The 60,948-nt window shown below is 35.3% G+C and overlaps 4 protein-coding genes across 8 annotated transcripts; 3 read left to right on the plus strand and 1 right to left on the minus strand.

Annotated features, from left to right (window-relative positions):
- Positions 1 to 4,468: 4,468 nt before the first annotated feature.
- LOC128214203 (uncharacterized) lies at positions 4,469 to 8,563 on the plus strand. The gene is made up of 2 exons (XM_052920545.1): positions 4,469 to 4,580; positions 4,801 to 8,563. The coding sequence occupies exon 2, from the start codon at positions 4,811 to 4,813 to the stop codon at positions 7,193 to 7,195; it is 2,385 nt and encodes a 794-aa protein (XP_052776505.1). The 5' UTR covers positions 4,469 to 4,580; positions 4,801 to 4,810; the 3' UTR covers positions 7,196 to 8,563.
- A 5,652-nt stretch (positions 8,564 to 14,215) lies between these two features.
- Positions 14,216 to 21,782, plus strand: LOC128214207 (calcyphosin-like protein). Of its 3 annotated transcripts, none has more exons than XM_052920550.1 (6): positions 14,216 to 14,313; positions 14,444 to 14,595; positions 15,633 to 15,810; positions 16,406 to 16,612; positions 18,875 to 19,021; positions 20,705 to 21,782. In XM_052920550.1, exons 2-5 carry the CDS (start codon positions 14,459 to 14,461, stop codon positions 18,974 to 18,976), a joined length of 624 nt encoding a protein of 207 aa, XP_052776510.1. In that variant the 5' UTR covers positions 14,216 to 14,313; positions 14,444 to 14,458; the 3' UTR covers positions 18,977 to 19,021; positions 20,705 to 21,782. The 3 variants fall into 3 exon arrangements, with proteins under 3 accessions (XP_052776510.1, XP_052776512.1, XP_052776511.1); XM_052920552.1 differs by having other exon boundaries at positions 18,875 to 18,972; XM_052920551.1 differs by lacking the exon at positions 18,875 to 19,021.
- A 1,408-nt stretch (positions 21,783 to 23,190) lies between these two features.
- LOC128212981 (telomere-associated protein RIF1-like) lies at positions 23,191 to 39,740 on the minus strand. Of its 2 annotated transcripts, none has more exons than XM_052918426.1 (18): positions 39,694 to 39,736; positions 36,596 to 36,654; positions 36,033 to 36,121; positions 35,524 to 35,687; positions 35,199 to 35,263; positions 34,678 to 34,763; positions 32,086 to 34,552; positions 31,383 to 31,439; positions 29,641 to 30,764; positions 29,261 to 29,338; positions 28,743 to 28,970; positions 27,862 to 27,978; positions 27,375 to 27,485; positions 26,850 to 26,942; positions 26,417 to 26,557; positions 25,571 to 25,746; positions 24,869 to 24,959; positions 23,191 to 24,506 (listed from the first exon to the last, which is right to left on the minus strand). In XM_052918426.1, exons 1-18 carry the CDS (start codon positions 39,721 to 39,723, stop codon positions 24,394 to 24,396), a joined length of 5,289 nt encoding a protein of 1,762 aa, XP_052774386.1. In that variant the 5' UTR covers positions 39,724 to 39,736; the 3' UTR covers positions 23,191 to 24,393. The 2 variants fall into 2 exon arrangements, with proteins under 2 accessions (XP_052774386.1, XP_052774387.1); XM_052918427.1 differs by having other exon boundaries at positions 23,192 to 24,506; positions 39,625 to 39,740.
- On the plus strand, positions 37,782 to 60,741 carry LOC128212984 (HAUS augmin-like complex subunit 3). Of its 2 annotated transcripts, none has more exons than XM_052918432.1 (15): positions 37,782 to 37,949; positions 41,611 to 41,812; positions 47,592 to 47,705; positions 48,629 to 48,712; positions 48,983 to 49,094; positions 49,731 to 49,910; positions 50,648 to 50,758; positions 51,349 to 51,491; positions 51,682 to 51,816; positions 52,310 to 52,493; positions 52,826 to 52,978; positions 53,448 to 53,544; positions 58,746 to 58,893; positions 59,942 to 60,119; positions 60,283 to 60,741. In XM_052918432.1, exons 2-15 carry the CDS (start codon positions 41,637 to 41,639, stop codon positions 60,418 to 60,420), a joined length of 1,953 nt encoding a protein of 650 aa, XP_052774392.1. In that variant the 5' UTR covers positions 37,782 to 37,949; positions 41,611 to 41,636; the 3' UTR covers positions 60,421 to 60,741. The 2 variants fall into 2 exon arrangements, with proteins under 2 accessions (XP_052774392.1, XP_052774391.1); XM_052918431.1 differs by lacking the exon at positions 37,782 to 37,949 and adding an exon at positions 39,826 to 39,993.
- Positions 60,742 to 60,948: the final 207 nt, after the last annotated feature.

Genomic DNA, 60,948 nt, shown 5'->3' on the forward strand with positions numbered 1-60,948 from the left:
ACGTTTTCGCTCACATAATAATTTTGTAAGCTTGAAAAATCATAGTAAAGCTTATAAAAAGGTTTTAAATTCTAAATTTAAAGATGACCATGATTGTATAGCTTAGAAATTGAAGAATCTTAGGTATAGTAAACCTAAGGAATATTGGTGTCTTCTTAATAAATTTTCAGGGGAACGTAAAGAAGTCCTTAATAAGGTTTCAATGGAAGCTTTCTATACTCATTTTCAAAAGCTCAATGATGTTGATATTGATGATATGTTTGATATTAATTCAGTTTCTGATCATAATGATGCTTTAAACCAGCCATTTTCAGTTGCTGAAATTAATAAAGTTATTCAATTGCTGAAAAACAATAAGGCATGTTCACCTAAGGATAATCTTTTAAATGAATACATCAAGTACTCTAAAGATGCATTGTTACCAATATATTGTAAATTGTTTAATCTTATTCTTGAATCAGGGAAAGTGCCTGATCTCTGGTGTACTGGCGTGATTTTACTTATAGAGGTATTACAATTTTAAGTTGTTTGGGAAAGCTTTTTACTTGAGTTTTAAATAACAGAATTAATTTCTTTCTAAAAGACAGTGGTTTATTAGCAGAGGAACAGGCAAGTTTTCGTAAAAGTTATGGTACTATTGATCATATTTTTTCCATGAAAATGTTGATTGATTTTTATTTGTCTAAACGTAAGAGACTGTACTGTGCTTTTGTTGATTATAGAAAAGCTTTTGATAGCATCGAAAGAACTGCACTTTGGAGAAAATTGTTAAGCCATAATATTGATGGTAATGTTCTAAGAGTAATATATAATATTTATGCAAAAGCTAAGTCATGTGTCAAAGTTAATAATGTTTTATCTGATACATTTTGTAGTTTCATAGGTGTCCGGCAAGGGGAAAATCTATCCCCTATATTGTTTTCTATATTTCTGAATGATTTAGTCTCGTATATGTCTAGTCAGTGTGAAGGTCTTGACTTTCTTTCAAGTCAAATTCATGAACAATTGAGTGATAATGATGTTGATGTATTCTTGAAGTTATATTTACTTTTGTATGCAGATGATACTGTTGTTTTTGCTGAAAGTCAAACTGCTCTTCAACAGGCGCTTAATTGTATGCAAGATTATTGTGTTTTATGGCATTTGCATGTTAATACTGATAAGACTAAAGTTGTAATTTTTTCACGAGGTAAATTGAGTAATAAGCCTGTTTTCTACTTAAACAATGCTCTATTAGAGGCAGTAGATGATTTTAGTTATCTTGGTGTAATGTTCAATTATAGTGGTAAGTTTGGCAAAACTAATAAACATTTGAATGATCAAGCACGTAAAGCTATGTTTAGTGTTATGACTAAAGTTAAGAAACTTTGTTTACCTGTTGATATTCAACTACAGTTATTTAATAGTCTGTTGAGTCCGTTTTATTATATGGGTCTGAGGTTTGGGGATATGAGAATATTGCTATTATATCTCAATTTCAACTCAAATTTTACAAATATATGTTACAATTAAAAATGTCCACTCCCACTTTTATGGTGTTGGGTGAGTTGGGAGCTTGTCCTATTGAAAACAAAGTTTATTCCAGTATGTTGAATTTTTGGGGCAGATTAGTTTGTGGTAATAAAGATAGAATTAGTTCAATTTTGTATCGAACTATGTATAATTTACATGAAAAGGGTATTCTACATTGTGAATGGATTGTCAAAATTAAAAATATTCTAGATAACATTGGATGTTCAGAGTATTGGATTATGCAGAGTATACCTAATTTAAATTATTTTAAGAATAAAGTGAAATCTGCATTGTATGATCAATATCTACAAAACTGGCATAGCAGTGTTTATGATTCTCCTAAATGTTTGAACTATAGGATTTATAAAATTGAAATGAAACTGGAGAATTATCTGCAATGTTTGCCAAAAAACTTGGCAATTGATCTTTGTAGATCTAGATGCCTAAATTTTAATTTACCTATTGAAAAGGGTCGTTTCTATGGCATTGAAAGAGGAAAAAGACTTTGTTCACTGTGTGATAGACAAGAACTAGGAGACGAATTTCATTATGTTTTTAATTGTAATCATTTTATCTATGAAAGACGTAAATATGTTAATCATAACTTCTATAGATATCCAAATATTTTGAACTATAAAAATTTAATGTGTAGTTCTGATAAAAATACATTGATAAAGCTAGCACTCTTTGCAAAAATAATAATGCGGAATTTTATTTGAATCATCTTCCTTAATTTTATTCTAAAATACTTTTCATTATATGCTGATATGTTTGTTTTTGTTTTTTTGCTGTTCATCTTCATATTTATATTTTTCTTGCTGTTGTATGTTTTGATACATGTTTTTGTTACCTCTCATGCCCATGTGGGCCAAGAGTATGAATAAAACTTGAAACTTGTCAGACGGCCATATTGGGAAAAGGTTTGTTGAAGTGTTTTAAGAAACTAAACTTTCAATCAAACTCTGATAAAAGACCGAATGCAGGGCTATGTAAGCGGCGTAGACTGCTTCATGTTTAATTTAAAATGGTGAAGAAAAAGTGAAGTTTTCTTTGTTTAAAGCCTCTTTTTTTCAAATCAAGATATTGCCTTCCGACGTAGAACTTATGACGCATTGATCACGTGGTATACACACACTTGGAACACGGGAGTTTACGTGTACAGCCTTAAATAAACGCGCTTCGTGAGATTTCCGCTTGTTCATACACATGAACGCACGGAAAGTACGAATCAAATTCGTAATTAATCATAAGCACCAAAAGATGTCTCATGGTCTTGGGACTGTTCTATGCTTCTTAGGGTTTGCCAAATATATCTACCACACTCCTGCTTATCGCCACTTAGATCTACTAAGAACTACTAAGAGATGCTTAAAACACTTGTGAACTGTAATAGTGTAAAATTTAAAAAAGGAAGTTTATTCTTAAGTTGTTCCATGTTCTTGCGTATCAATAGAAAACCTATTAACGAGAATCTTCGATGACGTGTTAGATTTTCGTTACTTACGACAGGATGCCTCATCTTCTTGGAAAATGCACTTATTCATAAAATGTTGTTTGTTTTGTTTTTATAAGGGACCCCTCTCCCGCAGCCATCTATGGTTTGCGAAATGCACTCGATATTTTCAACACTGTTCAAATATGTATACCCCAGTCCTTTTTGCATTGGTGCCAAAACTTGCTGCAGTATAGCCCTTACGAAACAAAAACTTATTACATTGATGTCATTCGATTCTTTAAAATTCATAAACAATGTAAGGCATGCGTTCATCATCTTTTACAATCAATTCTTATAAATACAAGAAAATGTAAAAAAAACAAACATTTGATACCGAAAAAACATATTTTTTGTTACACATAACATGATGTTATAAACTTCTGATACTCTTTAAGAGGAAAGTATTTAGATTTTATGAGATATGTTATGAATATGAATACCTTCATTACAATCGCTACATGGTAATATTGAACATACGTATTTGTTATAATCGTGTTTATTTCATTCTTACATTTCTTAACGCTTTCATATACAGTGTGTGTATACCACGTGATAAATTCCATCAAACATGCTACGTCGGAAGGCAACATTATCCTTTAAATTTAGACTTAAAACAAAGATTACTTTTCTTTTATTTCCTTCACCATTTTAAATGAAACACCCTATGCCGCTTACAGAGCCCCGCCTTCGTTTTATTCCCACCGTTTGATTAGATGATTAGTTTTTTTAAACACTTATGTATGAACTGTTTAGCAAGCTCATGTGGATATGAATGCTGGGGTGGCATTTGAGGTATGAAGGGTTCAGTACAAGGTGGTAGTTAATAAAATAGGAAAATGGTATCTGCTCAACAATTTTGTTAAGAATAGATATAAAATCATTAAACAAACGTTATTAAAGTTATACTTTTGGGGCTCTAAATGTAGCTGCTCCAAAAAAATAGAACAGCGGTTTCAGCTCAATAACTGTATTTAGAATTGACGTATATAGATCAAACTTTGCATACAGTAAGCTCATGTAAAGCTGTACGTTGAGATTTTATTTGTTGCTGTAAAGGTCATGATCAAGGTGGCAATCACTGAACATAGAGAAATTGTTTTCCAACAAGAACTTGAGTTGATGATGAGAAGTGATGAAACTTGGTATGTGGACAAATAGCTTGTGATTGTTTTTGGGTGCGTAGGATCAAGGTCCTTGTTTCTTAACAAATGTTTTCAGCGTCAGCATCTTAATAAATTCAGTTGAGAATAATATATAAGGATGAAGTAAAGTTAAGAAACCAGCTTATGCAGATATCCACTTTGCGGTTACATTTTGGACTGGTAAGAACAAATTAATATTCAAAGTAGCTGGGTCTAATAGCAACGTAAACCCAATACGTTAATTTTCCATATGTTTATTGCCCAAATGGAGCACCTTCTTTTTGCAAATTCTTTAATCTGCTTTGTATTACAGATCCATAGCTTGGCTTGGAAGGACTGGAAGCCTTCATGTGATTGTATATCTGACGCACTGGTAGCAAGCATCGTGCAATTGAGGTTGACGCACTGGTAGCAAGCATCGTGCAATTGACGTAAGATTTTTACGATTACACTGAAAGTATTATATTTTTATAAAACTCCATCTTATGTGTTTTACAAAACCAGATCAAATGTGTTTTAAATTGTTATTAATTAAACTCTATATAAACTCTAAATTAATGATTTGAGCAAGAATTTAATAACTTTAAAGTTATCTTTTTATACATAATTTATCAGAATCATGATGAAACCTTTTTTTTTTCGCTGTAACAGAAGCGTCGCCATGCCTGGTGAAAACTTGATTTGTGTGTGGCAAACTTTGTTTGCAAAGGGTCTTCATAACAAGAGCGGAGACATACCAAAGCAATCCATCAAAGAAATAGTTTCAGAACTTGCAGATCTGGAGTCTGTTCATTATTCTGAAAGAGCATTCCAAGAGGTTTTTGAAAGTGTCGATGTCATCACTTTCTCATCTTTCAAGCGCTACGTTGATAGCCATCTAAGGGAAAAGGGATATCCGCTCCATGTTGTTTCCGGTGAAATAGAAAGTAAATGTTGGGAGCTTTGCCAGCGATACTACAAAACTACTCTCAACAAAGAAGACACTCGAAAACTTTGGCTGATATCAAACCGTCTGATAGACGAAAATTCATATCCACCAGTCATCCGTCAGAGGGAGGTGAACTGGTTCATGGAAAAAATGTTCACAACCATTGGAAAGATGTGGCAATGCGGTGAAGTCTTCAAAACAGAAGGAGCTACATTTCAAAATCTCGTTAGCATAATCGAAGACACAGTTTTACATGAGACATCCCAGGACAAAATGCAGAAGAGCATGATTACTCTGTACACTAGTATTGTCACAGAAGTAATGAAGTCCGGGTGGGTCTACAAACGTACCAGGAAGCAGGCCAACTGGACCACCTGGGTTCACAGATGGTGCATCCTTACACCAAATAAAATTGCTTACTTCAAGGAGGAAAATGCTTCATCAAAGTCAGCTGAAACAAAAGGAGAACTCTTGATAACAAGGCACACAAAATTACTCGCTCTGAATGACTACAATGGTCTGATTCACAAACTGAAGGGTCGATTCATGGTATCAAATGAACCTGTCATTGATATGGAAATAGCTGTTGGTAGTGCTGAAGAAAAGGTGTCGTGGCTGTCGGCCCTTGATGAATCCATTAAGTGCTGTAGAGAAAAAACGACACCTATTCAAAAGCTATTAAACGAGCGACGGAGTCTTGGGGTGAAACAAGAGCACGACCAGATCCAGAAAGGGGATAAAGCCCCATCTTCAACGCCAAAAATTATAATTTCAGGCGAAAGTGGAAAACATGTTCAAACCGATGACGGCGAAGACAAAAAGGAGATGTCAGAAAACCTTATTTATGCAAACGCGGAAAAATTGAAAGCCGTTTTCATGAAAATGGACAAAGACGGGAATGGACTGATCGACATCGAGGAGTTTGCAGCGTTTCTTCAAAGTATTGGCCTTCAATTGTCAAAACAAGAAACAAATATGATTTATAAAAGTGTCGACAAAGACGGCAATGGACGTATATCGTTCGACGAGTTCCAGTTATATTTTTCCAAACACGTCATGGATGAAACCTGCTCTGCAGAGTGCGTAAACGCCATGAGAACGGCTTTCATGGAAGCAGATAGAGATGGCTCGGGAACTCTTAGTTTCCGAGAATTCACAGAGTACATATGGGACAAAAAAAGATCAATCAGAATGTCGAAAGTTATGAAGGTGTTTTCCGAAGCAACCAAATCCGGTTCAGAAGAAGTGTCATTCACGGATTTTCAGCAAGTCGTACAAAAAGAAGCAGCTAACCTCATGATGCCAATAATACAAGAAGCAATAAACGAAGGTGAAACATCAGATGTTTTTCGAGATCAGCTGAAACACGCTTACGACGATACGGAAGCAAAGGAATTAGCTTCTTACATTCGAGGTAGATGGAACAAATTTGCAACGTTTCGACGTGCAGGGGTTACTGGTTCTGTAGTCATGAAAGGTGGACATGGAATGGTGGCAGATTTTCTTCCAGGAGAATACAGTCTGGTAGATCTAGCATGTTTCAGCGACCTCCCGCCACTGGTTCCAAAACACACCGTTATTAAAGGAGTGAAATGGGTTTCTAGCTCAGTTCCTGGAAAGTCTGGAAAAGCGATTTTTCCAGAGGATTTTGATGGAAAGATTGAGACGGATCTTGCGACAAATGAACTTCTCCGGTACTACGGCTGTAGTTTCGCTGATACACAACAAGAAAAGGTTTCCCTATTATATCGACATGGTATCCAGGATTTTACATACGAAAACGGATATCTGGAGAAGTACGTTACAACTGCAAATGGTGGCGCAGGAATTGAAAAACACGAGTTTTCACATCTGGATTGTCCTTTGATTGCAAATTCAGGAACATTCGTACTTGGGAAGTTCACAGATGACGATGAGATGCATATCACTGGATTCAAAATCCCAGTGAGGCACACTCTGTATATACCAGGTGGAACCCTCCACTCCAACGACTATTTGTCAGGGACGTGGAGGACGATGTTGTCCGACGAAACGGATATTGATCATGTGCATCTTACAAGAGCCCTTAGCACCGAAAATGACGGGAAATACGATCAGTTCCAGTTTCAGTTCGTTTAAAAATAAACTGAGTTTTCTATTCATCATTACATTTTGTATAGGTGGATTAGACTGCACGGAAAATTAGGACCCACTTTGTATTAAAACATAGTAATTAATCCCTTTTTCTTCTTGTGAACATGCTATGATTTTTCGTGTGACATGTAGTTTACAAAAATTTAAGAGGACTTTATAAAACATTATTTTGTGTTGTTTTGTACGATCATTAATGTGTGTTTCGGAAGTTAGTTTAAGAACTCTTTAGATCATCCCGTATTGTCGATGTAGTAAATATCTTAGTAGTGGCATGTGCTTATATTGTTATGTTTATCCCATATATACACATACATGTACGTTTATATTGTACTTACATTTCGTTGTTTTTCATTTATACATGATATATACATCTAATTCTTGTGATGATATCTCATTATGAGTTTTAAAACCCGAATCAAATACCATACAGCCATTCGTGTTTAAAGAATATTAATCAACCAATTCACTGATATGTACGAGTCCCATCGCGATTACTACCCTCGCGAAAATGTCCAAGATAAAAACGCGATATCTTTATTTGCTGAAATGTCGGATCTTTTTTATTAATTTGATTATATATTAAATGTTAAAACTTCTAGGTAGTCAGTGAAAAAAGATGCGCCGATGCAATAATAAATATCGCGCTTGTTTTCACCAGACAGACATATGAAAGATGCAAATCTTGCATCTTGTGCAGTACTTTACATAGTAAAATCTCTAGGTAGTCAATACGTAGTCAGTAAAACAGATGCGCGGATGGCGGATGCAACAATAAATAGCGCTTTTCGATCCCTTTTATCTAACAGACAATCTTATTAAAAACGATGATCCGAAGTTAATGTCAATTCTCGCATCTTTTTTTATCGAATTTTGAAGTTTTGAATTTGAAAGAAAAAAGATGTGTGTGTGTGTGCGTGTGTGCGTGCGTGTGTGTGTGTTCATTGATTAATTATGCTTTATGCTTTATATATATATGATGATGTATTCTTATAATAATTGTGCTTTAATGTTTTACCGTTTGAAAGTAAATATCCTATTTGTATTAGTAACTTAGTAGTAGTAGCAGTAGCTCTAGCAGTAGCGGTAGTAGTAGCAGTAGCAGTAGTAGTTCATGTAGCAGTAACTTCCATTAATGTCAATATTGTTATCCCATTGTGATTTTCTTGTAGACATACATATGTAGACATACTTTTGTGTCTATGTTGGTTTGTGGATACCAAGCCGGACAGGGTACTCCGCCCCTCCACAACACAAGACCAGACTCTCGCGTAACATCATGTCAACGAGAGTAATTTATATAATGTAGTAATAACTTGTTTCACAATCGTTGTAAAATAAATCAGTTTAAAACAACTTGTGTCTATATTTTCTTGTTTACTTAAAGAGTATTATTCTTTCTTTTCTGTTTTCGTTAAAACTTTTAACCAAAAAAAGGGAAAAAAGTAATACTCTTTAAACTTAACTTTTTCAACTTTAAAGTGTATAACCATTGCCAACTTCGGAGAAATCCGGTGTAGCAAACGTGCCTATAGAGTTATAAACGGAAAATAATGGTGAAACAGTTCTCACGGCTTAGTCTGTCAACAGATCAACTTACTTCCTACGTACTGTTATATATACGTATATGTTAGGATAATTCTTGCCCTTTAAGATGATGGTTTTGGTTAATTTATGTTTATTTAAAGCAATACAAATAACTAATTTATTATAATAAAAAAATAAGATAGGAATAGAAAAAGCAATAAAAAAAGTATGTTCATTGAAAATATATATCAAAAAGGGAAAAGCAATCAACCTTGTGATGTCTGTGTCGCTGAAAAGTTTTCAATGAATAGCTGTATACGTTCTTTTTTTCTCAACAGAAACCCACTTTTTCGTAATCGATTTGGCATGCATTAATGCCATGAATTAGTTATCTATGATCAACCGCTAATGGAAGACAATTCTTTTTGATAATTTTGGAGAAAGTACGTTACTCCTTCGTCCCTTAATTGCATTTAAAATTAACGACATGCTCAAACCGCGATGAACGTCTTTTGGTCAAGTCAGCGATGCACAAGGAATACGATCGTCCTTGAACGAAAACAAAACGATAATGAATATTTATATCATATATACAATGTATTTTAAAAGAACATATTTTGAAGGACAAAAATACATTTGAACATTGGGTGGAGTAGTGACAACGACTCGACCTGTACAAATGACCACAGGAAGAGTAACAACGACGGAACGTATAACATCGGTGACGGAAAAATTATTGACGCCGTCGGAATGGCAACAGCGATGATGGAAGCAGCATCACCGACAGGAGGAGTAAAAATAATCGCCAGGTTGTGGGAACAATAAGGATGGGGTTGGTAACAATGGTGACAAGGGGAAGAGCAACAGCGACGGGAGGCGCGGCAATGACGACGGGATGGGCAGCAAATGACGACGGGAAGAGCAACAATGACGACGTGAGTGGCAAAAATAAAGATGGAAGGGGCCGGATAAATGACGGCAGGGACAACATTAACAACGAGACGGGCAGCAATATGAAATCAGGGGTAACAATGGTGACGTCGATAGTGGCAAGAATAACGGCGAGTGAGGCAACACTCACGAGTAGAGGGGTAACAATCACGCCGCGAGGGGCAACACTCACGATGAGAGGAGCAACAATCACGACGAGAGGGGGCAACACTCAAGACGGGAGAGTCAACAATCACGACGAGAGGGGGCAACACTCAAGACGGGAGAGGCAACAATAAAGACGAGAGGCAAAAATCACGACAAAAGGGGCAGTACTCACGAAGAGAGGCGAAACAATCACGATGAGAGGGGCGACAATGACTAGAGGAGTGGCAACACACAAGACGGGGGGAGGGGGGGCAACACTCACAGCGAGAAGGGCAACAATCACGACATGAGGGGGCAACAACACGACGGGAGAGGCAACTCCCAAGACGGGAGAGGCAACAATCACTAAGGAAGTGGCAACACACACGACGGGGGCGGGGGCAACAATCACGACAAGTAGGGCAACAATCACGACAGGAGAGGCAACAATAACGACGGTAGAGGCAACAATAACGACGGGAGGGGCTACTATAACGACGGGCGAGGAAACAATCACGACGAGAGGGGCAACAAACACGACGAGAGGGGCAACACTCACGGCCGGGGGGGGGGGCAATAATCACGACGAGAGGAGCAACAATAACGACGAGAGAGACAACAATCACGACGAGAGGGGCAACACTCATGGCCAGGGATGCGGGGGGGGGGGCAACAATCACGACGGGAGGGGCAACAATCTGGACGGTAGGGGCAACAACATTAACGGGAGAGACACAATCACGACGGGAGGAGCAAAAATCATTACGGGATGATGAGCAATACCGACGAGAAAAGCAACAGTCACGACGGGAGCGGTAACAAAAGTGACGATTCAGGCAACAATGACGGCGGGAGGTGGAACAATCACGAAGTGAGAGACAACAATGATGGCGGGAGGGGCAACAATTTCGACGGGAGGGACAACACATCAGAACGGGAGTGGCAACAATCACGATTATAGGGACAACACTCACGATGGAAAAGGCAACAAAAACGACGTTTGGGCAACAATGACAACGGGAGGGAAAGCAATCACAGCGACGTTTGGGCAAAAATCGGGACGGGAGAGGCAACAATCACGACAGTAGGGACAACAATTACGGTGGCAGGGACAGCATTTACGTCGAAAGGATCAACAATCACGACGGGAGGGGCAACAAAAACGACGGGAGAGGCAACAAGAGCGTGGGGACGGGCAACCCTCACGACAGGGGGGCAACAAACACGACGAGATGGCCGACACACACGACGAGAGGGGCAACAATAACGACAGGAGGGACAACACATCATAACGGGAGTGGCAACAGTCACGACGGTAGAGACAACAGTCACGACGGGAGGGATACCACTCACGACGGGAGGGGCAACCAAAGCGACGTTTGGAGCAACATTGACGATGGTAGGGGCAACAAAAACGACGTTTGGGGCAACAATGACGACGGGAGAGGCAACAATGATGACGAGAGGGGCAACAAACACGACGGGAGGGGCAACACTCACGGCCGGGGGGGGGGGGGCAACAATCACGACGAGAGGGGCAACACTCACGACTGAAGAGGCAACAACCACGACGGGAGAGGCAACAACAGCGAGGGGAGAGAAACAATAACAACGAGAGGGGCTTTATTTACGTCGGGAGGTGGTAACAATCACGACTAGATGGGCAACACACACGACGAAAGAGGCAACACGCAAGACGAGAAGGAGCAACACGCACGACGGGAGAGGCAACGATAACGACGGGAGGGGCAACGATCACGACGGTAGGGGCCAACGATCACGACGGGAGGGGTGACAATCACGACGAGATAGGCAACGCACACGGCGAGACGGGCAACACGCACGACGGTAGAGGCAACGATGATGACGGGAGCTGCAACAATCACGACGGGAGGGTCAACAATCACGACGGGAGGGGCAACACTCACGACTGTAGAGGCAACAACCACGACGGGAGGGGCATCAGCAGCGACGGGAAAGGCAACAATCACGGTGAGACAGGCAACAGTCATGACGAGAGGGGCAACAATCACGACGGGAGGGGCATCAACAACGACGGGAGATGCAGCACTCACGACGGGAAAGGTAACACTCACGACGGGAGGGGCATCAACAGCGACGGGAGGGTCAACAACCACGACGAGAGGGGCAACACTAACGACGAGATAGGCAACAATCTCGACGAGGGGCAACAATCACGACGAGCGGATCATGACGACGGAGTGGTCAATGATAACGTCGGTAGGGACAACTATAACAACAAGAGGGGCAACACTATGACGGGAGTGGTTAAAATGGTGACCAGAGTGTAACAACGGCGACCGGAGTGCCAACAATGACGACAAGAGGAGCAGAAAATGACGACGAAAGGGGCCATAATAACGACGGAAGTGATAACATTGGTGACCGCGGGATGGGCAGCAATGACGTCGGGAAGGGCAATACCAACGACGAGAGATACACAATGGTAACTAGACGTGTAACAGCGGCGACGTGAATGGCAGCACAATTGGCGAATAACGACCGGAGAGGCAACAATATCGATGGGATTGGGAAACAATGATGACGAAAGGAGTAACAACGGTGATAGGAGGGGCGACAATGATAATGGGATTGGTATTTACGGCGTCGGATTAGGTCATCAGGGCGTTGGTTATTGCAATAATGCCGATGAAAGCGGTTACTACATAGTCGTTAGGAGTGGCGATGAGAGCTAGGTGTAATAATTTAGTGGTAGTGGTCATTCCGGTTATGGGAGGAGATGGTCATTCCGGTTACGGGAGGAGAAGCATTGTCGGAGACGAGTATACAGTATTCAAGATTGAAATAACTAAATGTCCCTCTAGTTTTATTACACTTAATATCATTTCCCATTTTTGCATTCGTTTTGTTTTAGTAAAAAGTAATGCATTCCTTTGCCCGAGTGTTATTGGCCTGTGAACATGTGGCTTGTGATTGGTATCACTTTTGTAATTGTACGCAAAGTGGATGTAAAAATAACGTATTTTGAGTGCAGTCGTGTTGATAACCAATCGGAACATCTCTACAAGTATTCGCTTTCCAGTAACCATTGTTAGACACCCATATTACAGAAAAATGATGTTCATTTCCAGCAAACTGGTGGACCTTAAATACAGTCTGGGAAAGTAGCACTAGTTGTTCCAGGGTTGGGGTGCCCCCGGCGTAAAATTGAATTATTGAGGATGTCCTTTGCTCGCTTAGGGCGTTTTTGTTGATTCCAAACTAGTTTCAGTGCTGGTTTCAATGGTTTCGGCGGTTTGGACACCTGTTTGGATTTTTTACTTGAAGTAACAAATGCGTGGTTTTGTGTACAGCTTCAACAACATGATGGAGCTTCTGCATGTAGCCATTATTTCTTTAAAACAATGATACCGCAGATGGTTGGTTGCCTGTTTCAACTAAACGGTGTTTCAAAGCACGCGTTGGATCACTGTCCACCGTGGTGTTGTTTTCAAAGTGCGCTAGTTTTCGAATAGGGGGTTTCGGTTTTTGTAAACAGAAATGATAAAATAATTTTCATTTTATACGAGACTGTCACACTGCGGCAAATACACAGTTCGTGAAACCAATATAAACCAAAACTAGTTGATTACCAACAAAAACAACCTTAGTGAAAGAGGTAGTAGTTGGCGCTCTCTCCGCCGCGCCGATCATGCGGTTGTATTTCATTTGCACACGTTCAAATGACTCGTTCACATAGGTTCTGATGACATATTTTTTTATTTGGTGTGAAATGTGAGCACAATGCTTGTTTCGATGATAAACGCGGCAACATCAACATTTCAAATTAAAATCTCTAAATTGTTAATTAAAGCTGCACTCTCATAGATTGGAAAATAGGGAAACTGCGATCTAATCTTTTTTTCAGCAGTCTTATATCACTGGTTTTCAGACATTTGGTAAATACTTGGCTACATTGTAATTCAATAACAAGAACAAAAAAATGACAGAGTGCAGCTTTAATGCTCAAGATCTGGGACAAAAAAACAACAACCAAACAATCCTACTCCCAGTCACGATATTTCTGTACATTCTTTCATTCACTAATATATCATTTTGTTGGTAGCTCCATTTACAACAAAACTGAACAGAACATAACTAATTCAACTTTAGAATATATAGCTCATCGTTTTCAACACAAAATAATCGTAAATATTGCATTCATGAAAGAAAAATGAAAACATATATTGACTAATAATTATTTCTTTTTTTAAGACTGCATTATTTACTTCCACTCAAATATGCGTGAAAATCGCTCCAGATTAGACCTAACTGTTAATATTAATCAAGCAATTTCTTAGATGTTTGCATCTTTAAGGTAGCGACATGCATATACTAATCTAATTGCTTTAACAAACGATCCCTGTTGCTATTGGCGACCAGGTGAGCGTACCGCGAAATCGAGGCTGCCATAATTGAGTGACAGGTGCCCGTCAACAAGTTAGCTCTTGTAGATCAATAAATAAACGTGTATACATAAGGTAAGATCAGATGTTATGCATGTCATTTCTAATTAACGCGTGTTGGATTAAGTTATTTAAATACTTTTTTACTTAAGCGAGTAGAATTATTTCAATTTTAAAAATTGTAATTGCACACCTGAAATTTTAGTTTCCAGTGTAAACAATGGCGGCCACAGGACGTAAGAATCAAGAACTTATTGCTAAATCTAAGCAGGCGTTGAAAACCTGTAAAGATCCACTGGAAATGCTTCGACTCAAATGTCTGGAACGAGGAGCTAGCGGCATTAAAGGACTTGGAAGGTTAGTTTGCTTTGCAATATTAGGATAAATTGACAATGTTACTTTATATACATGTCTCCTCATGTTTAGGCTTGCTTGTGATATTTTTGAAATAACTAAAATAAATGCTTATTGTTAAATAAAACAGTATTTGGGTTTGTTTTAAATAAGATAAATAACATGATTTATTGGGGCGTGTCCCTGTATAGTTTCCATTGTTTTATCATCAAGTAATCATAATAATATATGGAAGCTGTATACTCATGACTTTTCCCTGTAATTATTGCATTCTGTGTTGTTGGTACTGTACATTTTGTCATATTTAAATTTTGTAAAGTACTTTTATTGTAAAACATTAATTTCTTGCCCATATTCTGATGGTGACCCTGGTGTATGTTGACTTAAAAAAACAAGCTCATATTCTACTCCTGAACCTGACTGATTTTACATGTACATGTATCATGCAACACACTATCATATAGTGTCCTCTAGGCAATAACCATTATAGTAGATTATGATATGATAGTTAACTTCATATGAAATGTCACACATGGGTAGTGCTTCTCTTCATTTTGCCATTGGTTAACTAAGATAGTATTTCACTTTGCACGGCATCCCACAACATTTCATATAAATTTGATATTAATTCATATATATATTTTATTCCAAACGTTACTTATTCATATTTGTTTGTAATCAAAAGTATATATTTTAGTGCAATATACTTCTCAATACTTTTCTGGAACTAGGGTTCAATGTGCCGTATTTGACAGATGGTGGTTACTGGTACTGACTTGTTGCACCCATGATTTAATTAAATCATGCATTCAACAAAGCATGGCCAAAGGTTTAAAGACTAGACTCTGAAAGTTATGGTTCCTCAACAATATATTCTTAATAATTTATTTTTTGATAAGAATTGACATGTGTCAGTCCATGCTGTTTGAAACAAAAAGAGTGAAGACCTCCCTTACGGTGATATGATTTTTAATTCTTCATGTCACTATTGAAGTTTCTCTTCTATTTAATTTATATCTGACATTCTGTCTTCCTTTCAGAACATTCAAAATCATGGACGATGATGAAAGCCATTCTCTAGATTTCAAAGAATTTAAAAAGGGGATCAGAGACTACGGCCTGCTAATGGAAGATGAAGTTATAAAAGAACTTTTTGTACAATTGGACAAAGATGGAAGCGGCCAATTAGATTTTGATGAGTTTTTGAAAGCACTTCGAGTTAGTATTTTAAAAACTCTTAGTTCATATTATTATGCTTAATTTTCTCAGTTTTTTAAACATAATCAAATGTATTTCATTTTTAAATGACAAGTATTGAAGTAACTATAACTATTATAATTTTTCAAAGCTTTTACCCCAAGTTTAATCTAGCATGTGGACCTTCCTTACTTCTGTTTATTTCTTGCTTTTCTTTATCTTTGTCGTACATGTTACATGTATGCTATATTTGTTTTATGAGGAGAGTTCTCTGTCACAACGTCTAGTTACTCAAAAGATTATTACAAACTGTTATAAATTATTCAACAAACATCTTTATAAAAGCAGTCTGGAAACAGATTGTTAAATAATCAATAATAAAATGTACATGTTGTATTTTAACAACATGTCCAAAAGTAAACACTATTTTGTAAATCAGTTTTTAAGAGGGTTCTGGCAAAGTTAGATCATAAAATTTGTAACCATTCTCAATTTGAAAAGCCTGTATAATGAATTTGTGATAAGTTAATGAAGAGGTTTTTTAATCCATATTATGTGTGTAAGGAACTTAAGCATGGTTGGTTTGCGAGTATTAATAACTTGCTTTTCATTTTAGCCACCTATGTCCAATGCCAGAAAAACCCTCATAAACCAGGCCTTCATGAAGCTGGACCGGTCGGGAGATGGTGTTATCACCGTAGAAGACTTGAAAGGTGTTTACAATGTCTCTAAACATCCTAAATATTTGAATGGGGAATGGACGGAAGAACGATGCCTTCGAGTGTTCCTCGACTCATTTGACTCGAATGATAAAGACGGGAAGGTAAATATTCTTTTACTGAAAGCTGCTGCGTTTTGTTTGGTATGTTTTCAAATCAGCAATAGTAGAACTTCAAAACCTTTTTATTGTTATGTTAATCATTGGGTCTTGTCACTGCATTGTCATAGCTGGTTTTAAAGCATACTAAAAGAAATGGTACCTGCATAATACTCAATATGATAAATATTATATAGTAACACTTAAATCTTTGTAGATTGTAAAACTATAAGTTTTCACCTGGCTAGGTAACAATTAATTACCTGTACACATGGTCCATGGATGTAAATTAACCTATAGCTCAAGATTTAATTTTGTGAAGAAAAACTTATAATTTCTATTCAGGATTCAAGGGTAAACAAAATGTTTCTTTTGTATTTTTGATTTTTCACTATTTTGTATAAATAACTCAATTTTCACTTCATTAATTTTTTATATTTGTTTATATATATAAAAGTTTATACATACATAATATTTGATAATATAAGTTTAATGAGAATTTATTAATGGAGGCTCATTTTCATTAATGTTCAAATGAATTAAAACATGCTGGGCTGCATGTTTCACCACACTATTTTAGTCGTCACTTTAATGATCTTAAATCTGTATACACGTTGCTAATGCCAAGACAATGATTCTTTTTAATGTTCTCAACATTGTGTTTTTATACATGCTTATAACACTAAGATCATTTTAATTTAAGTCTAGAATCGACTAAAATCTTTATTGAAACTGTTTTTTTCAAAAGATCATTTTAATTCCATATTGCAGTGAGGTGATGCTTTTTTTGGTCATGCTCATTATTTTGAAAATTCAGACACCCATATTTTCTATCATATTGGCTCTTAACATTTTCTGAAAAACAAGTTAATAGGTAAGGGGAATCTGGCTCATTATTAGTCTTTTGAAGATTATTTTGCGCTTTATCAGAAAATCAATTCAATGCTTGTGGAAAATGATTAGGTTACATTAGGGCACATTAATCAGTATGTCATTGATGAACTGAAATCGTTGCCCTGATTTATAATTAGTAGATTGTTGCTGGAGATTTCACCTGCTACACTTATTTCCATGGCAACTAAACAAAATATAAATCAAGCATGCATCTGTTTATTTGTTTCCATAGCAACAAAAACACAGTGAAAATCGAAAAATCTAAACCTATAGTGATTACAGAGTTCTTAAGTGTGATACATGTACCTTCAACTACCAATAATCTGTTCAAATGAAAGTGTATTTTTAAGGATGCAAAATAGATTGTGAATGAATGATTGGGGAATGTTAATTGTTTGGTGTAGCATGCAACATTTACAACCCACAAATGGCATAGGTTGAGAATTTGCATGCCTGGTGCCCTTGTTGGTGAGGGATCAATAATTGCCTGACATGTAGTTTGTCTGTTTGTTCTTTAAATATATGTTATTCTTAACTGTTATTTATCCAGATGGTAACAGTCAAACACATATCATCTCTAAATTAATATTGTAACTCTGATTGATGACTAGTGGTGACTTTTTGCATGAGGATATATATGTATTGATGTGGGGAAATCAACCTCAAGCATGCATGAATAGATGTGCATTTGTGTCTGGAATGACCAATGTCATGATTCTGAGTGCAAATAATATATTGTATGCCTTCCCCCTTTTATGAAGGTGAGTGATAAGTGCACAGTCATGCATGTAATAGCTTCTAAGTATAGTGTCCCTGCCTGCATGCTTACCCCATTCAGAAAGGCAATGTACTCACACATATAAAACAGCGCCCATCCCCATTATTTAAAGTATGCATTATTATTGTTATAGTCAGTTCATGTTGTTATATCAACATGCACCTAATTATTAATTTAATTTATTGCAGCTTTACTAATCACAATGCATTAAAAGTAGTTCATGTTGTGGCTTGATGTATTTTGCATCTTTAAAATCTAGTCAAAAGGAAACTTTCAGAGCTGGTCCTGATGGCAGACAGGTCACAAAATCAAAATCTTTTAATCATGTTTAAAGGCAAAACCTGTAACTGCACCTGCGTCTTAGGACACCATCCCTGACATGGTCATTGATGAAGCACAGGTTGCTGATTCCAGTGAACTATGTGTTTTGCTTATCATTTTTTTTATCTTGTAAGACCTGATGCAGCATGTTGTGTCACTTTGAAGCTGTTGCCACACAAAAAAGGGGTTCTAACAATGGATTTATCATGGCTATAATTTCATCATCATTGCACCTCATTGTTTCACTGAATGATTATTGTACATTGTTATTTCAGGTTACGAATGACGAATTTCTCAACTATTATTCAGGCGTTAGTGCCTCAATCGATAGTGACGCTTATTTTGACCTGATGATGAGAAATGCTTGGAAAATGTAGGACTACTAAGTCTTAATCAAGGCTTAATACAAAATGAAAAGATGGGTACGCTTGGAGGGAGAAAGCCAACCTCAAAAGGATTTAAAATTTAAAATCACTAATGTATTAAAATTTCTCTAACCATAACATTTTTCACTTGATATATTTTACTTGTTTTGCAATGACCTTTATAACTCTGAAAATCATATAACAAGATTGATATAGATGATGTTTTTTTCTCTTCAAAGTCTACCCAACTTTTTCAGTATGTGTTTCTCTAGAGCTGACCTGATCTCTTACTAATTGACTAAAACAAGACAAGAAAAAGCTCTCTTACTAATAGATGATCAACTCTTCTACTACTATAATTATATAGATGTTGGAATTGCCAGTCAAGAAGTACTTGCCAGATTTTTATGATTTTTTTTTTTTCATTTTTTTTTTGCTTAAAAACTTAATAATACTAATCGCTCCAAACCATCAGCAAATAGAAATGATTTTGACAAATATTACATAACAAGGGTCCTCTAATCAACTGTTCCTCCCACAAATACTAAACAGAAGTTTGACAGTTCATGTTTCTTTTCTAAACATTTCCTTGTTACTAAATTATTAATGGTACCATACAAGTATTGCCATAGACAGGAATGATGCCACCTCCTTCGAATGGTACATCAAGAGCTTGTGTTCTTTTTTTTAATTTAATACTTGTAGCCTTTAACAGCGGTCTTAAAAATCAGCATCTTTATTATTGTTTAAAAAATGGCTTTAAGTTGAAACTATGTAAGATGTAAGCATGAAACTTGGTACACATATTCACTATGACAAAACACATAAAGGAGCGATGGTCAAGGACTTTGTTTAAGTTAACAAAGTTCTGAACAATCAAGTTCATGTGGCAATTCTCAGACATCTGGCTAAGTTTGCTGGTAAGTTACGATCTACTGAGAGAACAGATAAGCACTGAAGTCAGCTTGCATGCGTTTTCAACTTTTTATTCTAGATATTTTCATTACCCAAGTCAGGCTTCGTTGTTGATATCTAGCGTAAACTTTATTCTGTGTTGTATGCTGAAGGAAAGTACAATGTTTTGTGGTTATTATCTCATGTACGCTTTTTCATATACATTTTATAATGCTTCTGTTGCGTGGACTACAAACTGTTCAGAAATATATGATTCTCTCTTAACTATCATTATCCTATGAACTTTTGATAATATGTAATGGAGTGATTATATATTTTATAAATTAATTATTCATTTCTCTGTCTTAATCATGGGCATCCTGTTTTAAATATAAATAAAAGTACTACTACTGATTTTTAATTTTGAAAGTAACACTAATATGAGTTAATATGCCTTTATAAATACAGTAAATATCATTTGGTGTATTTCTATTTGTGCTTCCATATATGTGTCACATATATATATACAAGTATATACAAGGAAAGAATGATTTTCAGCTACTCTTTTACAACAGTTAAAACTATCATCGAAACTGAACAAAGGCTTATGTAGTTTGTTCTGTATATTGTATCCTAGTATTTATTATCTATTTAAATAGTCAATCATTTAGAACGTAGACAGCTAGTTTGATTTTAATATATTAAGTAAAAACCTCATTTATCTAAAACATAACTAGCTTGCACCTCATTTTCCATACACTTAATCATAATAAGTCATCGTATTTGCAAACATTTAAATGCGCTTTTTGCCTTGTTTTAATAAACGTTTATTCCTGCATTTTCCAGATAACGAAGGAGGAGTTCCTCAACTACTACAGCGGTGTTAGTGCCTCCATTGACAGTGACGCATACTTTGATTTAATGATGAGAAACGCCTACAAAGTTTAAAAATATTAGACACTTAGTAACTAATACTCAAGACTGCTTTGTTCAGAATTTGTTTTAAAATTTTAGTATTTTGCTTTATTTTATCAGACAAATTAATTTTAGATTATGACTGTGATCCTTAATTAAGAGAAGTCTTCCTATCAACAATAATAGACATTTAAACTTCTGAATGTAACCAGGGCGATTTTCTGAGTTAATTCTTAACTGAGTTCGTTGTTAATGTTAAGTTGATCTGTTTAGTTATTTGTTTAAAATATGGGCAATAGTTACATACAAATTACAAAAATCTATAGCAGTTAGTTTATATAGCGTAGGTGCCAACATTCATTGGACATTCTTCAAATACATATTCAATACATCTATCTGTTTTGATTGACCACTCATGGAATGTCATATACAAAACATATTGCGGAAAGGACAAAATTTCCATATTTTCACAATAGATTTCTGGAAATTTAATGTTATTTTACATTATGGCTGAAATGTATCAATATCTATTTTGTAAGTTTCTGTTTAAAGAAGTATCCTTTTTTGTATAATTCTTGGTAGTCTCTGTCCTTTTCTATATATTTATTGTTTTGTTAATTGTTCAAAAGAGATCTGTGTATATAATTTGTACATAAATTTGTAAAACATGTGTGCACTTCCCATACAGGAGTTAACTACTACAATACATTTTATCTATATTTTAAGCATCCAGAACTTTAATCATTTTAAAAAGTATATTTTTAACTTATGTGATATTAACTTGTGCATTTTTATTTTTAAGGACCACAATTTACATTAAATGCATGTTTCACTTTTCAATATTTTATGGGACCATTTCAAGATCTGATTCATTGTAACCATAAAGTTAATTGACTTCTTTGTATTAAACTTTTACAAGCCCCTATTTTTGCAGAATGCTCAAAAGGCTTGAATAGAATGTTCTGTGTTATGACCATGTCCTTAGAAATAAATTATAATAGACAATGTATTCAGACTTCAGACTATTTATGCCCCTGTATAAAGGAAAAGATTGGAAGTACAGTAACATTTTAAAATTGTTGCATTTTTTTTATAAAAGTGAAGACAATCATTTCAAACTTTGGACTGTGGTCAAACTATCTACACGACCGTTCTGAGTTTACTGTTCCCTTGAACTTTGTTCATCTGACACCACACCTGAACGAGAGGTCATCTACTGGCAACTTACCACTGTTTCATGGTCCTAAATCGAGCTGTTCCAGAGTTCTTTTGAGTTAATAGTTTTAAAGACTAATTAAAAAGTGACCTTGACCTACAAAACTATTTTGACCATCAGCTTGTCAAGGGCAACATGACACAAATTTAGTCATCCTAGGCAGAATGGTTATTGGGCCATTGTGAAGACAAATTTTTCAGAAGACAGTTGACCGTTACCCTCAAAATCATTAGGGACCATCAGCTGAAAAATGGCAATCTACCCCTGAAGTTTGATGATCCTTAGTCAAATTGTTCTGTTTTGGACAAAGATTTCCTAGCACTGTTGATCACGACTGACTTGTGTCCTTCTAAACCTTAAAAACAATGGAGTTATCTTCTGAACAATGGTAACTTAGATCTGAAGTTTGAACTGTGTGGAAAATGTTTCCCAAGAGTGTTGACTTTGAGCTTCTGGGTCAAACAGTTCTTCAGTTATTGTGCAAACATTTATTGCATGAAGGCCTCTGTGAGTGTGGACACATAAGGCATACATGAGATGGTTCAGACATATAAGACACATTTTGCATTTTAGTAGTCACAGGATATAATTCAATAATTGCTACCTTACTTGATCAACAAGTACATGGACAATATCTTAACATCTTCGAAACTTTTTCACACTATAACAGCTGACCATGAAATTTGACCTGAAAAACAGGGGTCATTAGTGGTACAGAGCAATCCACCACTGAAGTTCAAACTGTAATCAAGTTATTGTGCAAACAAAGTTTTCCTAAGAATGTTAACAATGGAACTCACAAAACAAATAGGGGTCATTACTGGTTGAAGGCAACCAACTACTGAAGTTGCTTAGTTGTGGGTCAAACCATTCCGAATAAGCTTTTCCTAATACTGTTGACTGTGATCTTTGACCTCAACAATAGAGATTGGCAACTGGAAACCTAACACTAAGGTCATGATGCTAGGTCTGACTGTTATGAGTTATTGTGCGGATCAAGTTTTCCTCAAACATAAAGACATAAGTGGCCATCTCCTTGTCAAGAGCAACCTACCACTGCAATTTCATGTTCCTAGGTAAAACTGTTCTCGAGTAACTAGTATTGTGCAGACAAGACCTGGTCAACCAAACATTCGACCAAATTTTACAAACCTTTTACAAGAGAGAACATGAAAATATATGCTTCATCTGTGTTGCACTTAATTAAAGGACTGATTTTGAAAACCAAATTGTTAAGATTTTACAGTCTGAAGTGTATTGTGAATTTGGTAAGAATGGAATTGACCAATTTTAAAAAAAAAAGCAAGATCCATAGCTCTAGAGAGAATAATGTGATCAGACTATAATCAAACTAAGGTTGAGATGCCTGTTTTGCTCAATTAATGAAGAGTTATGACACTTGATTTTTCAAAAATTGACTGTATCTGCGTTGAGAATATGTACATACAGTTGGTCATGTCATGCACCAATGAATTGCCCATGTGTTCAGAACATTGGTTGGTCTTTTTAGGGTCAGTAGAAGTCAGATTAAGGTCACAGTCTCTTTATGCATTTCTTTTTGTAACACATTAATGGAGTCTTTCAAATGTTCCTATTCATGCGGCACTCAGGGAGCACAATATTTTACAAACATATATTATCCAGCCTGGTGCTTTGTGATTTTGGGTTATTTATTTTTACAGGAAACAAATGTAACAGTAACAGTACATGTTTTCCTATGTTTTATTTACATAATTGATCGTCAACTACATGTTTAGCATTAACAAGATAAAAAATGCTGTTGTTTTCCGGTAATTCTTACACCAGTAATTAACTTTTCCACATATCAATGTATTGTCTCAAGCTGCCTTATAGTTAAACAATGGTCAATAGGTGTTGGTTTATAGAATAACTTAGTATAAGCTAATTAACCTTAACTCATTTCCTGTTATCAGCAACAATAGTAAAAAATTACAATGTTATAATAAGTAACAGTTCACTCTACAGTACAAAATAATATATCGCAGAAATATGCTTTAACATGCTCATATACAACAAATACGGTAGTAAATCAATCAAATTTACAAGCGCAAACTTCATATTTGCATATGTTATATAATGCATACATACAACATAATGCTATTTAGAGATAATAGCAGAAATTTTTTATATTTCCCCAATACTAAACTAGTTTAAGTTGTCATCATCAATTCACCAGGCCCCACTTTTTCGAACAATCTTAATTCCCTTACCACAAGGTATTAAAACAAATCACATTTCACCACAATAAATTTTGTTATATATTTATTATAAACAGAAATAATTTCTTAAACACTAAGAAGCCATATTCATGGCCTGAAGTCCTAAAACTCCTGTCAATCAATACAATTCCAGCTGAACCTAAAGTCTACAGCCCTCGTGTTGTTCAGCTGGTGTCGTCTTGTAAGCTGGCGGTCTCTGCTATACTGGAGCTTTTCCCAACCACAAATCCCAGTCTCGCATCATCATCTCGCAGATTCTTGATGCTGTACGTGTTACCTGAAATTCAACAACAACAACATACTTTAATATAAACTTCTTTAATATTTTTTTTTCAGGAAAATATTCTGTGTATAGCAAAAAAAACACTGCCAGCTGGTATATGATATTCATTTTAAACGGGAAAAATGAACTCAAAAGAGCAACCAATACAAGTAATTAAATTGAAAATCACTACAGAACATTTGTTCTGCATAGTTAAAGGCTATAAATGTACATTAATTGGGGTCAAACATGATCCCTATTACAGTTCAACAACCATCCTATGGCATTGAATATTGTGATATTTCATTGAAAAAAAGACTATTGGGTATGCATAAATGATACATGTTATATCTCATAACCGGTTAATGATTACATACCCACTGGGACGAGGAAAGAATCACCTGTCTCCAACACAGTAGCTGTCTGGTGGATCTTCACCAGAACTTTCCCATACTCTATGGAAAAACACTGAAATTGAAAATCCAAAAATTGTTGTTAATAACTTGTGTTAGTCTTTTGTTTCTTACATATCTATACCACTGTCCTCTAATTTTGGTGTGTACTATATATGTCTTCATTCATTCATACTAGTATAAATGACATTTCCTTGAATATTTCAATATAAAGTTACTTCTTGCTATATGTGAATTTTATATTTTATTAATTATAATTTGTTATAATCAATGAACTGTTTTAGAAATTAAGAAGTCATATTTGGAACCCTCAACATGGTACATGCTCTATTCTATAATTATTTTTTTTGGTAGTTCCAATACAAAAAAATCACCATTCTATAAAGGCTATCATTGTGGTGAATCTATTTTGAAAGTATATGTATCAAACATGAACATCTCAAATTCCTTTCAATTCATTCAAAATACATAAACTTAAAACATAAAATGACAGAAATGATTTAGTAATATAAAAATAAGCCGATTTTGATCTTAAAACATGTCCCATTTATTATGATTGTCATTGAAATTAGTTTGCTGAAATTTCCTTAAAATGAATATATTCTTATTTTGACATCAACTTCAATTGTACATGAATGTATACTAAGATACAGGACAAAACCATACCACAAAGTCATGGACATTGAGATGGTCTGGCTTGGTTGCATGAGGCCGAAGTTCTAGCTTCCCCAACGACATACAGTGGTGATTTAACTGGTGGGTGAGCAGATATGGGTCTCGGGACGTGGGGCTCCTCTGGTTGGGACCGGTTGGCTTGAACCTGTCCACCTTGGCAATGCATTCTGTAACAAACAATATGGAAGCATAACAGAATTAGAATACACTCAAAACCTGGCGCCAGAAGGTACCAAAACCTTTTTGATAAAATATTAAAGTATGTTTAAGTTGGCCATACATAAATATGTAACAATGTGTTTTGTCATTACACATATGGCCGCTGCTGGTTCGCCAGCCAAATATTTCGAGTGTCAAGTTCAACAGCCAGGTCAAAAAAAAAATGTTGCAAAGACTTGCTTGGCCAATTGGAAATGTTTCTTAGCTATTATTGCTGTATGTGTAGTTTGTGTTGCAAGAGGCAAGTTATATTAGTGTTAATGGTACATAATGTGTTCTTGTTATCTTTTCCGTCATTAACTAATTTCATGAATGAAATTTAAAATATCAAAGTTAAGTTTGTATTTGATGGCCGTGTTAATGTGCTATAAGTTTCTGCATTTAGGTAACACTGCCTTGCAGAATGACTTGCAAAACGTCTGTCCAATACAATAGAAAAAATATGATTAAAAAATAATATACTCTTTGGAAAATCTTCAGTGAATATGGGAGAAATTGTATCATGGCGTTGAACATTTGTACATTTATTCTACCTTGTGGAAATGGTTTAACACAAAATAAAGAAATAAGAACCAAACAAATATATGCACACCAATCACTTTAACCATGCAAGCTTACCAATATCATCCTCGGCCCCTGTGGCCTGGTTGACGCAAGAAACATAGACATCCGGATCCTCTACAGCATCATCCGGCAGAGATCCATGGATCGACAACTTCCTCTGCTTCAAATCCTTGCTTCTGGTACTTTGCTTGCGGACTGGGGAAAAAGCAAATTTTAAAGTGTCAACTTTGCAATATACTCTTGTCCTCTTTTTAGAACACCAAGTGCATGGGTGGTTATCGAACTTGTCCTCAATATAATGCCCATACACATTCTGACCAAATTTGGTGATGATTGGACAAAGGCTTTTAAAGTCATTGATAGGACAACATGCTGAATTTCTACACTATAGCTTTTTCTTTAAGTTATAAATACAAATACATTGATGTCATCACTAGTTTATATAACCCATTAACTTTATCACAATTTAAGATACACTTAGCCATACTCTGGAACATGAGCTTCCTTTTCTTGCGTTTTTCCTCCATTATCTTCATATGATGGTCTATACTGGCTGGTTTTACACCAACAATTCTTGGACCTGAAACATCTTTAGCATTAAGGACTTGGAAAATACCATGATAATCCAGAATACAGGTACTCGTAAATGGCCATTTTGATTGATCATTGTTTACATATCTGAAACTGATTTATGTTAAAATATAAAATGAGCTAATGAACTATCAAACATTCTCTTAAAAAATCAATACATCATGATTTTCTAGAATACTTGATAATGATTAATTTTCTTTCATTTTACTGGTTGTTTATAAAAATTAATTTGCCTCTGAATTTTTTAATTGTCAAAATTAAGAAGAAATATTTAAACATCAAAACCCGGAATGAAGTTGATTTTTTGTGTACACATATCAGTAACTTGTGTGAAAATTGTGAATGTTGAGATGGCTAAAAAAGACACCTATTATTAAAGCATTTTGAATAAGAAGATAATGTGAAACACATAAAATCCTACCTGACTCGTCAGATAATTCAACGACGACCCTCTCATTCTTGTACCAGGCGATGGGACGCAGGCGTGTTCTCTTTGAGCGCCGGAGTCCGTCAACAGACTCCTCTGGGTGGACTGCAAATACAAAATTAATGCATTAATTCAATTATTTTGTCAGATCTGAGTGCTTGATTTGTACTGTTAAAGAAACTTATAAACAGTGTTGGAAGTGAGTACCTTCGAAAAGAAATTGACGTATGTATACCTCTACCTAGGTTTAATAAATATAAAAAATATGTTTAAGGACATTATCACGAAATAAGGGCTATTCCAGAGATATGTATAACCAACGGTAGGAAGGCAGTTATTTAAATAGTATATAGGTGGGTGTCTTTTTTCTCTAATTTGGACCCAAAAAGATTAATTAACTTCTGTAGGGGTGTGGTATATTTTAAAAGTGCCTTCCCCTGTGGGTTATATGTTTAAATGGAATAGCCCTAAGTCAACATACTAAGGCCAGATATTATGATGCCATTTTCAGTACATTCAGCAGACCCTTTCACTGACTCGCGCCGAGTTGTCTCACATATGTGTTGTGGGGTTGAGTCAGTATCTGGTAACCCAGTCACTGAAATATCAGAACATATATTGATGGACATGTATTCTGCAAGCAATGATGAAATTAAATATGTATAGAGACCATTTTCCAAATTAATTGAGAATCTTATTTGTGTTAATTTCCATGACTAATAAGATCTTATGTTTGAAGTCAACAACACAGTATACTAAAATTCTTTCAATATTTGTAAAAGACCAAACACCACATATATAAGGTTTGCATTACAGTGTGTGTATACCACGTGATATATTACGTCATATATGCTATGTCGCAATGCAACTTTTTGCTTAGAATAAAGTCTTAAATCAAACATAACTTTTCTTATACTGCACCATTTTAAATAAAACAAAGGGCAGTCTATGCCGTTTAAAGAGCCCCATCTTCGTTTTATTACCAAAGTTTCATAAGGTGATTAGTTATATCAAACACTTGGACAAACCTGTTTCTGAAATAATGTTTAGACAGTGCTCCGTCAAACGGCCGTATTGTACTAAGGTTTTTCAAAGTGTTTTAAAGAAACTAAACTTGCAATCAAACTCTAGTAAAAGACCGAATGCGGGGCTCCATAAGCGGCATAGACTGCGCTATGTTTTATTTAAAATGGTGAAAAATAGTGAAGTTATCTTTGTTTAATGTCTTCTTTCGAAGCAAAATATTGCCTTCCAACTTAGCATTAATGACGCAATTTATAACGTGGTATACACACTGCATTAGAAGCTTAGTTAAAACACATCTCTATTCTTACACAGCAGAATGAAAATAGCTCAACATACCAGACAATCCCATGCTGTGTCGGAACTTTTTGGCTACAAATGTCCTCATATCCTGTTCCTGCCAGTCCTCAGATTCTTCTGGTCCATCTCCTTGGATAACATTTTCCTGAGGTTTTTCGGGGCAGATGGTGACCCGGCGGCCACGTGACTTGCGGGCAGCCCCAGGGCGAGAGATACACGGAGTCAGGTCCGACAACGGCTCCACCTCGACCTCTACATTCATTCCACCTGAAAATGGAAATTTTATGGTACAAGGGAAAAAGTATATATTCGGAATGTCACCAAGAACCTTTTCGTTTCAAACATCAAAATACTGCAGTTAATTGGCATGTAAAACATCTGGGCAGTAAGCCAATAACCACAGCTGAACTTTACAACACAGACCATTTTTTTTTACATTAAAAGCAGCATGCTCAACAGCAACTTTACATGACTGAAATATTTCATCATAGTAATACTAGGATTAGTAATATTATTGTTCAACATATATACGAGATAAACTAAAATAGTATACATACTGAGATAACAAGAACCATTATCCTCGGGCAGCATTGATCTATGACGGAACGACACGCCACTTCCGAATTTGGTGGAAACTAAAATGTATAAGCAAACATTGACAATTACAATGTCCAATTACACAGTAAATATACCTGCCTACAGCCTTGCAGGGAATCAGGCTAGATTCCCGCAACAGAATTTTGACTACAGTACACTGGTAGTACACATTTTATCTTAAGTGCAAATGTTCATGGAAAGGTCTAGCTTCATGAATGAGGTCATTAGAATTTATATACTTTTAATTATTTACCTTTCAATAAAATTCAATGTTAACTGAATTTCATAAATCAAAAGCCAGAAAAGCAAGGTAAAATGGCCCAATAACTACCCTTCATACCCTTCTTTTTGTGTCCAGTTGCAGGTGTGCTTAACGCCACTGGACTAAACTGTTGACTGCCACCTGTGGCATCTACTAAAAGACCATCATCATCATCATCTTCGGGTAAACTACTCTTCCCTTTTTTCTGCCCCTTTGGTAAAATGGCAGATTTTTTCTTTTGTTTAGATTTTTTGGCTTCACTTTCAATGTTGTTTTTGTTCTTCTTGGATGACTTTTTTCCCATATTTTGACTTTCACTTGGACTAATTTCAGCATCTTCAGATTCTTGAAGGGAATCAGTCTTTAAATCTTTCTTATTTTTAGTTTTCAAAACTTTCTTTACAGATTTTTTCCTAGAAATGCTCTCATCAGAAGTATGTTTCAATTTTCTGTTGCTTTTAGTTTTTTGTTTCTTAGGACTAGTTTTATAACTATAACTGTCATTATCTTCTTCAGATGATGATTTTCTCTTCCCAGCTGTTACTCCTAAAGGGCTTCCTTGATCGATGTTACTATATTGTGGAACATGTACATTTGAATCAATGTTATCACTTAAGCCTGCAGTTTCACAAGCACTAAAGCTAAGTTTTCTCTTTTTTAAAACCACTTCCGCTATAACTTCATTAGGTTTTGCTGTTGTTTTAGTATTTTGTTTTTCCTTAACGCTTTTTTCATGTTTATTTTCACCAAGTCTAGAAGTATCCTCACCTTCCAAGTCATCAGAAACATTTATGTTATACACATCATTTACACTAACACTGACTTTCGCTGATTTCTTTCTATATACATCTTTTTTACTTACGGCATCGACAGCTTCAGATTGAACAACGTTAGCTGTCTTTCTGCCCTTGGTTGCACGTGGCTTTTTCAACTTTGTTTTTAATTTCACATGATTCACACTGCTCTTTCTCTTTGATTTGTTCTGTGTTTGATTGTTGGGTGATTCTCTAGCAGTTAGTTTATGTTTTACTTCTTCAACAATTATAATGCTGTCAGTGTCGTCGTCCAACTCATCTGCTGCTGCAGTTTGATTGTTATGATGCTTTGTTCGCTCTGCTATGCTCAGAAACTCAGATTCTGTGCTGTATGAACTCCTTGTACTTTTGGCATCTTGTTTTAATTCAGCGTTGGCTTGATTGATTCTGAAAGCATTTTTACAATTTTCGATAGTATCAACTATTGCACTTTGAAGAGTAAAAATAATGATTCTGACATACTGATAAGGACTTCCACATACAGCACATTTTAATGTAGAAAACTGTTTGCACCCTTAAATGTAAAGAAACTATAATAACAATAAAAAAACTCTAAAAGGTTACTTTCATACATTATCCCCACTCGACTGTTACAGACGGAAATGAATGAAAATGTTGTCGTGAATTGAGTCAGCATTAACAGGAACTATTTTTAAAACCAAACATCATTTTGTTATCACTTTCTTCGTGATAGACTGTACAGTTCAGAGTTTTCATGTAAGTCTTACATGTTCACCAATGAATTATTTGTATATACTTGTGAAGTATTTCGCCCATTTCAATACATATTTTGTGTACTTTTTATGTAAAAAGTTTTAAATAACTGCCCATAGTATATATATCTATATATATTGGATTTTTGTCATTGTGACACAATTTATACATTATCATACCTCATTTAACTGAATATTAACAGATACATGTACATTCACTACATTCATTTAATAGCAGAAAGATAAATGTTCTGTTTTAGTAGATCATGGTAAACTCAAAGTCGCAACTAACCTGTCTCTCCTAGATTTAATTGAATCATCACTGGCTTCCATCGCAGAATATGACAACCTGACATTAACAAAAACAAATCAGATATTTGAAATATGATGACACAATTGCAATAAAAAAAGAAAATTGTAAAAACTTTCATAAAATTGACATCATTATGTACAACGCATTGAATCTTACATACTGATGTATTGCACATTTTTCCATTCAAAATTTACTGGGTTGTCTACCATGTAAATCCTGGTAAGGTTAAAAATAGCGTTGGTATATTTATCTATACTCATAAACAGAAATTATTTTAACTGGGAATCCATTTTGCGTTATTTTCAAAAGGAAAAACTCAGATGAGATATAATATATTGTTATAATAAATTCTAGCTCATTTTCTGCATAAATAATGCAAAAAATTTTTGGTTCTAAATGATGTATACAAAAGAAGTCAAATTTTAATTTGACAGTAGAAGTTCTTACTCTTTTTAAACCAAAAAAGATTTAACTGTAAGACTTTAATTAAAATTGAAATCATTTTAATAATTTTACTTTTCTGCACATGCACCTTGCCCTTGAAATTCCCAGTGGAAATAAGATGTGATTTTGTAAACACTGATCAACTTTTGGTATTTAATTTAAAATAGTCCTGACCTGTTGGAAAGAGTTACTGTTGGTACATACAAATGTGGTTCAGTCATTCATATCAATAAAATACCTTTTTTTTGTTCTGTTAAAGCTGACAACTGATGACGGAATATCCACTTTGCTGATTGAGCCACTTCTGTTGCCAGCATGGTCTATATGTGACAGCGCCTGGGAGGGAGCAAGGCTGAGATCATTATCATTGTCATTATTGCTGTCATTTGCAGGCTCATCACCAGACTGAGGTTGACCATCTTCAGTCTGGAGCTCACTGTCTTCATGTCCCTCGGTATCATGTTCTTCAGCTTCCTCAGTATCATGTTCTTCAGTTTCCTCGGTATCATGTTCTTCAGTGTCCAGCGTATCATGTTCTTCAGTTTCCTCCGTATCATGTCCTTCAGTTTCCTCAGTATCATGTTCTTCAGTTTCCACCGTATCATGTTCTTCAGTTTCCTCCGTATCATGTTCTTCAGTCTGGAGCTGACTGTCTTCAGTTTCTTCGGTATCATGTTCTTCAGTTTCCCTGGTATCATGTTTTTCTGTTTCCTCGGTATCATGTTCTTCTGTCTGGAGCCTACTGTCTTCAGTTTCCTCGGTATCATGTTCTTCAGTCTGGACCTCACTGTCTTCAGTTTCCACTGTATCATGTTTCTCCAGCTCAACCTCGTCATCCTGATATGATTCACTGGACACAATTCTGATTTCAGATTTAGATTGTTTTTCATGAATGTTACCGTCTGTTTTATTGACTGTTTCAGATAAATTCTTGCTTTGTCTTCTTGAATCTTGACATTTGCTAGCCTGCTTTGTTTCATTTTCAGTTGTATCTATTTGATTACCATCACTTTCATCTTCTTCCAGGTCATGATCGTTATTGTTACTTTCTACAGTTTTAACTCTTCTCTCAGACATTTCTCCAATGATGTCTGCTCCTAATGAGCTTCTCCTAGGGGATTTTCTAAGTGAAGTATTAGTTTTTACAAATACATGTTTTTTTCTTATTCCAGATCTATTAGTGACATCTGTTTTACCCTCACTTGTCTCTTGATAACCATCAGATTCACTTTCAACAGGGCCACTCTCCATAAACTTATCGCTTTCATTGTTCGACTTTTCTGAAATATTTAGCTGAGCTGCTGAGCTTTTTCTTGGGGATTTTCTAGAGGACCTTCTAGATTGAACAAAGCTCTGACTGTTTCTTCCCAAAGAATTCCTACCATCTTCTTTAGCTTGGGGTGCCTTTTTGTCATCTTCCTTGATTTTGTCAATATTATCACCTTTCTTTGAATGATCTACATTGCCTTCGTAACTTGAGCCTATTTTACTCAGTGATTCTTTGGATGATTTGTTTGTTTGCACATGACTCTGGCTTCTTCTTCCACCTGCATTTTTGCTTATATCTTTTTGACTCTCAATAGTTTCTGTATCATCTTCAGTTTCAGTTTCAATGGTTTTACCTTTTCTAGAGCTTTTTCTAAGGGATGTTCTTGATGACCTGCTTGTTTGTAAAAAGCTCTGACTCTTTCTGCTTCCAGAATTCTTATTCTCTTCACCCTCAATACATTCTTCATGATCTTCAGTTTGATTGTCACTTATTCCACCTTTTGACAAGTTTTTACTTGGGGATTTTCTTGACGACCTTTTTATTTGTCTGTTTGCTCGTACAGAACTCAGACTTTTCCTTCTGCCAAGGTCCTTACTTTCTTCACCAGCAATGGGCCCAGAGTCTTCAATATGTTCTCCACTGTCATTATCATATTCACCTTGATTATCAACATGATCACTCTCAGTACTCTCTACAGATGTTTGAACAGCTTGTTTAAATGTCTGACTCTTTCTTTCTCTAGATTCATGTTTGTTTTCATATTCAGTTGTTTCTTCTTCATTTTCAGTTTCAGAATCAACATTGTCACTCTCACTAGATTTTTCTACAGTACTTTTCAAGGCTGAAATGCTTTTTCGTGGAGATTTTCTTAAAGGTCTGGTGGTTTTTACATCATTTTGACTTGACTGCTTTTCGTGTTTACCACCTGTATCACTATTATTTATTCTTGCTTTTTTTCTTGGTGTGGGAGTTTTACTTAAACTTGTCCTTGCACTCTGATTATTTACAAAATTACTTATGTTTTCAACTACATGCACACTGTCAGTACTTCTGGATTTACTTGTGGTTCCCAATTGAGATTTCCTTACATTTGATTTGGAACTTTCTTCTAAAGATACAGATTCAGATTCACTTCTGATGTCTTTGTCAAGCCTTTCATGCTGACTTAAAGTCTTTGATACACTTTCTTTTGAATGTGATACATTTTCTTCTATTGTCTCTTCATCAGCATCTGATGGACTGTCAGTGTTTTGCCCATCAACCATGTCTGAGTGAGACTGTCCAGCTTGCCTTGAAACATCATTTCTTAATACTTTATGGGCAGAAACATCAGAATCATTTCTTCCTAAACTCTGACGACTACTTTTGTCCATCTCCAATCTACTCGCTTTCAAATCTGAGCTGCCACTACTATATCTAGAATATGTAGACACATCTGAAACATATAAACACAGATAACATGATGATATCCTTTTTCCAAAATATACCTTAAGACTGCATATTGCTAGAGTAATAACTAAAATAGCTTATTTATAGTCTGAGGAAATGAATTTTACCCACCAGACTCAGACAGGTAATCATCAAAGACCTCTAAACCATGCTCATCTTTCCTTATGTCCTTGTGTGCATAATCCTTTCCAGTCCTCCTGCAATCAATAGAAAATAATGATTATTCAGAAACTTGTGTAGAACACACACACAGAAAATTGCAAAAATAAGTATGAAAAGATTCTCTTAATATGACACAGCTTATAATACACCATGTATACAGTATTACAAAAGCATTCAGTGAAAGCCAAGACTTGTACATTTTTCCCCTGCTGGAGAAGAGGTTTAACTGAGCAGCTACATACTTTAATATGATGACCTTTGCTAGTGATGCATGTTGTCAATGATATTATGTGAGTCAGGTGTCAAAAAAAGCCTTGAATGTTTTTGCATTATGTCCAAGAATAAAGATGAGTTTTTTCCATCACAACCATATCAGGGCTATGAGAATAAATTTCTCAAAAGAACAAGCCTGAACCAGCAACAAGAAAATGTAACATGACTTGGGATGTAATATTCTGTATAAACCATACCTGCCAACTTTGGTGTTTTTTGTTCTAAGCCAAGCAAATCGAGATCGATTTTCAATTTTACTGCCCTAAAAAGAAAGATATATGTATTTAAATTAGATGGAGAAGGCAAAATGGATAAACAATTCCAAATAAATTACATTTAAAGTTGTGTTGGTATTAAACTCTGAGCAGATAACCTCATACACAGACAGTACAAAAAATAGCAATAAAACCTTTTACCTCCTATAATGGTTTGTGCCAATATTTTATAATGGGTACATGCAATATTTTATTATATGTAATAATTCTTCATACAATGCCAAATTTCCCCAATCAACTGACCTACCTGACTGAACTGTGACAGCTGGCTGGCTGTATAGTTTCCCTGGGAGAGAGAAGTCATGTAGCCCCGGGAGAAATTCTCCTTTCCATCTCCTTGGGAGCTCTGTGAACCTTCTGACTCTTCATGGATTTCAGACATGCAGTCAACATCTCGTGTGAGGTCAGCATCTGAAATTGCGTTATACATGAAGCTTGTTGTAGTATTCGATGCATAACTGATGTCAAAAAATAGACATGTCTTGAAATAAAATTAATAGTTTGAATATAACATAGAAGTTAGCTAGTTATATTTGCAAATTATTCAAATTGAAACTTAAAAGTTAAAAATAGTGCAAAATATATTATTGTTGAAGAGAATTAAACCTCCACATAAAGGAAACTTCTAAAAGTGATAGTAATGAAGTTCATACAACCAGTTTGAAATTCTTAAAGGAAGCCCTGTTTAATACACATTCAACATACCTTATATACTGAAAATACCACATTCTGACATGTATTCATCAATGCATATACCTGATTCTGACATGTAGTCATCAAAGTTGTCCAAGCCATCCGCATTTCTCCTGATCTTTTTTCCAGCCAGCACATTCTTCCCAGTGCGTCTATCAAATAAACATCAGGTTATATATCTTATCTATAGATCTTAACATTCGTTTAATTATATAGATTAGTCTAGGCTAAGCCAAAATAAAAAAATAACACATTTTAAGATATATTTTGACAAACATGCAACATGATATATATCTGTAGTGTTCATGTTCCAAAAAAAATATTTCAATTAATATACAAATACTATTACCGGTATATATAATTCAACGAGTTAAAATATTTATTTTAATTTTGGCAGATTTTTCAAACATATATACCGTTAAAAAAAAAATTAAATATTTTTTGTGTAAACATTTCTTTAACACCAGTTCTAATATACACAACAATTTATAAATATCAAACATTTACCGGTAAGAGAAATTTGGAAAACCATGAACATGGTCTGCATCAAGTATTTCAATAAAATAAATAGGTTTCAAACAAAGCTGACACTTGATGGTGCCAGTGATAAGGTTAAACTGCCATACCTTCCAATATGTTTTTTCAAAGGGTTGAGTCTGTGTCCTCTTGAGTAGGATGAAGTCATCTGAAAGTGTAAACAGAATACTAAGTTAACAAACAAGGCCAAAATTGTCAAAAGAATGTGAACAATATTACTAACAAGAGCTGTCACAGAGACAGCGAGCTCGACTATTCCGACGCTTTTCAGTGTAAGGATTGAAAGGTTTTGGCGAAACATGGCTCACTGTAAAATTAGATTAGATTTCAATGCAATACATGATGTATTTGACGAGATATTAACATAAATGTTACATGCAAAATTTTAACCAGAATTTCTAAGTCCAATAATAAAGGGCCATTTTTTGCAAAATAAAGTTATCTAACTTGGTTATTCAAGTAGGTTGGGTGGTTGAGTACCATTGTATAAAGTCTCAATGCAATATATGAAGTAGTTGCTGGTATATTAACCTTTGCGTGCATACATGCAAAACAGGTAACGAGAATTTCTAAGTCGCATAATAAAGGGGCAAAAATGATATAATATGCAAGACAGAGTTATCTTTTCTGATTTATTAAGAAGGTTGAATGGTTGGGAGCCTGTGTATAAAGTCTTTATGATTTATTCGAATATGTCGAATAAAAAAGGGCAATAATTTGAATTTAATGCAAACTAGAGAACTTTATCTTATTTGGTTATTTAAGTAGATTGGATTGTTGAGTACCATTGTATAAAGTCTCAATGCAATACATCAAGTAGCTGCTGAGATATTAACCTATCTATGCTTACATGCAAAACCTTCACCAGAATTTCTAAGTTGAATAATAAAGGGCAATTATTTGCATTAAATGCAAACTAGAGTTATCTAACTTGTTTAATTTAGTAGGTTGGATGGTTGAGTACCATTGTATAAAGTATTAATGCAATACATCAAGTAGTTGCTGAGATATTAACCTATCTGTGCTTACATGCAAAACCTTAACCAGAATTTCTAAGTCAAATAATAAAGGGCATTTTTTTTTGCATTAAATGCAAACTAGAGTTATCTAACTTGTTGATTTAGTAGGTTGGATGGTTGAGTACCATTGTATAAAGTCTTAATGCAATACATCAAGTAGTTGCTGAGATATTAACCTATTTGTGCTTACATGCAAAACCTTAACCAGAATTTCTAAGTCAAATAATAAAGGGCAATTATTTGCATTAAATTTTAATAAGTGTTATCTAACTTCATTAATTTAGTAGGTTAGATAGTTGGAAATACATAGATCTAAAGTTCCAACGCAATACATGATGTATTCACTGAGATAATGACTTAAAGGTGCTTACATGCAAAACCTTAAACAAGGTGTGACACCAACGCCGCTGCCGCCGATGCTTGGGTGAGTAGAATAGCTCTCCTTATTCTTCGAATAGTCAAGCTAAAAGCTAAAAAACTCCATTAATTTTCTAATTCAATTCATTTATTTTTTTAAGTAACTGACTTGTTAAGTGGTTCAAGGTGATTTGAGCCAAAAGCAAGAGTTGTCATGGTATGTGAAGAATGCCCTCTACATTAACCTTTGAACAATGTCAGTACTTACATATAAAGGGAAGAAAAACACACTAAATAATGAAAAAAAATTATGCTTTCATTACTGAAACTTTTTATTTTAGGTTGTGTTGCTTAGTTGTTTTAACTTGTTAATAGTTTTCTTAAATGTCTAAGACTGACAGTCGCCACAATAATAAGCTTTCAAGAAAATGTTTAAATCACTTTGACATTTGTTATTTGTTTCTGTAAGGCAGAAGTACATTTGATTTACTCCTGTAGGCTGTAGCCAAAACATAATATTAAACAAACTGTTACATACATGTATTGAAAAGATCTGGGTAACACATATCCAACGTAGCTGAAAATGTTCGAAACTCAATCAAATTTGGCAGTATAACCATTGCTTTCAAAGAAAAATATGAAAAATAAAATGGTTTTTGCCAGTGATGTGGATTTCTTGTACATTTTTTCCTGAATAAATGTTTCGAAATTGGTTTTTCTTTGTGGAACCTGCCACGCAGATACAGTGATCTCCCTTAGCATTACAAACTGTGCTGAGTGTCTGTATTCTATCAACATTCTAAATTAGTCTTATTCTAAGGATTATCATCGGAGATATTTTACTTCATAATGAATTTATAAAAATCAAAAACGTTTAAAAGGAACATCCCAACGCTTATAAGTGTAGAAATGGCATTGAAACAAATGATGATCATACTTTTCCTGAAAGTCTGCAATTTTAGATAGATTTTATCACGTCTTAAACGTGTATGCAAGCTATTTAAGGGAGATTTGACAGACAGATCAGACAACCGTGATACAAATTTCAGTGGTTCATAACATCTGTTTAAAAGAAAAATTGGCATCATCACATAAAATAATATACTCTCTTGAAAAGGTATCATCATTATTTCCATTACATTCTGAAATGAATGATAAGATGTGCTGCGTGAAGGATACAAAAAGATTCTTTGCGCTGAGATCTTTATGAAAAAGCTTGTATGTGGATGTCTTGACCCTATAAAGTACAAAAATCATCAAAAGACAATGACTAGCCTAGGTGTACCTTAAACTGACAGCGATGGGTGTAATGCACTTAAAATTTCAGTTCATTTTTTTCATTTCTTTACATGTTCTTATATAACTTGTAACATTCATTATCAGAAAAGCATGACCATTTTGTTAAAGACTGAGTATAAATCATTTCCCATCATCTCTCAATACAAACGCAGATCACTATACAAAACGTCATGTAATTTCGTGACTACATTACAAATATATGCAGATATTGTGAGAATATTGGTGATCTTAAGAAAAAAGAACCTTATTTATATTTTGAGGTCGACATTTTTCAATATTATTTATATTTAGAAATTGAACTCATCAAAAGTTAATGTAATGACAGATGCAGCCACGAAGTAGCGATCCGACGATCGTGCCCAATGCAAACAGTGATTACTTTGAAGTTTTCTTATAAAAGGTGAATAGAGTTACTTTTTATTTCTATATCAAGTATTTCGTACCGTTCATGCAAGACTAGTCTGATGCTCTGAGAGGTTGCATGCGAAGTTGCAAACGAAACTTTTGTTTACATTCTGGATTCTGACGGACCGCCGCGGCATTTCAAATAAAAACTTCCGGTTTATATAAGATGTGTTTTGATTGGACAAAAATACTCCATCAACCAATCAAGACACCGTTAACAACATTTTACATCGGTGCATAAGCAAATTGATCAGAAGAAATAAGTCTCATAACCTGGACATAGTTATTTTTGTGATTGTTATTTTTTATTGTGTGTTATGACTGTTCCATTGTTATTATGTTATGACTATTGATTTTCTTGAAATGAAAATATTTTGATAACACCTGAGCTTAGATGCATATTGACTGTAAGTGTACAGTATTATTGACAACAAGTATACATGTACAGTATTTATTTGGATTAATCTGCATGTTTCAATTTGTTGTAGGTTCGTGGTTAAATGGCCAATGCTTTCGTGTTGTAATGATTTTTTTTTAAAAGACCACCTTGCGAGTTGCAGGTCAAAACGTCCGTATGTCAAAACGCCCCAACAGACAACACTTAGCTACAGTAATGCCTGTTTAAGGAACTTTCATCATTTGGATTTGACATTTATTCATTGGCGCCTAAACAAAAAATTGTCAAAGGCTCTGAAGCAGCTGTTTTATGGACTAATACTGCTAGGATTAAAGGTGTTGAGGAACTAACCAGCCATTGACATTGATAAATACTAAAAAACTCAAAGACCTAAAAAGGGCTAATAAAATTTGAGGACTATGTTGATCATGGTTGATACAAACATTGTGAGAATTCAGTGAATAACAACACCAAATGCTTTTTGCCATTCATACTTGGTGGAATGGCAGAATGGTTAGCAAAACAGACTCTGAATCAGAGGGCCCTGGGTTCCATCCCAATTAGAGCTTTTTCAATGATAGCACTAGTTATAACCCAGGAATGGTAAATGGTTCTTTATCACATGTACAAAGCACATTTTAAAAACTCATTAAACAGCCTCTTCATATTTAGCAAACAGTGAAACCCATTGGATTTTTAACCAAAAGTTTATCAGTATAAATTTTTGCCTTAAATAAACTTAGATATATATAAACATCAATTTTAGAATTTGAAAGTGTTCATACGCCACAGTATGATGTAAAACTGTCTCAGCCAATACAAATTATATCAGCTTTGCTGTATCCAGCTATAATTGAAAGTAATGAAAATAAAATATTGTTCATGTATCATTATATATTTTCTAGTTTATACCTTAATAAATTACATATATATTATTATTATTCAATAGTTAATCGTAATACTTCTTCTGATTTTTTACTATACATTCCATATTTCTGGAGGCTTTGCCAGGGGAGAGAACAAGGGTTTTTTGACAATAGCCCAGAGGATTTTTAACTTGTCCTATATCAATATCTCGTACATCATGTGTCATATTTTTGTAAGGCTTTCCAGGGATACTGTCATAAATTGCTCTCTCGCTGAATTTTTAATGAAACCACATCTTGAGTAAATATATTATACAAAGTAATCTACATGTAGTCTTCATTTTTCCCAATCAACTTGATTGCGGTTGTAAAATACAGCATGCGAGTCGGTCACTTGCGAGTAAGTTATTGGTTCCAATTTCAAAATCAAATAAGTCTTAACTGTGAGAGCACACTAGTTTAAACAATTCATTGAAAGACATAAGTATTGGGATTCAAATTATCCATATAAAAGGCTTTGTCATTTCAAATATAGTAAACAAAAATCATTTTGACATGAAATTATTTGGACTAGTAGAGAACCATCTTGACATAGTCCAATTAATTGACTAACCTGTTTAACTTGGAAGACACTATGCAGGTGTTATGGTAGACCTTGGTTTGTGCCAACTTGTATATTTGTTCTCTTCCAGAACTACTTTTAGGTGTTGGAATTACAGAATAGAAAGAAGGATTTTTTTTACGTAATTATAACTTTTCAGGATCCCTGTAACAAGTAGCTGATGCCATGAGTGGAGCCCAGCTTGTGAAGCGGTTGCACGTGTTGGGCTATCCAGGGGCAGACTCGCTAGAACCCCAGGCTCTTGACTGGATGTTTGAGAATGATGCACTGTCACCATTATTACACTGGTTCTGTACCAGTATCAATACATCCAATGTTCTCTCTGACAAACAGCTGAATGAGTAAGTCATTATGACCCTGAAAAACTGAAAACCTCTTTCAGATTTACTGGGAAATTATCCCTGTTGTAACAAGGAATTATGATACTGGACAGTTTCATGGATAAGCTGTATTTCTCTCGGCACTAATACAAATATTTTAGGCCCTCATAATTGATAAATCCAGATATCTTTTTATTAATCAGCTTCTTGCTTTTCACTTTCAAATAGATTCATATAAAAAAGAATATTTTATAAGGGTGGGGCGGCAATTATGACCATTGAGCTTGTGCATCTGAAGTGGCCAAAATTAGCACAAACCCGAAACTGGTAAACACTGTTTCTCAATAAGTAAATCCATTAGGAGAATAAAACAATGAATTTTCTTACTTTGAGACAAACAATATATTTTATATTATGTTTATTCTGAAATGTTTCCTAATGCTGAAACGAGAATTTCGAATGCATTGCGTGTAAGGTTTGGTAGATATTTTGGATTTGCCAACACCACTACACTAAAGCAAATGAGCTAACTTTAAATTTCCGTTATATTGACATCTAACATTCAAGTAGTGAATTTAGAATGCAATATAATCACATATGTTATATAGATACCCTTTATTTTGCAAACAGTGTCATGTTCTGTCCGAAGGATTGAAATTGATAATATTTGTGTATAAGTTGGTTGTTGTATATATTTTTTTTAGATGGCTCTATTTCTAAAAAACCTTTGTTTTAATAACACCAGAAATATCTTCAGGCGTTCATTCGTGAAAACTAATTATTATACTATTCCAAAATTAAACAACATTATTTTGCTTATTTGCGAATCTGTTTAGTAATACATACAAGGTTGTTTAATATTCAATTATGATGCATGTCATCACAAATGGTAGTAAAGAAAAAGCAGTGATTCGGTAACGGAAATTTATTAGCAAACATTTCAAAAACATGTACCAAAATTATACTTAATTTCAGGTTATTTCAATTTTATTGTATACATATCAATTGAAAATAATTAAAAACCAATTGTTTATTGTCTGTTTTAGGGAAAAAAAATCAGATTTCAAACTATTTAGCAATAATCAGGATGTTAAATGCAGTTTTAACTGTATCAATGTACATAAATCATGGATATGTTCTATCATTTGTCCAGTTTAATACTTAGTTTTATTTACAAAAGGCTTTTTTTATGTCATATAAAAACTATAAATGTAAACCATACCTTACAATATTTGTGCTTAAATATCCATTAGTAACGGAAATTTATGAAAAAGTAACGGACATTTTGATATGTTTGATTAGTTCATTCTAAGATAAATGAATGAACTAAAGAGTTTATCTTTAACATCCATTTGAATCTACTCTTATTTTGCCACACATAAAAGTGTTACTTTGAGTATAACACACAATATAGTATATTTGCAATCAACGTAACTGTTAACATGTAACACAACTTGTTTTTCTTCAACAATGTCTTGTAAAATTATGTACTGATTTCATTTCTGAAACTGTTGGAGAATCAAATCAACAACCCCATCTCCTAATTTAAACATTCTTCTAGACTTTCCGGTAGCAACTGGTGGCTCAAGTTTACATAAAATGTCAATGTGTTTGAGCCAAATGATATCTTTCTGTCTTGGCCACTGAAACAGCTGTTTCTTCTTTTCCATAAAGTCAATTTCGATTTCATTTTCATCTTTGTCATTAACTTTGCCAACGAACCAGGTTCCATCATATACAGCTGCAACAAATTCACCAATCTCATAGCTTTCTTCTGCAACCTTCTCTGTCTCGCTGGTTATTTCAGCAGTAACTTGAACATGTTCGTTTGAATGATTAACTTCTCCCTCAATGACCACAGTGTCTTGAGTTTTCGCAGCTCTCCAAGTGTCACACATGTTGCCCCTAAGACACTCTTTACAATAACAACTTACATCTCTGGTCAGTATCTTCGAACTACCTTGACCTATCACGGCATGTATTTTCATAGTTCCCTTTACCGGCCTCAGGACCTTCCTAGAGATGATTGTGTCTTTTGTTTTGCAGAGTGTTTTGGAAACAATCGTAGAAACTCTGAGCATCCTGTATTATTGTTTTTCCGCATCGTATTGCTTCGTCTGCCATTCTCTTGCATGTTCCACCTAGCCCGTCACAAGGCCCTTTGCCATGCCCACTTTCAAAATAATTCCATCGGGCACTACATCCATAAACACATTCATGGTTTGATATAAAATCAAATATGTATTTATTGCGATATTGACTCGAAGGGGAATCGCTCCAATAGTGGATGGTGATAAGCTTGTCATCAATCTTTTTCAGTTCAGGTATTATGTCATCAATGAAAGTGACGACTGTTGACGCTTTGTGAGCCATTTCATCCGAAACTGTTATGTAACTTTTAGGAGTCAGTTCGCCGGTTTCCAGTCTCCATTGGATGTAGTGTTACAGCCGTCTGATTGAAATATGCACTTTGCACCTCTTCCAAAGAACGGCACGAATAATTCTCAGCAAAATCGACTTGAACTATCATTTCGTGTGGTGGTAGATTTTGTTTCAAGTGTCTTATCTGCTCATATTGAGTGTTCATTCTTTTCACGTGTTCATCAAAGTCTACCATCTGGGTGTCAAAATGGGAGATGAACTTATCTTTGCTCATAATAGTTTCAACAATTCGGGTAATTGATTTCTTCTTTCCCCTTTCTTCTACCTCAACTCTTGTCCATTGGCTTATGGGAATTGTTTCACATAGTTTCGTTTCCATGCTTTCATGTGTTGGCATGTCTTTGGCAACTCTTTCTGGATTTAATGGTAAATCCATTCCTGCTCTACGCAGCGCTTTCACAGCTAGGGCAGCATTAGTATGCTTTGTGCACAAACAGGACAATCTACTAGTAAATGCTGTCTTGTATATGTATTTTGGGCGACACCTGCAGAATGACGAGAGTGACATTTTTGTGTCAGGGTTTTCCGATCTGAACTTGTTAAACAAATTGTGCAGGTAATCAGTGAGAATATGTACTTGAACTTTTTCTCCCTTTTTGACCCTTTTGGCATCATTCTTGCCTGGTTGTGTCCTACTGTTATCTTCACGCTTGAGGAACTCAACTACATCACTCTTGTATTTCTGTAGTCGACTTGACCTTCTACTGGTTCTAATTTGGTGGTTTTTAGTGATACTCCGGCTTAACTGATGCCTGCACAATCCTGTTTTATCTGACAAATGCTTGATGAATTTATATTTTTTCACTATTTTTCCAGATACTACTCTGTGCAGTGCTTTCAATTTACTCATAGGTGTAGCTTTCTTAGTTTCCTTGATTTCTTTAGCCAGGACATGTCCAAATAATAGGGATTTTTTTAGCTTTTCCCTCTGGAATTTATCAAGTTTTGCATCTTTCATTTCTTTTTCTGTTTCCTTGTTTGGTGTCATCTCTGCATTTGCTTGACCTGTGTTAAGACGCACTTTAAGCCTTTGTAATGAACGTTGGGTGGATCGATATTTTCGGAAAAGCTTGTCCCTTTCTTGTTCAAGCATTCTCACGCGGGAAGTGGCTAATGACTTGTCTCTTTTCCAACGCTTCAACGCACCCTTTCTTTTCCCTCTATCTCTGTTTGAAAAATCCATTCTGACTAACATTCTCCCTCGCTCATTTGTTGTATCATGTTCGTCACTCTCATATCCACTTGTCTCTTGTGTTGAATTTCTGGCACGCTCAGCTCTTTTCTTCTGATAATATCGCCGTAGATTTTGTCTATTTCTGCGATTCCGTTCCTCCCTGTCATTTTCAGATAGTGACGACGAAGGAACATAACTCCTGTTTTTCCTGTCCCTCTCCCTTCTCAGATAGTCAGAATTATTCTTTTCTTTCAACCTTTGGCGATATTCTCTCTGAATTTCAGCCCTACTCTTCACCATCCTTGCAATTAAACAATCTGTAAAATATAAAATTTCCGTTACCAAAACATGAAATTTTCGTTACCAGGAATACGTTCACAAATGCCCTACAGTATATGGTATATGCTACAAAAACAAGATAGTTTACAAACATCTATGATATCATGTGGGCATTTAGATATACAAATATTTCATTTATCACATTTCCGTAGTTACGGTAAGATGCTCTTTAGTGTACCCATATACTTACAAAAATAATAATAATCATTAAGCTCTAGCTATCGTAGTTAAACATGACTATTTTGGGCAAGTGATGTTGCAAACTTGCATACATATTAGCTTTGTTGTTGCATGAATTAATTTCAAATTAATTTATACAGCTGTAAAGACAATATTCTCCAATTGACTAAGAGACCGAAGGGAACATGTGAAACCAAATTTCCGTTACTGTCATGTAACGGAAATTTTATGTATTTCAGACGGCTCTTAGTAAACCCTACACAAATATGAGGTACTTTATTTTGTGTCAAGTGGTCAATTGATATCATTTATTGAGCTTCATGCAAACACAATATTGTAAAATGGTGTTAAATGTTTAACTCAATAGAAATAGAAACATGTACTTACCAACCAAATCTTCAAAATCTGTATATACTCAATACATGTTCCGTGCGTACTCCCAATGACATTGAAACAAAATGGCTGAACAACAAAAGACATGACGCCACTTAAATACGTCATCATTCCAGGTAACCTTAATTTATTGTCAATTAAATGTTTTTGGTATCGGAAATTTTGGTCACGGAAATTTTTTATTATTCTAAATACATGTCTGATACGTTTAAAAACAGTTTAAATAACATTTTAAACAGTAAACATATGTTGTCAATGTGGCAACTACTGAATACAATAATAATTGTATTGTCTCTTAATAGAGTTATTGGTCAAATTTAGGTAACGGATATTTTGTCAATTTACTTTCGAGTTTTCCATTTAAAAGAAGACTAATGAAATATGAAGCAGACGATGCTGGCATCCATTTGGGTTGATGTTGTTTTATATGCTTATAGATTGAATTACTCAATTGTACATTCTCATAGGTATTGTCGTGGTTTATCTGATATTGAACAAGATACTAAATTGCAGTAACGGCAATTTTATTGGATTCAAAAAATTCAGCGACAGAAGTGTCAGTAAGGATTTCAAACTGTATAAACATATACATGATTAAAAAAACATGTTTACAGTAAGCAGATATATATGGTTTGGTTAACAAACTCAAAATTTTGTTTTTTTAGTTACTCTGAACCTTAAAATCGACTCTGCAAACTTACATTATATCAATAGCGACAGTCACGGAAATTTAGATTTTCATAGTTTGTAAACATTTTTTTTGCTGAGTTCGTATTGAGTATAAGTGAATAGTTTGTTTCTATACATTACAGATATAAACAATCAAAATTAACACACAACAAAATTATTTACACGCAATGTTGTCTATTATTATCGCTTGGACAGTTGATGGACTTACTTATTGAGATACAGTGTAAAATGCTATTTGGTCTTGTTCAAATTCTGGATTTTATATAGTAGGGCTTGTTTGTTTTTTTCATGTCAATCACTAGTGTTAACATTCTGGCTTGTTTCAGTCAAAAGTCTTAATATCGATGACTGCATCTAACATTGCAAACTGTGTAAACCATACACTGTTTTAATTAGGTATGGGAAAAAAAATCAATTTAGGGATATTTCCCATTGTAAAATTTACTAAAATAAACTCTATACAAATAGAAAGCAAATGCACTTGTAGCATATTTTATAATATAGCATATACAAAAATAAAGAGTCAGTCTTTTGTTTAGGGTCTGTTTTGAACAGTCGTAGAAATATTCTTTAATTTTTCAGGTACGCAGCCCTGTCAAATTCAGGGGAGGTAGTACTGAAAGGGAGGCAACTTGAGGAAGCTCTCAGTAGTCTGGACTTTAGTAAAGATGAAACTGCCTCTGAAGAGAGTCTCAAGTTTGTATATTCAAAAAATTATTTACACTCAACATTCATTTGATGAATAAATAAAACATTGATATTTAAGCAATTATGCTTTCAGTTACAATGAGTTATTATGTCTTCCCCATGTTTTGGGAGACATATTGTTTTTGCTCGAGTTGTAGGTCCATCTGTCTGTTATCACATATCTCTTGAACTGCTTGAAGGATTTAGAAATAAACTACTCATGGATGTTTACCAGACTTAGACCTCAGAGCACATGTTGCAACAAGTTTGGTTCAGGGTCAAGGTCACACTAACGGGTCAAAGGGCATATGACTACATTTCGTGTCCGCTAAATATCTCTAAGCGCTTGAAGAATTTTTAAATTACTCACCACAAATGTTCACCATATTGAGATGATGTGTAGAGCTCATGTAACAACCAGCTAGGTTTAAGGTCAAGGTCACACTTAGAGGTTACACTTAGAGGTCAATATGGACTATATTTTGTGTAGGCTCCATTTCTCTTGAACTGCTTGAAGGATTTTGAAAGAACTTGCCACAAATGTTCACCATATTGAGATGACGTTACACTTTGAGGTCAAAGGTCATATGACTATATTCAGCATGTTGTGACCAAGATTTCATATGTTAGAACCTCTTTAAAATATCTAAAAAAAAATACTTTAAAAGCTCACTGAGATCATCTTACACTTTTAGGAGTATCACAGTATGTATCATACACAAACTAGTGCAATTTTGTTGTTTTGAAACATTTTTGATTATTCAACACATCAACTTAGATATTGTTATTGATGAAGTCAACAAGGATGAAATGTGTGTACCAAAATTTGAAATAAATGTGATAATAGGTTATTGCAAATATTGTGAATTATTCATCATTTTGTTTGAGAAGTTAGTATGCTGCTAGCTTATTTAATACATGTAACTTTGCAGGGAGGAGGTTGAGCAGTTGGAATCCTCTCTCCGATGTTACCAGCAACAGAAACATAGGCTTGCAAAACGTCGGAACACGCTCAGGTAGCGCACATTTGGGTCATCTTATCAGCACACATCTCGTACATAGTTAACAGCTTTATTGGTCTGGGAGTATTCATCACGACTTTAATGGCTCTAGTTCTACCATTGTAATTGATCAAATACAGAATCTTATGAGGTTTACATAATACATTTAAAATTAGTGAATACTGCTTAATGTACATTTTATTGGTAGAAAAATAATTAAAATTGTTTTAGAATATATGTGTTGTCATTAAATCAATCACATTTCTATTCTTCTTATTAACGCAGCAATCTGCAGATGACTGCCTCCCAGCGTCTGTCTCGACTTGGTCATGTGAAGTCACGGGCAGAACAGGAGTACAAGGCTGCTGTTGGCAAAACACACACTGCTAACACACAAGTATAAGATGTTTATTATTTTTCCTTGGATTTCCACAGAAACCTGTTTTAACATGGATTTATACAAGACATATATAAGTGTGTTTTTAAACTCAATACAGTTCAAATGAATGAAAGTTTTCAGAAAAACTAGGCGTTTGTGGATTAATTTTCACCTTTTTTTTGTGTCACCAGTGAATCATGGCTGATAATTTTGCGTTGTCCAGCTTATACTGCATTACAGTCTCATTTCCAATCAATAACCTTTTAATTTATTGTAGTCATCTTACCTGGTATGCTTGTTGGTCAGGGTCAGTAGATAATCTCTATTGATTTTGGGGTCAGAGGTTAAGATCAGGGTGATCTATTTGATAGAAAAATTGTGGGAGCATTTGTTACTGATTAATAACTTTTGAATGACTTGGTGTATATTATGTCAAAGTTAAAGACTAGACTTAATGTAGATGACCCTTCATTCACTCAATTCAGGTTATTCCAACATTTTGTACAGGAAACAGGATTTGGCATGTTCGGAAGATGTAAAGGAATGAAGCTGTTATTCCCATTATCAGTGAATGTTATAATGTACTGACTGAAATTTCTAACGTTCTAGGTCAATATCCATTTAGCTACATACATTTGTAATTTCTTTCTGCAGATGGATGACAGCCTGGAGCTGGTTGGGCAGGCCGTTGGCGACCTCAGCCTTCTCTACCGGCCGCCAGCCAATAGGTCGGGCGACACCTCCCTCCGGCCCACAGGAAATGCGTCCCTCAATGCTACACAGGCTGGGCTCTCCTTCAACACTTCACACAATGCAACAACAAATACAGCCATGGTGTGTTAATTCTCTAATTTGTGTAAACATAAGAGGTTGGAAAAAATGAAAAATTAAGAAATTAATGCTTTATATTCTTGCCTCATCTCTTTTGTTGTTTGGTTGTTTTAGCTCCATATTACTGACATTTTCTGTTCTATTTCATTTATATCCTTACATGAATCTATCACATACAACAAAGGTCAGCCTCTTAAAGCTGCACTCTCACAGATATACCGTTTTGACCACTTTTTTATTTTTTGTCTTGGAAAGAGCAAATTTTTGCGTGAACTTCTTCAAACCAATGATATAAGATTGCTGACAAAAAATTAGATCGTAGTTTTTCATATTTCCATTCAAAAATTAATGTTTTATGGCTTAAACCGTTACCAACGGTTTAAGAAAAATGCATAAAACATCATTTTTTTTACTTAAATATAAAAATCTGCAATCCAATTTTTTGTCAACAGTCTTATATAACTGGTTTCCATGGATTTTTGCCAAAAATGGCTCGTTCCAAGACAAAAAATAAAAAAGTGGTCAAAACATTCAATCTGTGAGAGTGCAGCTTTAATTTTTCTAAGTTGAATCTTTTTTTGAAATGAAAGTTTATCAAAACATACAGTTAATCAAGTGAGTGTGTCTGAATTAACATGGACACTTTTTCACTTGATGAAACTATTTTAAAATTTATATTGTTGTTTTGTTATGAAATGAGAATGAGAAGTACACATGGAAGTCCTTTGTGTGTTTTTCAGACTGCTATACCGTGCATGTTCTTGTCGCAGACACCAGTACAACAATACCACAGTGCGGAGGAGACCTACACCACACAACTCACTGCATACACCAAGAAACAGTTCTTCCAGGTTACACATTAAACTTCCTGGCCATGACTCCAGCATTAATATTTAATGAGATATTTCAAAAGTGATAAATAGCTTTGGTTCATATATATATATTTAGGGGGTCCTTGTACAAATTTGAAACTTTATAGAACTGCAGGTTTATTAATAGTGGCATTTTGGAATCATGTATTAAAAATTGACAATTAAAACAAAGATTGATATAAACAAATCTATTTTTAGCTTATTTGGTTTTGGGAGAGAAAAAATAAGATATAGTATTGTCATACTGTTGGTGTTGTTGGCAGCAGAAGCAGCAGCACAGTCATGCAAAAACAATACTTATAAATACATTCAAGAAGCTTAATACATGAAACTTGTATGAATGTAGCAAATGACAATGTACATATGTAGGAAATTCCATAGCTCTGGCATTATCTTGAAATGGCCCTGATTAATTGCAACAAATGGACAAGCATTGGCTTTGGTATGCAGTTGTTTATGGTCATTGGTTAATTTGTATTATAGCAGAAATAAAACCCATATGAATATAATTCTCAGTCAATGTGCAGGACTGCGACAAGTTTGCCAAAATACTAGTATGTGTATTTCAGGGTATAGCAGAGATGGCGTCATGTGGTGGGGACTCTAGGTTTGAGATTCTGGAGGTCAGTGACCCGGATAGTCTTCTAGTACGCGGGGAGAGAGAGGACGTCAACATGCAAGACTGCCGAGAACTGGCCAGGCTCCAGAAACTGTATGTTTAACTTGACTGTTCATAAAAATACTTAATCAATTTGTAATTGACAAATTTGAATCTGATTAAGAGCAAAATCTCTTTTATTATAGATTTTCTGTGCAAAAGTGACATTTTGGTTTAAATATATAAACATGCACTACGAAGTTGAATGTAAAACTTTATTTGGAAAATATCCTGTTTCATCCAGTTATGCCAAGAGTGAGACTGAGCGTATAAAAGCAACATGTGAGATGACTCGACTGAAGGGCCAGTTGGAGAGCGCTAAAGGAATCCTGTCCTCTCTTGACTCTGGGACGTTCTGTAACGATGGCATGAAAAACAAGTACGTGCCTTATATAATAAGGCAGACTATAACAGGTCATTTGTAGCATCTGATTTCTATTCCCTCGCCATAGTGTGTGAGATGAATAAAGGAATGCCCTCTGTTGTCCTTATTTCTGTCTGTACGCCCTTCCTTTGTAGCATTTTCATGTTTGGTCCATATCTCCTACACTCATTGAAGGGTAATTCGAATAAGTTCAGGTAAAATTTTACCTTTCTCCTAGTCCTACCTACAGTAAGGATATTGGATCATGTGTGTTGTACTCATGAAGGCGATAGGCATTTTTTACGGAGCCTCTATATTGGGGGAATGGAATTATTGGTCACTATTTCTTTAAACATCAATAGGTATGATATTTGTCTGTCAAACTTTGAAGGAAGAGACTGGAGGAGCATTATGATGTGCCCTTCAGGGAGGGCTGTACCCCTTCTGGTCCAGGTACTTAATGGAGTCCCCATTAATCTCTTTACATCTCCCGCATGACATTTTTCAGAGAAAGGCTGGAGAAGTTGCGCGGAATGCTTGGAACAGTACACCAGGAGTTTTCTGCCCTTGGGGAGGGTGATGTGCCGCGCCTGGTACAAGAATGTCGAGAGTCCAAGGTTATACGGGTCCTCACAGGGGACTATAACCTTAAACTAGCCAGGCAGGACTACTTCACGGCAAACCAGGAGAAGGTACAGTTGTGTTCAATTATGGTAGAAGGAATATATAGATATTTATATCATATATATGTACTTTTTTGCACTCGCCTTGTGGTTTTATGCAGAAAATTGCTTTTAAATATTCCCATCTCCTTTTATGGTGAAATCGTTTTCAATTTAGGAACTTTTGTTGTTAGGGCAAACTATTGATTTAAGATCCTTACAAATAAAGTATTTTTTTCATATTATATGGGCGAACAGAGCAGTTGTCATTTGCAGCTGCTAAATGCATGTGTATATAATTTGATGCAGTTTCTCTTGCTTCAATGTTTGCATGCTTCATGTAGCTTTCTTTGCCATTGTAGGTGATAAGACACCTGGTAGTGCAGCGTTCCCGTAATGAGTTCCTGACGATGGCGCTTGAAGTGGAGTTACGGGCTCATCGGGAGATTCACCACATCCTCACCTCACTGTACGCACAGCTCAGTTCCCAATTCCAGTTATGGCAGGCTAGGATGGTATGTATTTATATGATAACTATATCCCTTTAAATACACCCCATTCTCACCTCACTCTGCACGATTCAAATCCCAATTCCAGCTATGGCAGGCTAGGATAGTATGTATTTATATATGATGACTACCGTATATCCCTTTAAATACACCACAATCTCGCCTCACTCTAAGTACAGCTCAGCTCCTAACATCAGCCATGGTGTGCTAGGAGTGTATGCGAAGTTTACAGTGTATGAAAATATACTTCTGAATAAATTGGTCAGTATTCAAATTCAAGTTTTTTTTTCCTATTCATGATTAATTTATTTTAAAAAAATGCTGACCATGTTAAATATACAAGAAGGCAGCATGTTTGAAGGATAGACATAATGAACAATAACTGTTACACTAATGCCCTGTTAGAAATACAAGTGATACCCATTATCTTGTTTATATTTAATTCCTTATAACATTCTGTATGCTTTTCCTCAAGGGTGTGATGTCAGACAGTGCCCTGACCCCGGCCCGACACAAGCGGGAAACGGTAGACTCACGGGACAAAAGCATTGCCAGGCTCTATCACATGCTGGGTGTGTTGCATTTATTTTTACTAGGGATGCAAAGGAATGACAAAATTTATATTCGAATATTCAGTATTTTTTTCCATCGGATTTTTTAATGCTCGAAAATAACAAAATGAATCTAAGACGTTGTTGTAAACTATTACTTTTCACTATAGTAATAGCCAGGGCCTTTGAACCCTTCTTTGCCCTTCTCTGAGAGTCCCCATTTTCGGTGAAAATCAAACAAATAGCAATATATTTTTTAACAAACCAAAAACGAAATTGAATAATTTCAATTCCATTGCATTCTCATTTTTAAAGAAGGCGTAGATAGACCGCCAAAATCTGTAAATTTCTGGTTGAATAACGTTTATTCTTCAACAGAGGGTCGTTAATATCCGTAGCACCACAATAGCTGAAAGGCGTATATGATTTTCAATACTCTTTATTACGTCGCAATCTTGCTTTGGGATTTACGGTTACTAAATATTACTATGGAAAAAAACCCAGAACAATTGGGAACTAGTATTATTTAGTGAAAACATATGTGGATTTCGACTTATCTACTTTCAACAATACAGGAAATAAATCCTTAAAAGCTATACTATACATTTACATTTTAAAGCACGAAAGTTGTTTCACAACATGCAAAACAGTTTATAGCAGATATTTAGTGTAAGGTCTTTAAATTGTAACTATGGTCATTTAAACGTACTGAAAATCATTTAAACTGGTTTGATGTCACTTGTTCTTGTAAAGTTATGGGAACTGTTTATATTTTCCAATGATGGGCCCCTAATTGACATATGAAGTGTGTGCAGTGTCGTCCCATTCACACCTCTGGAATTAGCGGCCAATAGTAAAAACAAGCCAAACAAACTTAAATTATTTTTCATTACAAAGTTTATAGATTAAATTTCCTAATCAATGATCAATGTTTTATCTTAAGGGCTTAAAGTACATGTTCATCATTGCGAGGTAAAATACATATTACTGATCTTACCTTTTACTGTTAGCAATTCCCTTTTTAGCTCACCTGTCACGTAGTGACAAGGTGAGCTTTTGTGATCACTCTTCGTCCGTCGTCCGTCCGTCCGTCCGTCCGTCCGTTCACAATTGCTTGTGAACACAATAGAGGTCACAATTTTGACCTAATCTTTATGAAACTTGGTCAGACTGATCATCTCTATAAAATTTAGGTCAAGTTCGATATTGGGTCATCTGGGGTCAAAAACTAGGTCACTAGGTCAATTAGTAGAAAAACCTTGTGAACACAATAGAGGTCACAATTTTAGCCTAATCTCAATGCAACTTGGTCAGAATGGTCATCTCTATAAAATCTAGGTCAAGTTCGATATTGGGTCATCCGCGGTCAATAATTAGGTCACTAGGTCAATTAGTAGAAAAACCTTGTGAACACAATAGAGGTCACAATTTTAGCCTAATCTCAATGCAACTTGGTCAGAATGATCATCTCTATAAAATGTAGGTCAAGTTCGATATTGGGTCATCCGCGGTCAACAACTAGGTCACTAGGTCAATTAGTACAAAAACCTTGTGAACACAATAGAGGTCACAATTTTAGCCTAATCTCAATGCAACTTGGTCAGAATAATCATCTCTATAAAATCTAGGTCAAGTTCGATATTGGGTCATCCGCAGTCAATAACTAGGTCACTAGGTCAATTATTAGAAAAACCTTATGAACACAACAGAGGTCACAATTTTGACCTAATCTTTATGAAACTTGGTCAGACTGATCATCTCTATGAAATCTAGGTCAAGTTCGATATTGGGTCATCTGGGGTCAAAAACTAGGTCAGTAGGTCAATTAGTAGAAAATACCTTGTTAACACATTAGAGGTCACAATTTTAGCCTAATCTCAATGCAACTTGGTCAGAATGATCATCTCTATAAAATCTAGGTCAAGTTCGATATTGGGTCATCCACGGTCAATAACTAGGTCACTAGGTCAATTAGTAGAAAAACCTTGTGAACACAATAGAGGTCACAATTTTAGCCTAATCTCAATGCAAATTGGTCAGAATGATCATCGCTGTAAAATGTAGGTCAAGTTTGATATTGGGTCATTCACGGTCAATAACTAGGTCACTAGGTCAATTAGTACAAAAACCTTGTGAACACAATAGAGGTCACAATTTTAGCCTAATCTCAATGACACTTGGTCAGAATGATCATCTCTATAAAATCTAGGTCAAGTTCGATATTGGGTCATCCGCGGTCAATAACTAGGTCACTAGGTCAATTAGTACAAAAACCTTGTGAACACAATAGAGGTCACAATTTTAGGCTAATCTTAATGCAACTTGGTCAGAATGATCATCTCTATAAAATCTGGGTCAAGTTCGATATTGGGTCATATGCAGTCAATAACTAGGTCACTAGGTCAATTATTAGAAAAACCTTGTGAACAAAATAGAGGTCACAATTTTAGCCTTATCTTAATGAAACTTGGTCAGAATGATCATCTTAACATAAGCTAGGTCAAGTTCCATATTGGGTCAACCCAGGTCAAAAACTAGGTCACTAGGTCAATTAGTAGAAAAACCTTGTGAACACAATAGAGGTCACAATTTTAGCCTAATCTCAATGCAACTTGGTCAGAATGATCATCTCTATAAAATGTAGGTCAAGTTCGATATTGGGTCATCCGCGGTCAACAACTAGGTCACTAGGTCAATTAGTAGAAAAACCTTGTGAACACAATAGAGGTCACAATTTTAGCCTAATCTCAATGCAAGTTGGTCAGAATAATCATCTCTATAAAATCTAGGTCAAGTTCGATATTGGGTCATCCGCAGTCAATAACTAGGTCACTAGGTCAATTATTAGAAAAACCTTGTGAACACAACAGAGGTCACAATTTTGACCTAATCTTTATGAAACTTGGTCAGACTGATCATCTCTATGAAATCTAGGTCAAGTTCGATATTGGGTCATCTGGGGTCAAAAACTAGGTCAGTAGGTCAATTAGTAGAAATACCTTGTGAACACATTAGAGGTCACAATTTTAGCCTAATCTCAATGCAACTTGGTCAGAATGATCATCTCTATAAAATTTAGGTCAAGTTCGATATTGGGTCATCCGCGGTCAATAACTAGGTCACTAGGTCAATTAGTAGAAAAACCTTGTGAACACAATAGAGGTCACAATTTTAGCCTAATCTCAATGCAACTTGGTCAGAATGATCATCGCTATAAATTGTAGGTCAAGTTTGATATTGGGTCATTCACGGTCAATAACTAGGTCACTAGGTCAATTAGTAGAAAAACCTTGTGAACACAATAGAGGTCACAATTTTAGCCTAATCTCAATGCAACTTGGTCAGAATGATCATCTCTATAAAATGTAGGTCAAGTTCGATATTGGGTCATCTGCGGTCAATAACTAGGTCACTAGGTCAATTAGTACAAAAACCTTGTGAACACAATAGAGGTCACAATTTTAGGCTAATCTTAATGCAACTTGGTCAGAATGATCATCTCTATAAAATCTGGGTCAAGTTCGATATTGGGTCATACGCAGTCAATAACTAGGTCACTAGGTCAATTATTAGAAAAACCTTGTGAACAAAATAGAGGTCACAATTTTAGCCTTATCTTAATGAAACTTGGTCAGAATGATCATCTTAACATAAGCTAGGTCAAGTTCCATATTGGGTCAACCCAGGTCAAAAACTAGGTCACTAGGTCAATTAGTAGAAAAACCTTGTGAACACAATAGAGGTCACAATTTTAGGTTTAACTCAATTCAACTTGGTCAGAATGATCAGCTCTAGAAAAATATAGGTCAAGTTCGATATTGGGTCATTCGCGGTCAATAACTAGGTCACTAGGTCAATTAGTATAAAAACCTTGTGAACACAATAGAGGTCACAACTTAAGCCTAATCTAAATGTAACTTGGTCAGAATGATCATCTCTATAAAATCTAGGTCAAGTTCGATATTGGGTCATTTACCGTCAATAACTAGGTCAATAGGTCAATTAGTAGAAAAACCTTGTGAACACAATAGAGGTCACAATTTTAGCCTAATGTTAATGCAACTTGGTCAGAATGATCATCTCTATAAAATCTGGGTCATGTTCGATATTGGGTCATCCGCAGTCAATAACTAGGTCACTAGGTCAGATATTAGAAAAACCTTATGAACACAATAGAGGTCACAATTTTAGCCTAATCTTTATGAAACTTGGTCAGACTGATCATCTTTATAAAATCTAGGTCAAGTTCCACATTGGGTCATCCGCGGTCAATAACTAGGTCACTAGGTCAGATAGTAAAAAAACCTTGTGAACACAATAGAGGTCACAATTTTAGCCTAATCTTAATGAAACTTGGTCAGAATGATCATCTAAACATAAGCTAGGTCAAGTTCCATATTGGGTCAACCCAGGTCAAAAACTATGTCACTAGGTAAATTAGTAGAAAAACCTTGTGAACACAATAGAGGTCACAATTTTAGGCTTATCTCAATTCAACTTGGTCAGAATGATCATCTCTAGAACAATATAGGTCAAGTTCGATATTGGGTCATTCGCGGTCAATAACTAGGTCACTAGGTCAATTAGTAGAAAAACCTTGTGAACACAACAGAGGTCACAACTTAAGCCTAATCTTAATGTTACTTGGTCAGAATGATCATCTCTATAAAATCTAGGTCAAGTTCGATATTGGGTCAATTACCGTCAATAACTTATAATAGGTCAGAATGTTCACTTTATTTAGCAAAGCTACAGGTGAGCGATACAGGGCCATCATGGCCCTCTTGTTTTATCATTATATCCGTGTTTATACCCTGTCCATTTAAAATGTATAAAAAATATCAATGTTGTGCTTGGATGACCTTGGCTGTGACCTTTCGACATATTTCCTTGTTTTTGAAGCTTTAGCAATAAAATTTGGACCATATGTACAGTTTTGAAAACAAATGTAAATGTTGTGCTTGGATGACCTGAACCACTTCAACGTTTGACAATAGTCAATTATAATTTAATCCCTAGTTGCAATGCCATAAACCAATAAACTCATTACTACTCACACTTTATTTGTTGGTGTGGAGGTAATGTTCCCATTTAGGGAAACTGATTTTTAAACATGTAAATATATGCATGTTGATAGATATAAATATATCATATGCATGTTTTTTGACATTTCAATATGACGAATATGTTTTATATCATTCAATTATTGCTTCTTATTTCAGATGACAGTTCAGACAGAGCAGGAAGCCAACTCTTCCTGACATATGATGTGCTGGTGGAGAATGCCCGCACCCTCCGTCACCGACATGACCAGCTCACACGCACTCTTAACACCACCAACTCAGGGGATGCGGACCACCTCCATCTACTGTAAGAAAAATATTGTTTCAATTCCAAATGTAATTTGGTAGTTCAATTACCATTATAAAATATCTTATTTATTTGTAAGTTATACGTTATAGTCTATCTGTATTGTAGTTAATGCATGCTATTGAGTATTTGTTATAGGGGCATAATCAGCAAGTTGGCTAATCAATCAGCAATCAACATTTAGTTGGACATTAAAAATGCAATGTAGAGCTTGTTTGTCATTCAGCAAGACATAAAGGGCGAATTAAACAATTACAATGTCAGAATTTGAAATTATGAATGTCAGGCTGAACGTCAAGCTCAATGCCAAGCTAGTATGACATATGGATTGAAATTTTAAATGTAGAGCTGAATGTTGGTTGCTGATAGAGAGCAATTTAACGCACCCATTGGACACTGGTATTGAGTGCACACATTTATATACAATTTGGTTGACGGCTCTTTATGTGGTGAAAATGCTTTATAATTTATTAAAAAACCTATTTGGCTTTTGTTACTTGAGCCTCATATACTCTGAGTTCATAAGTCCAGTATACCATTCTAATCTCAGAAGAAGTAGTAGAGGAAAGTTGCATGACTGACATATTTCCAGATATAAGAACATAGCGTATGATAAAGGACCAATGGTTGTCCGGTTAGCACAGTGGTTAGCGCACTTGCTTCTCACCAAGGCAACCCTGGTTCGATTCTCGGCCTGGGCGCATGTGAGTTTGGTTTGCAGTCACCAAGCCGGACAAGTGGGTTTTCTCCGGGTACTCAGGTTTCCCCTAAAACACAAGACCACACTCTCGCGCAACATTGTGCCAATGAGAGTGACTTAGTATAAGCTAGCATAGCTTTCTTTACAGTTATAGTAAAATATGTAACGTTTAAAAAAGGACCGATGGATTTCATAATGGTTTTTCTTTGTACATAAAGAGGTCAGTGAAGACTGTATTCCAAGTCCACCACGGCCAGTTGCACCCTATCTCTCATGGCTGCGACCTCAATTATTCACATGGGCAACCTTCTCGAAACGTGTCTCTAACTCTCTTTTTTCTTCCTTCAGGGAGCGCTCAGTGAGTCAGTGTGAAGACCTGCTGTATTCAGAGTCCAGCACTGCCAGTGGAGCCCCACCCCTCACACCCCGCCCCCTTCAACAGGCCATTATCCAGCTTGGAGACCTTCTTAAGCAACTAGAACAAAACATCCTCAACCTTGTTAAGGATATTGATCAGAAGAAAAAGGTGCAATCTCAATATCTTTCATATTTAATTTGCATGGGCTTTTAGTCTGCATTTTAGGAAGTAAAGTTTTAAAAGTTCAAACTTTCAAGGTTTTTCGCACTGAATATGGACAGTCTAAATCTATATCTGTATGACTCTTGAAGTTTGTTTTTTTTATTTCCAGCTGCTAAAGAGTGATCCTTTACTAGCAAGGGAGCGTAAACTCTTTACATATTTCTTCACAAATCCTGCAAAACTACAGCAGACCCTAGAGGACATCTCCAACAGACTGCAGGCTAAAACACACATGGACAAATCCTGATACTATATCATAGCTTGAATATAATTACTATTTATACATTAAGGCTTGTGTTCAGAATGTAAAAGAACATTTAAATTAAACATGATGGTTCTCTGATCAAAACATGTACAATGTACATGTTTGTACATAGCATCCCAAAATGGCAGTTTTTTTATTCAAAGAAATTGTCGAGTGTATACTTGTTATGTAATGTGTCACTAAAACATTTGCATTTTAAAGGGTTGCTTCTGCATACATTGGGGCACGATTTATTGAGTTGTGGTGTAAAGTGAAGTTTTGAGTCTGTTAGAATTGTTATTTGCCAAATAAAGCTGCAAAACATCCTATAATTTGTCTTTACTGTTGTCAACACCCATGATGTGACTAATTCTGTGTTTGATTTTTCATGTTTTGGTCTTGTTACACTCCCAATATTTACCTCAACAAGCTATGCAATGTTTTAATCCTATTTGTAAATAGATTCAATGTGTTTGCCAATCTATGTATATCTTCCCGATGTGTACAGGAATACATCGTTTGTTTTATTTG

This window comes from Mya arenaria, chromosome 13 (genome assembly GCF_026914265.1).
Source record: "Mya arenaria isolate MELC-2E11 chromosome 13, ASM2691426v1".
In the NCBI taxonomy this organism is placed as follows: Eukaryota; Metazoa; Mollusca; class Bivalvia; order Myida; family Myidae; genus Mya; species Mya arenaria.

Coding starts and splice junctions, on each gene's coding strand:
- LOC128214203 (XM_052920545.1), top strand. CDS start 4,811: ATGCCTGGTGAAAACTTGATTTGTGTGTGGCAAACTTTGTTTGCAAAG.
- LOC128214207 (XM_052920550.1), top strand. CDS start 14,459: ATGGCGGCCACAGGACGTAAGAATCAAGAACTTATTGCTAAATCTAAG. Junction 14,596..15,632: donor GGCATTAAAGGACTTGGAAG/GTTAGTTTGCTT, acceptor TCTTCCTTTCAG/AACATTCAAAATCATGGACG. Junction 15,811..16,405: donor AGTTTTTGAAAGCACTTCGA/GTTAGTATTTTA, acceptor TTTTCATTTTAG/CCACCTATGTCCAATGCCAG.
- LOC128212981 (XM_052918426.1), bottom strand. CDS start 39,723: ATGCCGCGGCGGTCCGTCAGAATCCAGAAT. Junction 31,440..32,085: donor TTTAACAGAACAAAAAAAAG/GTATTTTATTGA, acceptor TGTTAATGTCAG/GTTGTCATATTCTGCGATGG. Junction 27,979..28,742: donor ACACAGCATGGGATTGTCTG/GTATGTTGAGCT, acceptor CTGATATTTCAG/TGACTGGGTTACCAGATACT.
- LOC128212984 (XM_052918432.1), top strand. CDS start 41,637: ATGAGTGGAGCCCAGCTTGTGAAGCGGTTGCACGTGTTGGGCTATCCA. Junction 51,492..51,681: donor CTGGCCAGGCTCCAGAAACT/GTATGTTTAACT, acceptor TGTTTCATCCAG/TTATGCCAAGAGTGAGACTG. Junction 53,545..58,745: donor CAGGCTCTATCACATGCTGG/GTGTGTTGCATT, acceptor TTCTTATTTCAG/ATGACAGTTCAGACAGAGCA.